The sequence below is a fragment of the Engystomops pustulosus genome, chromosome 6 (genome assembly GCF_040894005.1).
Source record: "Engystomops pustulosus chromosome 6, aEngPut4.maternal, whole genome shotgun sequence".
In the NCBI taxonomy this organism is placed as follows: domain Eukaryota; kingdom Metazoa; phylum Chordata; class Amphibia; order Anura; family Leptodactylidae; genus Engystomops; species Engystomops pustulosus.
Genome location: NC_092416.1, coordinates 163,121,156 through 163,185,840, shown reverse-complemented (window position 1 = coordinate 163,185,840; position 64,685 = coordinate 163,121,156). Strand labels below are relative to the sequence as shown.

General features: G+C 43.4%; 2 protein-coding genes across 3 annotated transcripts; both read left to right on the top strand.

Annotated features, from left to right (window-relative positions):
* The first annotated feature begins 5,923 nt into the window (after positions 1 to 5,923).
* ITCH (itchy E3 ubiquitin protein ligase) lies at positions 5,924 to 54,169 on the top strand. 2 transcript variants are annotated; one of them, XM_072112179.1, is made up of 24 exons: positions 5,924 to 5,961; positions 30,706 to 30,793; positions 33,617 to 33,758; positions 35,181 to 35,305; positions 37,808 to 37,936; positions 38,981 to 39,026; positions 39,452 to 39,603; positions 40,670 to 40,847; positions 41,117 to 41,212; positions 41,918 to 42,092; positions 42,396 to 42,456; positions 42,564 to 42,648; positions 44,800 to 44,928; positions 45,054 to 45,126; positions 45,332 to 45,403; positions 46,131 to 46,219; positions 46,303 to 46,462; positions 46,640 to 46,773; positions 48,375 to 48,515; positions 48,752 to 48,872; positions 48,963 to 49,067; positions 49,278 to 49,374; positions 50,384 to 50,456; positions 51,408 to 54,169. In XM_072112179.1, exons 2-24 carry the CDS (start codon positions 30,727 to 30,729, stop codon positions 51,505 to 51,507), a joined length of 2,550 nt encoding a protein of 849 aa, XP_071968280.1. In that variant the 5' UTR covers positions 5,924 to 5,961; positions 30,706 to 30,726; the 3' UTR covers positions 51,508 to 54,169. The 2 variants fall into 2 exon arrangements, with proteins under 2 accessions (XP_071968280.1, XP_071968279.1); XM_072112178.1 differs by lacking the exon at positions 5,924 to 5,961 and adding an exon at positions 14,954 to 15,120.
* Positions 54,170 to 58,533: 4,364 nt separating this feature from the next.
* Positions 58,534 to 63,289, top strand: DYNLRB1 (dynein light chain roadblock-type 1). Its single transcript, XM_072112177.1, has 4 exons — positions 58,534 to 58,682; positions 59,612 to 59,687; positions 60,630 to 60,797; positions 62,858 to 63,289. Exons 1-4 carry the CDS (start codon positions 58,680 to 58,682, stop codon positions 62,899 to 62,901), a joined length of 291 nt encoding a protein of 96 aa, XP_071968278.1. The 5' UTR covers positions 58,534 to 58,679; the 3' UTR covers positions 62,902 to 63,289.
* Positions 63,290 to 64,685: the final 1,396 nt, after the last annotated feature.

Sequence of the window (64,685 nt, the reverse complement as noted above, 5' to 3'; positions counted from 1 at the left end):
ATTGTTTTTCTCCTCACATCTATCAGGGGGATCTTTAAAGAAATCCTGTCATCATGTTTTACCCCACTAAACTACCAGCCCTCTCACATAGGGTATGAAGTGAATTCCCTTTTTTATGTGAAATATCTCCATTTCCTCTAAAGGCAGGCAAATATGACTCTTCTCACCTAATTTTCACATGAGATGAGTCAAGTTTAGTGGTTTCAGGTAGTGTGACTTTAAAAGCCCCTATGTTCTGTTCTATAGCACCTACAAATATGTCTTTATCATGTTGAAGAAAAGGATCTCATCTTTCAGATTACATCAAGCTTGTGCTTCTGTGAGCTACAGAACTGAGTTCTAAGACATAGGGGCACATTTACTTACATTCTTGCTGCAGTTCCCCATAAGTGCATTGTCTGACGATAATGCAATCACCATGATCACGCGCCCGTTACCCTGCATGTGTCGCTTCCCTATATTTTTATATAGATATATTGGTGAGCTTTCACATGAAATAGGGAATTCCAGAAGGACATTTCACCTGAGGGGGCTGGTAGTTTAGTGAGGTAAAACCTGGTGATAGTCTCCCTTTAAATTGATGCTTTATTGAGCTGCAGACCATGTGCAATTTAACATATTTAATACTTTCAAAAGTTTGATAATCATATCCTGTCATGCCCTAGCACACACGCTTAGACCATTAAAAAAAATCATTATTTACCTGTTCCTTTGATCTCATCTCACATTGTTAATTTTCTACATTATTTCTTTACGTGCTGAGACTACAATTCCCATGAAGACTTGCACAGCACTCTGCTTGATATGAGCTCTCCCCTCTCAGCCCTGGCGGTGCAGCCATATCAATGAGGAAATATAATTTTCACTTCAACCTGTTCCCTCCCTGTGTGTGTTATCAGCATTTTTACCTGTTGTGAATAACCAGCAACTCTGAATATAAACCAGCTCCATGGTCTAAACCCCTCAATAAATGTGGCTCAAGGCAGTTCATACGGAAATAACTCCATGGGTCAATGAATCTTGGTATACCCAAGATGCGGAAAAGTCAGATTTCTAAACCTTTTTCTTGGCTGGAGTGATGTGCCCCATCCGAAAATAGTTGGCTTTAAATGTGGTAGCGAGATGTACAGGAATTATTTCCGCCCCTGTGGTTCAGATAGATCATTTGGCTACTAATTTTAGGCTCTGCATTCTGCCCAACGCAATAATAGTAGTAATTATATCATTGTCTGTCAATTAAAATCAGAGTCATAAGAAGTTTAATTGCAGTAGCCAATTAGCAGACGTGTGAGTATATGCGGTAAAGCTGCTATTATACACTAGTTCTACCTAATAGAAGGACTCCGCTCAAAACACAAGAAGTGCAAGATATGAACATGGCCTCAGCCATTGCTCACAGTAATATGGATGTATTCTTCTATCACTTATCATCCTGCCTGGGTGTGATTCCTGGAATGTAGCCCGAACAGAACCCGGGTGTTCTTTAAGAACCAAAGTCATCCATAGTTTCACACCATGTATCACCTGGTTTTCATCTATAGAGTAGTTATGGCTGATCCAGTTGGACTGGGCTTCCCCGGACCCACCAGATAAAAGTATTCTGGGGGTGCCCACCAGGTGTCGTTGCTGCACTGAGGTCCGCCAGAGTTTACCAACCTATTCCTGGTGCATGTGAGTGATTGATTTTGCGACACAATTAGTTTTTTAAATTCCGCGGTTTTTCTGAATCCGTTGGGTTTTCTGTTGGCCAAGCCCCCCGATTTCCATTGCGCTGAAAACCGATCGCGTGCGCCAAAATCCCGGCGGAATTCGGCTCAAAAACTGAAAAATTCAGGCAACCCGACGAAAGTGCGGCCACAGAGCCCTTAGTAAATGAGCCCCAATGTGTTTGCATGTTCTGCACAGAAACAGTGAGGTACTGACTAGGAGGAACGGGCAGGTTTGGGGCAGTTGTTATAGACAGAGCAAAAGACAAGCATGTAATAAAGTTCATAATAATAATTTCTTTATTTATATAGCGCACACAGATTCTACAGCGCTGCACAGAACTTGCCAAATCAGTCGCTGTCCCCATGGGGCTCACAATCTAATAATCCTACCAGTGTGTTTTGGAGTGTGGGAGATAACCGGAGGAAGCCCACGCAAACACACAGAGAACATACAAACTCTTGGCAGATGTTGACCCTGGGGTTTGAACCCAGGTTCCCAACGCTGCAAGATTGTAGTGCTAACCACTAAGCCACCGTGCTGCCTTTAATGTTGTCTCTGAGCCTGCAGTCCAGTGATCCAGTGTGAGTTTCTTCTACATCACAAATGTTCCTACCATGACATTACAACCTGGAGGACTCTATGCTAGCCTGGCTTTCATACTTATGGGTTCCACACAGGAAACTATAATTCATAACACAGATCATGGGAGTTAGGGTTGGGCATTAGCTGCAATATGCAGCATACACCCACTATGTGTGAAGAAGGTTTAGCTTTAACAACACCATGACTTATAGATCCGTCATGAGTCATTAAGATGTTAAAGAGAGTCTACAAGTCTCAAAATACCTTTCAATACAGAGTCAATGGAAAAATAAAGAAAACAAAGCGTTATGAAGGCAGGGAAAGGAAGACAATAATGCACAAACAGAAAAAGTCTTTGGCCTGGGACCTACTATGGCCACAAGTTAAGAAAGCTTTGCAGATATCATATTGTTATGGATATGCAAATCAGCCTGTAAGTGTACTAGGGGCGGGCCAAGTGCACACATAGACAGACATAAGTGCACTTACTTTTCACTAGCTGTTTAGTGATTGCACTTTCATCCTCATTGTGCCTTGTAGGAAAATCAACCTCCCGATGTACTGGCAAGATGATTTGCATGCACATAAAAACATGATCACTCTTGTATTTACACTCACTATATTCCATTATCCATCTGTCCTCCATGTTTGCAGGCATCGCCACCAGTGGCGTAACTAGGAATGAGTGGGCCCCATAGCAAACTTTTGGCAGGGCCCCCCTTCCCAACCACAGCACCTCCTCCCATCCCCTGCCAATGTTTAACATATACAATGATTTTTTTAATTGTTGTTTTAATTGTATTTATACAGCATTTAAAGTAATTACAATAAGGTTAGGAATGATGCACCAAACACATAAAATCTCCGGCAGCGGCCTCCCTCCACTAATAACAGATCCGGCAGCGGCCTCCCTCCACTAATAACAGATCCGGCAGCGGCCTCCCTCCACTAATAACAGATCCGGCAGCGGCCTCCCTCCACTAATAACAGATCCGGCAGCGGCATCCCTCCACTAATAACATGTCCGGCAGCGGCCTCCCTCCACTAATAACAGATCCGGCAGCGGCCTCCCTCCACTAATAACAGATCCGGCAGCGGCCTCCCTCCACTAATAACATGTCCGGCAGCGGCCTCCCTCCACTAATAACATGTCCGGCAGCGGCCTCCCTCCACTAATAACATGTCCGGCAGCGGCCTCCCTCCACTAATAACATGTCCGGCAGCGGCCTCCCTCCACTAATAACATGTCCGGCAGCGGCCTCCCTCCACTAATAACATGTCCGGCAGCGGCCTCCCTCCACTAATAACATGTCCGGCAGCGGCCTCCCTCCACTAATAACAGATCCGGCAGCGGCCTCCCTCCACTAATAACAGATCCGGCAGCGGCCTCCCTCCGCTAATAACAGATCCGGCAGCGGCCTCCCTCCGCTAATAACATGTCCGGCAGCGGCCTCCCTCCACTAATAACAGATCCGGCAGCGGCCTCCCTCCACTAATAACAGATCCGGCAGCGGCCTCCCTCCACTAATAACAGATCCGGCAGCGGCCTCTTTCCACTAATAACATGTCCGGCAGCGGCCTCCCTCCACTAATAACATGTCCGGCAGCGGCCTCCCTCCACTAATAACATGTCCGGCAGCGGCCTCCCTCCACTAATAACATGTCCGGCAGCGGCCTCCCTCCACTAATAACAGATTCGGCAGCGGCCTCTCTTTACATATATACAAAACATATATACTTACGCTCCAGCGCTCCCGTATATACATTAATACATACACACATATCTCCACACACATATATAATCACATATAAGGATACAGGCATATACATATGAATTATACTCACCTGTAACTGGTTCCAGCGCTGGTCTCTTATAGACAGCAGGCATCAGAGTTTGAAGTAGAATGCCTGCTATCTATAAAGGGTATAAACTTACCTGTAGAGGTCTTCAGTCTCTCTCCTCTCCACATTGGCAGCTCGTCCTCCGGCTCCTCCAGGCTTCACCCGGCATCGCAGTTGTCTGGACGTCAGGTCAGGGGTCACATCAGTCATGTGACCAGATCGGACTGAGCAGACGGGGGCGGGTCACAGACACAGAGAAGGCAGCAAGGCAGGGCTGATAAGCCAGGAGCCGAGGGGGCAGGAACGAGCCGCCTCCTCTTCTGTAGTTAGTGTAAGCACACAGAGAGTTAGCAGCGCAGGATGCATAGCCATTACAGCAGAGGTTTTGTAGCATGCCCATCCCGGGGGAGCGGGTTAGTGGAGGAGGCAGTTGGTTTGCTGCTACTGTGTACTCAACATTATGATTTGGCCGTGCACCACGGGCCCCTGAAGCTGCCGGGCCCCGTAGCAATTGCTACGGCTGCTACGGTGGTAGTTACGCCACTGATCGCCACCGCTGGTGTAGCAAGACACCAGTAAACCCAGAACTTTGGCTCTGGCCCCATATACCTAAACTATCACTGCTGCTCCCCATCCAACAGATTCCACTTGTGAATACACATATATACAACACAGACATGTAACCACAGAGCCCTACTGATATACCATATATAATTTCCAGTAGCCCTCTCATTAATATACTGTCCAGCAAAAGCCCCCCTTATTATTATACAGTCCGGCAGCTCCCTTCATTATAGTAATTCCAGCAGCAACCTTCTCTCTTTTATGAGACCTGGAGCTGCTGCTCATTGATGAAATATCCAGCAGCCTCGCCTCGTTAATAAAATGTCCAACAGCCTCCCCTCATTAATAAAATGTGCAGCAGCGTCCTCTTATTCATGAAATAGCCAGTAGGCTCTCCTCATTCATGAAATGTCAGCAGCCTCCCCTCCTTAATAAAATGACCAGCAGCCTCCCCTCATTAATGCAATGTCTAGCAGCAGCCTCCTCTCACTAATGAAAATTCCAGCAGCAGTCTCCCTCAATAAAGAAATGTCCATCAGCAGCCCCCATTATTCATTAAATGTCCAGCAACAGCCTACTCTCATTAATAAAATGACCAGCAACAGCCTCCCTTACTAAAGTAATGTTCAGCATCCTCCATTCATTAAAAGTTTAAGCAGTAGCCTCTCCTTATTATTGAAGTGTCCAGCAGCAACTTCCCCTCATTAGTAAAATGTCCAGCAACCTCCCCTCTTTAATACGATTTACAGCAGCAGTCCCCCTTATTAATAAAATGTTCAAAAGCTTTGGTAATAAATTGGGCAGTAGTACTTACTAGTACTTACCCTCCCACACTGCAGCTTCCTCTTTTCCTAGTGCAGTAGCGCAGACAGAGACACGTCTATGTGCATGTACACTGTATGATGTGGCGGTGCTGCCTGATCACGTCATAGTGTGCACTGGCCATGACTGTTTTGCTCCTGATCACCACCATGTTTGTAAAGTTGAATAAAAGGGGTTTTGCTTAAAGGGGTTTCCAGCAATGCCTGGTTTCAGTGTTGTGGTAGTCTCCTGTTCTTTGGCTTCTAGAGGCACAGAATTGGCAGGCGTTGGTCCTGTGATCCCTGGATCTTCAGGCCCAGGCAAAGAATGGGAGATCACCTCATCACCTTTATAAGTATAAAATTGGGGGGGGGGGGGCGGTTTGGGTGGCCATCAGCCCCCTAGATGGCTTGGGTTCCGGGTTACTGCCCAAACTGCCTATATTATAATCCACTACAAATTGTAAGTATGAAATATATTGCCTACTAATACAGATTCAAGCAGACATGAGAATTTGTTGTTTATCTGAGTATTTCACATTTCTGCCAGAATAGAAAAAAAAACGCAAGCAAAATGACTGACACAAGTTGTCCTGAAGTAACATACAATGTTCCACCAATCAGACCCCAAGAAATCCTGTCAGCTGCATCCTCCCACTGCAATGTCCTCGCCTCCAAAATAACTAATGTCACTTTCTGCAAAAATAGCCATTGTTTCTCACATTGATATTGGATTTTTATAACTTTTTGGCATTACCCAGTTTGTTTGTTATGCATTTGGCTACAGGAACCTTAAAGGGGTTTTCCAATCATAGTATCACAAGACTGTTTTACATATAGCTCTAAAGTAGAATGTCAAAGTGCTCATTCACCAGAATAGGTGCAAGCTTGATAAAGACCCCTCAAAGGTTTAAACATTGTGTCACCGCGAGGACACCGCCGCCTGCCGAAAGAGCATAAATCATGCCTCATACAGCTCCAGCACCAGACCCGCTGCCACCACTTATTGCATTTATACTGGGACCAATAAGTATCCCACTCTACATCAACTCTTGCTTCACAAGCAGTCACCTTGTCACACCACTAGACATGCGCACTCAGCTCTCTAGCAGTCACCTTGTCACACCACTAGACATGCACACTCAGCTCTCTAGCAGTCACCTTGTCACACCACTAGACATGCACACTCAGCTCTCTAGCAGTTACCTTGTCACACCACTAGACATGCACACTCAGCTCTCTAGCAGTCACCTTGTCACACCACTAGACATGCACACTCAGCTCTCTAGCAGTTACCTTGTCACACCACTAGACATACACACTCAGCTCTCTAGCAGTCACCTTGTCACACCACTAGACATGCACACTCAGCTCTCCAGCAGTCACCTTGTCACACCACTAGACATGCACACTCAGCTCTCTAGCAGTTACCTTGTCACACCACTAGACATGCACACTCAGCTCTCTAGCAGTCACCTTGTCACACCACTAGACATGCACACTCAGCTCTCTAGCAGTCACCTTGTCACACCACTAGACATGCACACTCAGCTCTCTATCAGTCACCTTGTCACGCCACTAGACATGCACACTCAGCTCTCTAGCAGTCACACAGCTAACCACACTTCACAAGGCTATGAGTTCGCAGAGCATACAGGGACCAAAATTAAAGTGAAAAGCTTTAATTACAAAAAGTTGTTCAGTGCATAAAAAGATATTAAAAACAAAAGAATTACAAAATAAAAGGACACACAACACGGCAAAACAGTTATAAAATAAAAAGGGAAAAAAATAACAGAAACTTACAACTTAAAGTAAATCCTGATCCCTGGAGGTGGGAGAAATAAGGAACACACTCAGCTTATCAAGCAGCCCCCAAAATGTGAATGTGAGTTGAGAAGTAAGAGTTGTCCTTATGGAGAAAGCCATAAGGCCACCGTGTAGGTGTGTGGAGTCTTATGGCCATTGACGCTCCACTAGGGGGATTCTGGGAAAATATGCAAAGTTTTCCAGGATGGGATAAGGAGTCACACACAGTGGGAGAAATCTATCATTGCTTCTACTTCAGCAGTGAAATAATTGCACAATGCAAGATTTTGCAGTTATAACAGCGACTCCCCCCACCTCTTTGCCGTTTAGGAGTGAAGAGAGGCGTGGAAGCCTGTGGGGTATTTATGCAAAAAGAAACTGCAGATTTTTGCTCAAAACGGCGCCAAGAACCCGGGTTAGTTTTGCCTGATGGCCGCGACACCTGCCAAACTAAGCCTCTTGGGATATCCGGTGGGACACGGGTGACGTGGCCACTATCATAAGATGGCACTCGTGCCCCCAATGTTTCTCTCAACTCCCTCATTCCCCCTCCTTCAGGAATTCTTTTCAGTGAGTCAGACACAGCCAAAGTCTCTCGTCATGAGGGAGACGAGTAATCTCACAGTGACTCAGCTGAAAAGAAAGCGCGTCTCCTGCAAGCTGACAGCGACTTTTCTAAAAGTAAGTTTGGCTAGATCTGAGCCATGGGTTTATATACAATAAAAAAGCATGAGGCACAGTATTAATTCTACCGTGGGGCACTGCATTAGGTTTAATGTTGAAAACCCTTTTCCCACTGCTGTGCAACTATATATGTATAAAAGATATAGTATGTATGTATTACACAGCTGACACCTGCTGCTAACTAATGCGTTTAGTCTTTTCTCCGTTCACAGAAGCGTTTTGTTTTGGCAATTCTACCACAGTTGGAATTTTTTTCCAGCTTCCCCGTACAATGAATATAGATATAAAATTGTCCCACTAGGAAGTACCATTTGTCTCACAGATAACAAGCCCTCCTATGTCACTGTAAATGGAAAAATAAAAAAAGATATTGGTTGTGGAAAGAAGGGAGTAAGAAACAGGAAAATGGCCTGAAAGCGATAAATAAGATATAGTATAGGTCAATCACAAAGGAGACTTTGATGCACCCTGTTTGCATTCTGGGTGCTGTTGATTTCACTAGATTATACCATTTAATTGTGTTCAGTTTTTCACTGTCCCCTAGAACCCCAAAAAGTTCTCTTAATAAAGTGTCAAAAGATAAAAACAAGTGCTTAAGGACAAGTGTTGTCTTTAAAAGACAACCCAATAAAAAGGGAGTCTATCAGCAGTGTTAGGTATTGGCCCTGGAGAAAGTGTTGTTAGTGGCAGCAGGACTGTGAGAATGCATTATTATGCTAGGATTGTAACTGGAGCACTCTGGCATACAAGTGTGTGAGATCTCTTGAGTGAACATGACAAAGCCCCTCTCCTCATCTCACAGTAAGGCCCCTTTCACCCACATGTATGCTACGCCAAGGCCGGGACCATAGCGTTCATTTGGATAGAGAGGTGAGCGCTCCTCACCCCTCCTCTCTCCATAGAGCACCATGCAGCCGGTCCATAAATATGGCAAAAGATAGAACATGCTCTATCTTCCTTCAGGCTTTGGTGCGGTACGATGACACGTGTGTACTTACTGTACCGTGCTGTGCACTTCTATGGCCGCTGTATTCTAGCTGCCATTTGTAAGGCTAGCTTACTCGCCCCATGTATTATTGTGTGAAAGGTACATTACAGCTGAAGTGTCTAAACTGGAGCCATGAAGAGCAGAGGGGAGGACCTGTGCAGCAGTACAGTGAAGAGAACTCACAGCAGTGTGCCAAAGTGCTTTAAGTCTAGCTACAATCCTGGAACATACATTCATTTTTCACACCCCTGCTGCTTCTACACTAACAAATGTATGGTTACACACATTTTCAGATAAAATACCTAAAAATGTCTGCAGCTTTGTTTGGTTAAAACTGCTGGTAGACTCCCTTGAATGGCTCCAGCCTTTGACAAAGATGCAGACATCAACTACGCACAGTAGTGACATTTGGTGACCTGGTGTATTCCTTTTAACAGGCAATGCTTCAAGGTGAGAATAACATTCAATATGTGCCCCTCCCTGGAAGTTCGGTATGTGCCTATAGTAGGGTTATTATAGACACATACGACCCAGATCCATAATTCAGCATGAGGTCTTGGAGGGCATGTAACAGCAGATTATGTATCCTGGATGTTTCCCCATTGTCCAGCTGACACAAGGCATATTATATGCTATGATAACCATGGAATTCACCACATTCATGACAAAAGGAATTTCTTCATTTATTCAAAGAATTGGACAGAATTCAATGGAACAGCGGGAAGAAGTGAAGAGAATGACCGCACTCATTCTGCATGGACGGTGCTGTTGTTGCTCGTATATACGACCTGACCTGTATCTGGTCAGGTGGCTCTGACGTATACATTTTTTACATTTTCGAATGAACCCAAAATTACCATTATTATTCTTATTGGGAAATATTAATATGTATTTTTTTTACATTTAATACCCAGTGGACAATTTCAGTGGACAAGTTTTTCTTTTCAGGATTTCTACTATAACTAGGGTTTCTATAAGAGCACCAGGTTTTTTTTTTTAATTTAAAAATGACCAAATTCCATTCAACTATTTGGGGGAGTTGAACAATTCCTAACTCCTTAATCACTGCCATATTGGTTTTCTACAGCGGTCATTAAAGGGGTTTTCCCCTGAACTACAGTTAGGCCCTATACACGACATGGGGCCTAACTTGCTGATCAGTGGGGGTCACAGTGCTGAGACCCCCACAGATTGCGAAAACAAGGGACCTAACTTTAATTCGTGGGCAAACCCCTTCAAGGCTTCTTCTTGTGGCACTCTGCCAGGGGCGTTGCTAGGGTCATAAAAGGTTCAGTGCATGAGGCCCATATACATGTACCGAATTCTCAGTAGTGTCTACTTCTGTACAACCCCCGCCCACTTATTTATGGACTAACGGCAATTTAAAAAAAAACTGTACTTATCATAGACAGCTACAGGAAACACACGCAAAATCAGTCCCTACCTGTTGCCTGAAAGTGACCAGTCCTGAGATAGTTTTTTTGCAGGACTGCTTCAAAACGCCACATGTGCCATCACCCTAAGGCAGTGATGGCGAACCTTTTAGAGGCTGAGTGCCCAAACTACAACCGAAATCCACTTATTTCCTGTGAATTGCCAACATGGATTTTTAATCTGTAACTTATTGCTACCTGTTCTTCCACATCTTTAAATTGTATCGGCTGCTAGAGGCCACCAGTTGAAAGAAGGAGGACACATTCAGATTATCATTGTAGCTTCTCTCCAGGGTCTCTCTGTAGAGGAAGAATGATAGGTGCAGCAGGAGGACCTCCAAAGATAATGCAGCTCTGTCAACACCTTCTCACTTTTCACGCAGTTCCAAACAGCCAATGAAGTGTCGAATAGCGCTGAGAGCAGCATCTCTTAATTTGTCTGGGACTGCAGGAAGATTCAGTGTTTGGTGAATTCTGTCCTGGGGTGATGGCTTGAGTGCCCATAGATAGGGCTCTGAGTGCCACATCTGGCACCCGTGCCATAGGTTCGCCACCACTGCCCTAAGGCATACAACTATCCATGTTGTGTCTACACTATTTTTCTCTCTATGTCTTCAATTCTTTTTGCAAGATCTCTCCAGGGCCGCAGCTGGAGGGAAGGACTTGGGTCCCAGAGTAGGCCTTATCCACACCCATCCAGACCAGCAAGGTGAAGAAATAAGAGGGGTAGGCTGAGTGACAGTGAAGGTCCCCTTTGGGGCACTTCCAGTGTAGGTGAAGAATCCCCAGCAGTTCGTAATGAGGGAGGCCTGTGATGGAAGCGGCAGGTGAGATACACACAGCAAGCGAAGATCTTGAAAACAACTCACGGTTTCTTTATTAGTGGAACTTTACTGCAGCAGATAACAAGCTGATAACAAACTCTTTCCTTCGGAGGGCAACCAGGGCTGTGATTTGGCTGGAAGTGGCAGTAGGAAAAGTCATTGACTAGCAGGAACTTCGGCCTGTGCCAGTGGCCAGCTTGACTGGCGAGTATCTCCGGTGAGCTGAGTCAGCTCTGCTGCATCAGCAGCATGACAGCGATCTCTGTAGCAAGTCTCAGGAGTGAGACACACAGAAATCTCAAGAGAGACACCAACTCAGAAGAGCCCAGAGTCTATATTTATATTATTATTATTATTATTATTATTATACTTTATTATCCCAAACGGGAACTTAAAGTGTCACCTCCGCAGTACATCAAATTGACAAGACATCACATATATACTCACATAACAACATAATCACATAGGAACACGTATACCATATAACAGAATAAAAACACCAATACAATAAATATGAATAAAATTTCACCCATATTCGATAGATAGTTACTCGAATAGATGATAAAGTAATAAAATGGTACCCATTTTCCAATGATCTCACTTTTTAAAACATCCCTATTTCTCCCCTAAGTAGGATATTCGATAGCTCGAGAGCGGCCGGTATAAATGTCTTTTTAAATCTCTCCGACCTGCAACGCAAAAGAATAAAACGAGAGCTAAAACCACTAATCTGCGCTTGCACTACACCATGCATTGGGTGGTCACTATTATTTCTAATTTTTTCCAGTTTCTTTATCATCCCACACTGTACAAGTTCCTCCCATCTATCAAATTGCAGGCCTACTATCGAGGAGGCTTTCTTAATTATTTTATCCATCTTTTGACAATCCCTACTAGAGATACAATTGCCCCAAGCCACTAGGGCAAATGCAAATGCACTGACCATAACCGTATTATAAAAACTGACCATCATAGTCCTTGGGATGTCAAGGATATAGGTTTGCTTTCTCTAGATACACTGGGGTGGCAGCCTATGAGCTGCCTGCTAAGCCTCAGGAATATACATAGGGGCAGATTTATCAAGCTTTCTAAAAGTCAGTATATTCCTAGTTGCCCATGGCAACCAATTACAGTTCAGCTTTCATTTTAACAGTGCTCATGAACATTTTAAAGGGGAGCTATGATTGGTTGCCATGGGCAACTGAGAATATTCTGACTTTTAGACAGCATGATAAATCTGCCCCATAGTGTAAAAATTATAATGTAAACAGAAAATTTAACCCTTGGATTAACAGACATACAATAATGCAATGCCCTATTCTCGCCACTTGGTGGTAGTGTAGTGCTATACAGGGGATTTAATATTCAACTAAGGGGTTGGCGGTGTCACACGTGGTGTTTTGAACCCGTTTTTAGTCCGTTTGTAAGCATGCGTTTTTGACAGTTTTTCCCAATTATCTTAACCCCATATCATTAAGAAGAAAAACTGAACATGTGGACGCGCCCTAAGGCTGGTGCCACACGTACCGCTTTGTCTGCGTTTGAAAATGCAAACGCAGACAAAGCCGCACCCACCGGTGCGGGCTGCGGCCCGATCGCATCTGCGTTTCTATGGAAACCCCTGCGATCGGGAACGAGCCGCCGGTGTTTCCGCAGGCGTTTCCATATCTGATGCGATCGGGCCGCGGCCCGCACTGCCGGGTGCGGCTTTGTCTGCGTTTGCAAACGCAGACAAAGCAGTACGTGTGGCACCAGCCTAAGGGAGAACTTAGTCTTAGTTCTTTAAGGGGATAATGTCCTGGAGTTGGGACATTACTACATTTATTAGGGTGCTGTCACACGCATGTGTTTTTGCATGTTTATCATGTGTTTGGCTGCTTTGAAAATGTTTTTCTTAATTTGTGGAAATGTAAACCCTTAAGGGTGATGTCACACATGGCGTTTTTAGGCCGTTTTTTGGCCTGTTTTAAGTTAGTAAAACTTCAGATCGTAAAAAAACCGCATGCTTTGTTTGAAAACGCATTTGTTTTTGTCCGTTTTTAATTGCGCAAATTCGGAAAACCGGACAAAAACACAAGCATTTTCAAAAACCGCATGCGTTTTTTTACGATCTGAAAACGCACTAAATAAAAACGGCCCAAAAACGGCCTGTGTGACCTCACCCTAAGAATGCAAGGTTTTTCCGTAAAATTTTTCGTTCTCCACCTTCAAAAATCCATAACTTCTTAATTTCTCCGTGTACAGAGCTGTGTAAAGGGCTTATTTTCTGCGTAACACATTTTATTTCCCAGTGACGTTATTTATCATTCTATGCCGAGTACTGGGAAGCTGGGGAAAAAAATACCAAATGTGGTGAAATTGGCAAAAAACCCATTTGTGAGCTCAGTTCTTACAACTTTCACTGTGCGCACCAAATAACACCTGATACCGAATTTATACAGCTTTTATTTTCCAAATTTCAAAAATTAAAGGAATGTTTAGGAAAAAAAATTGTCATCTTCTGACACTCATAACTTTTTAATACTTCGGTGTACGGAGCTGTGTAAGGTATCATTTTTTTGCAAAATGAGGTGACGTTTTCATTGCTACCATTTTGAGGGCTGTGCAACCTTTTGAACACTTTTTATGTGATGTAAAATGGTGTAAAAGTAGCGTTATTTTTAGTTAATGGGTACAGGGGCGGGAATAACTGTTTTTGTATAGTGATAGACCTGGCATTTTGAGATGCAGCAATACTAAACATGTTTGTGATTTTTACGTTTTATATCAGTTGTAGGGGAAAGGGGGGTGATTTGAATTTATAGCTTTTTGTATTATTTTTTAAACTTTTTTTTATTTTTTTTACTATTTTTTAGATCCCGTAGAATACATTAAGTGTAGATGGTCTGATCGTTCCTGCCGTATACTGCAATACTACTGTATTGCAGTATATGGCATTTTTACACAGTATTCATTACAATAAGCCATTGGCTCATGGTAACGAAACTGCAGAATCCATGCAGCCTCGGGTCTGACGAAGATCATGGCAACAAATCGCTGCCCCCCGATGACATCAAGGGGAGCACAGATCGGTGATGCTGCGGTGATGCCACACGTGGCGTTTTCAACTTCTTTTTGGCCCATTTTTAAGCAGTCCGTAAAGAAACGCATGCGTTTTTTGATATACTGCTTAAAAATGGGCCAAAAACGCTTTCAAAACGCCACGTGTGGCATTACCCTTATGCGGCTGCACATCAGTCCCTATTGACGTCTATGGCGCCCGGTCACTGTGCGGTGATTACGTCCTATATTTCGCCATGTTACGGCGCTGTCCACTCTCTTCTCGATTGAGAGGGGAGGGGTGAGCAGCGCTCATCCCTCTTCCTCTCTAATGCACGGCTATATGTTTACCCAGGCTACGGACCGGCCGAACATACCTCCTGTGAATGTACACACACACTCAGCTTTATATATTAGATTTAAGAGAATGTACATAAAAATTGCTCTCTTATACATTGCTTTAGCTACTACGTGCTCCAATGACATAATTTGTTCCTCTCCCTTTACAAACCTGCCGCCTGTTCATTTACGTTCTAAAAAAAAAAAACTTTATTGACAATGGGTTGTCAACATCTGACGCAACCACTCTAGCGCATGCGCGGTATGAACATGTACACTACGCAGACGCTCCGCTGCGCACACCTCTTTCAACTCAAGCTTTATTGATTTTTAGACATTCTGTGTTGTGTCGCCTCTAGCGCATGCGCAGTCCATGATTGTCGTTTCCTCCTTATACACCGGCCGCTGCCATCTTCACCGGGGCGGAAGAGGCGAGTGAAAGCGAGTTCGGTCTTGACAGCGGATCCGGGCCCCGGCTGCGTAGTGTCAGGCTCTTCCCTGGCGTGGTGAGTGTCTCTAGGCTCCGGGGGACTTTGTATTGTGTGTCAGCTTGTAGTTTGGGTGTAGTGTGGAGTGTCATGTGCCTGGCTCCGGGCTTGTGGAGCTGTGTGCCCTGCTACGCACTACTCAGGATGTCTTATGTGTGCAACTCGGGTCATCTCTTACCTCTCATCATTGTGATCGCTTCTTTTACAGCAAAACGTAAAGTGATTCTTGTGGTTTTGATGGTTTTTGTGGGTGCTGCCAGACTGTGGTGTCACAAATTAAACAGCAACAACAAGTTATGGCTTCTGGGGTCTCTAGATCCTCCTGTAACAACTTTATATAGCACTATATCCTCTATATGCTTCACTTTCTATCAGAATTTTCCTGTAATTATACATTCAGTATAGTTTTGTATTCGTTTTGTGTTGTCCAGTGTAGACCGGACTCAAAACTGGTTTTACAGACTTTGTTTTGCCCCAGTGCAGCCTGGTAATAACTAATGTAGGAAACAACAACTAAGGCTCAGTTCATGGCTGTATTTGTCAGGGTGGGACATGGTGTAAAAAAAAAAAATAGCGCAGCAGAGCTTGTCTTTATTTGCGCTAATATTACTCTATTTTTAATGCAACCTTCTTTGCATTAAAGTCAATAGTGAACAGAGATGTTTATGTTTAATTTCTGTTCTTATGGATGCAAAGGAATTCCATGATACACAGTGGCCTAGTGGTTAGCACTACAGCCTTGCAGTGCTGGGGACCTGGGTTCAAGTCCCAGGGTCAACATCTGCAAAGAGTTTGTATGTTCTCTCCGTGTTTGCTCGGGTTTCCTCCCACACTCCAAAACATACTGGTAGGTTGATTAGATTGTGAGCCCCATTGAGGACTTGGACTGAGTTGGCAAACTTTGTGCAGCGCTGCGTAATCTGTGTGCGCTATATAAAGAATTATTATTATGATGCAGATGTGAACTGATCCTATTTTGTTACCCAGCTCTGTTTTGTTTTGTTCCCCCTGTCATTTCTCCAGATGTGTTTTTATCCTATAAATACTTATAGTATATACCCATGAAATGACAATTCTGGATAATGTTTTCGTACCTACTCTTGTTCTGTTATTACAAATGGAAATGTATAAACAAAACATAGGGGTATATGAGTATTTAGTACATTATAGGGCTTCCTGTACATTTGTTCCACAATCTACAGATGTGTGATTACTGTGTTATTTGGTGCTGAGCCCTACGTCCACAAAAACAGTCATATTTCACATGTGTCATCCTTTCTTGCGGATCCACAAAGACAAAAAAACCCAAATGTTTTAAAGCAAATAAAGCATATGTCACTAGCTTGTCCCAACACCTTGTATGGTGACATAAATGTTTTATCTATAAACTGATCTGCAAATACAAACCCCACACTGATCCAAGAATCCATGTGATGTCTGTACTTTTCACGCGACAATAGATTTCTACAGGAAGGCCCCATTCCCAACACGGGCAGGAATAGGACTTGCTCTGAGTTTTCTACAGACTCCACACGGATCTGTGAAAAACAGGTTAATGCGTCCATTAAAAATGGATGTCAGAGTAAGTTCCTGCCTCCTGCCTGCAGTTACTTCCTTCACTTTTAATGTTTTTATTCCCATGCTAAACCTGTAGCAAAAAAAAAAGGTTATACCGTTTTCTCTGCCAAAATATCCGAGTCTTAATTTGCCTTGTGAGCGGGGCATTAGCTTTATGTCATGGAGAGAGTACAAGTAATGACAAGGAGTTACAGATAAAGCCAAACAGGACTGTTATACACTGTTTATATAATTCCTATGGAGGTAAATAGAAGTTACGGAAATAAAGTATCTCGCTGCCTTCATAATTCCCATACATATTTATGAGAGTTACATAACAGGGAGGCAGAGACTGGGCTATTCTCATTTCGGCCGTGACCAACTGAGATGGGAATGATAAATTACGTGATTGCATTCTTGGGTAACGTTCACACCCTACTTTTGAATTAGAAAAGTCAAGCGAGATGAGGAGTTCTTTCTTCCGTTCAGTGCTTCGCGTCGGGAACGTTTTGCCAATAATTAAAGTGAACATGTGTTGCTTGTTCCCGTTCCCAAGCGTTTAGGTAGAAACCCATCTGCAACCATATAAATTGCATTAATAAACGTGGCCTAACTATGCAATAATAGGGAATGGGGCATGTCACACCTGGCAGGTTGCCTGGACCATGTCACTACAGCCTTACTGTACTAACCTGCTCGATTTTTTTGCAACTACGGTTGCAGCAGTAGTCAATTCCCACTGCAACCCCATTTATTTTTATGGTGCTGTGACATCCCAGAGTAAAAGTGTGATCCATGGTCACATGATGGGTATGACAGTGCAAAGCCCTAGTAATGGTGATCCCTGACCTTTTGATTATTAGTGGGTATTGACTGAAGATCAGATTGATCTAACATATAGTGAACGCAAGTAGTTCCCATAACAGTAGATTCTCATAAAAGTGTAAGTTTATTTAATCAGGTAAAAGACATACATCAGGCAGATGATTTGCTGTAGGGTAACCTTCCAAAAAATGTCAAAAGCTGAATAGTTGAATTTACTTCAGTAAATGTATGTCTAAGAAAATTGCAGCCGTGGTTATAAAAGGCCTTGCTGTGTATGTATAATGGTAGTTATAGAGACAGATATCCCCATAGGTTCATACTGCTCCCCCCATGGGACTTGGGTGATTTCAGTAATCCACAACCACCTTATATTAGATTGAAGTTTCCAGGGTTATAGCAGATTAGTGACCTCTCTTTCCCATGTAGTACAGTGTCCCTACAGACTAGGGGTATGAGGTCTCATTTATCCATTTATTTACCGGATATGATATGTGATATAGAAAGTTTGCTGCTTCTCGCTTTAGGAGTGTAGCAAATGTATGCAAATTACCATTATCCGGGATCTTCAGCAGATTTTTGGAAGCTCTGTGTGTTCAGGCATGAACCTTTGCTATGTTTACTCTTCTGAATCGCATCACATAGTGTCAGGTTAGGTACACTGTATATAGTTCACTGTACACAGCGAACCGCAACAAGGTAATGTATAGAAGCTGGGGGTTTTGTTTTCCACTCTTCAATTTACTAATAATTTTTCACCTATTCATTTTATATGGCTGAATTGAAAGTTTAAACATGTATGAAAAATGTTCCACTGTCTGTCCATATAGCTGAAGATGGTCTTCTAAAATAGAGAGGAAGGTGACTGGTGGTCATCTCTGATAGAGAAAGGGTCTGGCTCTAGGCAGTTATATTGGATGCCGCAGGATAGCCCTGGCTGAGAGGCTCCTCTCCCATGGTCTGGGTGATCTGTGGTGGTCTTGGATAAACCAGGACACTGCTGCCTGGAGTTGGTGGTCTTGGATGGGTCAGGACTCTGTGGTGGTCTTGGATAAACCAGGACACTGCCATCTGGAGCCGGTGGTCCTAGCTGAGTCGGGACGCCGGCTCGTCGAGTAGGTGTTCTTAGATCATTGCCTTGTTTAAAAAAAAAAAAAAAGTTTTATTGATGTTTATGGCTCAATGTTGGAGATCTGCATCTATATTCGTAAAATGATACGGAATTTGATGGCGCAATATAAATTATTATTATTATATTCCACATTTGATCTCTGACCTCGGGAATCACACAATCTCTTCCCTGTAGACTAGAAGCGACTTGCCCTACAAATGCTTATTTGGACCTTTTCCAAAGGCCCTAGGAAAAACGTTATGTCTTGCTTCTGCAATGCCTGTGTTTTGTTTTTTTTTTTTTTTCTTTTTTTGTTTACCCAATGCAACTGGGGTCTGTGAAAGCAAAACGGTTGTTAATTTCTGCAGTGATGGGGTCCTTTATGACCGGTGGAGGTCTGACCTCTGGGACTGATACTGAGAATTTTAAGGGGTTGTACAGGATTAACAATTGAACTATATTTCTAGCTTTGTGAACTGTTAACTTTATTCTGAACAGCAGTGCGGCTCCCCAAGAAAGCGTCACATTTATGAGCACATCGCTGGTATTAAATCCGCAGCATTATGGCGGTGGCAGCAGGTTTTTGCCTTTCAGTTGTAATGGAGCTAATCCAGCCCAGCCTCATTGTGATCTTTGGTCGTGTAAAAGTCACTGTACAAACCTACCAGCAAGGTGAAAGTTGGAGTGAACCCAAATTGCAACCTCTGATAAATGAGAAAGTGTTTATATCCGATGGGCAATCGTGTAACATTCCCCTTGCACCACTTCTGTGTATTTTCTGTGGCAAAGTTAAACCTATTATTTATCATATTGGGACCATATCCTGGTGATAGATAGCAATGTTTGATTGACAGGGAATGACTACTTCGCCTCTTGCTTAGTGGAATTAATGCTAGGTAAATTTGGCTTTGGCCTACGTTATGGAATTGGTTGGAAGGTACATTGCGAGTGACTAGATCAGAGTTTTCTGTGCCAGATCTATCATGCTGAATGATGTATCTGGAGTAGTTTAGAACTGTAGAACAGCTATTAGTTAGGCTAGTAAGCAACAGAATTTTCTGGTATCTAGTATAGATCACACCACTTTTTTTGGGACAAGTTATATTATGGGTACATGGTTTGGCAACAGAACACACACGTTCATGGCTAAGGTCCTATCCAGACGACCATAAAGGGCTAGCCAAGGAGTTCCGACAAGATAACTGCCCCATAGAGGTCTATGGCATTTCATCACAGTGCAAAATATTAGACATGTCCTCTATGTTGCCGTATAGTGCAGTCGCAGGCTTCCTATGGAGAGGTGCGGAGTGACGTATCCCCCTCCCGATCCAGTCCAACCAAGCACATGCCTGTCTGCATGAGACCTGCGGGCTCATGCACATGACCGTATGCTCGCCGCGGTTCTCAACCCTCTCCATAGACAGGCAAGCGGCTGCCGCTGTAAGACGGCAGGATAATAATAATTCCTTTATATAGCACACACAGATTCTACAGCGCTGCACAGAGCTTGCCAGATCAATCCCTGTCCCCAATATAAGTCCTGTCCCATATTTTGCATGCTGGCTGCCTGGCCAGGTCGCGGTGCAGCGAGACGGAGTGCTCACCATGATGGGGCACCACAGACCTCCATGGGGGCTATTTTGCAGCCAGATCGCAGCCCCCATAACGATCGTGTACATGAGGCCTCATTCTGTTGAGGTTTGTAGAGACTCTCTCCAGGCCGCTTTCATTGCACGTTTGGGTGGATCATCTGAAAACATGACTTTCAAGAATTAGGTTGTCCAAGCAAAGCCAAAGAAAGTCTGGTATTGAGTGATAAAGAAGCATGGAGGACGTCACATGACCTCTGCAGCCAATCCATACCCAGCGCTGAAGTTATTGGCTGGAGCGGTCACGTGTTACTGATGTGACCTCATTGCTGCAGCCTTGGAAATAAACCGCTGTAGCAATGGAGCGGCGGCGTCTCAGTAAACCCCTTTAATTACAAGTAATAGACTGTAATTTTTTTTTTTTTTTTAAATATATCCTTCTTGACTGACATTTTCTATTTAACTGATACCTACTTTTCAAGTGAAAGAATGCAGACTATATCCACCCCCCAAAGCGGTGACATAGTTTGCTGAGCAGGCAGCGGCCTGTAGGATCACCTTTCTACTACCTGCAGCGGGCGTGATCTTCTCTGCTTACATCATGAGACGGGCTGGATCCGTGACAGCGAGGTTTCACTTGTGTCACAATAGCAGCGCTCACTCCTCTCTCTCCTGTACTAGTATCACATGGATAAAAATAATCTGGAGCAAAGTTCTGTTTCTTCACTCTCCCAATTGTTTTGTTATATATTTTCGAATTTTTTTTTTCCTTCTTTTTAATTATTAAAAGTCTGGGAAGAAGCAAAATTCCACCCCTGTTCCCATTGCAATGCTCCATGGCCCTCCACTAGTCCTGGTTTTACTCAAGCCTCTACCAATGACTGATCTCAGCCAGTTTTTCCACAGGGACCTGGAAGTAGATAGAACAGTTGGTGGCGGTAGAATGCCAGAGGTAAGTATTGCGTCTCTTAAAGGGATTATTTCCACTACAGATTCTTTCCTCCTAGCACATGCACGCTCTGCTGAGCTCAGTGTTATAGTATAGGCAGGAGACGGGGAAACTACTTCTTAATCGCACAACCACCTCCAGGTCACCATAGACTAGGTCAATGATGCCTGGAGCCGAGGGAGTGTCCAGAATGATGAAGACTATGGGACAGATAAACATTCCTTCCCCATTGTCACCATTATTCTTACTCCTATAACGTGCTTTTCCTTTAACATATAAAGAGGATCAGTCACCTCCTGTAAGTGCCTGAAGCAAGTGACGCCAGCCCTGACCCGTCTGACCTGTAATCCTATTACAGCGATGGCGGACTATTGTACTAGTGTTCAGACACCATTTTTTTTTTTCTTCAATTGGATGTCAAATTTTTCACATGTCCATAGAACCATAGCCCTTACTACTACACAGAATGTACATTTCAGGTCCCTACAATCCTATAGAAAATAGTTTCATGTGACATCATTGGATTTCAGATCTATTTGTTTTTGTAGTGAATGTTTAGCAGGTTAAAAATAGTAGCAAATATCCATAGAATAAGTTTTAATTTCTGTGTAACTGGGGTCCAAGACCCAGCACATCCAAAGATCGGCTCTTCTAAAGAAGAAGTCCTTAACAGCTCCATTCGCAGTGTAGTGGTCTGTCCAGGTTACTGCGGATCCGTTTCATTTGAATAGCAGCTAAGCTGCAGTGACTGAGAACAGCCACTGTACGGAGAACAGAACTGTCTTCTTACTGTTGCTGAGGACACCTGATCTTTGGACTTGTTGAGTGTTAAGGATTTATTCTATTGTCATATTAAAGCGAACCTGTTGCCAGGAATCTCATTTTGTAGCTGGTGACAGCTTCCAATTGCCTATGTGATACTGATTTCAAAAATGCCTTTGTCAGCATTCTGATTCACTTCAGTAATTTATAATATTTTGGTTCACATTACCTGGCTCCCTGCCAGCAGCGTGTGGTGAGACCCGGGGGAGGGGCAGCTGCAGCCTGTGTCCGTCTCCTAATGTATTCTTCCTCTCCTCCCCCATATCTTTCTCCTGCCCCGGCCTGCTCATTGCACATGACAGGAATTGGGGAGGGAGCTGCATGAGTGCGGAGAAGAGGGGACTTAGGCTGCAGCTATCCCTCCCCCAGGACTCGCCACACACTGTAGGCAAGGAGCCAGGTAATGTGAATTAAACTTGATTTGGAATGCTGACAGACCTTTTTAAAATTGGCTCAAAATAATATATATGGTGACTGGTTCACTTTAAGAACTTTGGCTCCAAATACCCTTTAGGATTAAATCTACTAAGGTCAGTGTTCAGACTTGAAATGTTGAAGGCTCTGCTCCTAGGCTGGAACGTGACCCTGGGTCCTAAAGTCACATTGGCCGCTGTTATCTTTGCAGATACCAGATTGATTTTTTTTTTTTTTTTTCCTCCTATATTTTGCAAATATGCAATTATCACTACATGTTCCTTTACAGGTAGAGATTTTGTGGCAAAGGTGACGCTTGGTGCTGGCGTGTGACACTGGATTGGCTGTGGAGAGGAGACTGGGAGAGCTCTGCAATGGTGGTGGGGGGGGGGGGGGGATGTTTCAGCCTTTTAAGGAATATTTTGGCAAATCTAGGGGCTAAGTTGTTGATCGTGGGGGTCTTGGCGACAGGACCGCTACAGATTACGACAATGGGGGTCCTCGAGATTAAGAGGGCAACAGTTTACACATGTGCCATTCTTTTACAGTTTTTATTAGGCATATATGCAGTCATTTGATCGCTTGTGTAAGACACTGCACTTATATTATGGTATTGCTTGCAGTGAGACTAGTAGGTCATCTAGAAGGGTTTAAAGGGCAAATGATAAGGACAGACCTTGCCACTTTCATGAGGCCCCCTGCTGTCCTCCTTTGCAGGCGGCACCCTAGAATCGCACTAAAAGGGGTAAGTGAAAAGGCCGGTTACACTGTCTCCCTCTGTAGCAAAGGAAGTTTTGGGGTGCTTGTGCACAGTGCAGTGTAATAGCCTGTAAAGTTACATCACAGAGGGCCTCTGGTAATGCTTCCCCTTCCCCCATCATATTACTTCTGGCTCATCAGCATAATTTTAAAACCATATCATTGCACTAAGTGCTAAGTGAGCGAGGGGAGGGTGAGACAGTGTAACAGTCTGTAAAGACAGATCACAGAGCGGCTAGGGTAGCCCCTCAGACTGATAATAGAAGGAACGTGGCCTCAGATAACAAATATAAGAAGGTCACCACAGTCACGGTGCCTGGATATAGGAGTAAGTGTCCCTTGTTTAGCATGATGAATTTTGGTGGTAGATTTCCTTCAATCCATTTAGATGCTTTAATTGCTGATTGCAGAATCTAAAGAGTTAAATGTGAGCTACTTTCTCCTTCCTCATAGCAAGGTGCATGGCAGTGTCTCTTTTCTATTACTATTAATGTCATTCCTGCAGCCTCGGACATCCCCTTTAAGTTGCCATTTCACCCTCTTAAAGGGTTCAGTTATATGATCTGTTTGAAAACCCTAGTGATTTCATGTAAAACTATGGTCGCTGTGGCTTGTGGGCTTTCATCATCTGTATCACCTGTGTGACATAGTTTCAGGTTCTCTCCCCTGTTACCCCCGTCAAGCTCACATCTGTATTTTGGGTCTGGTATGGGTATATATTGTACACGGAGAGCTTCCTCTTGCAGATAAAGGATTAGATGAACCACATCCAGTCCTTGTTTATCTTCCAAAACTCACATCTTTCAGTGTACTTAAAGGGGTACACCACTTTACCTCATGTTTTTTTTGTTTTGGGGGCAGGATATTAGGTAATTTACCAATATACATCTTTTAACAGATCTGCTCCGCTTTCCTGATGTAAAGTGAAGCCTCCCTTTTTTTACCTCATCAGTCAGACATTCCTGCCCATAAAATGGCCGCCAATGGAGATCATCGATCTCCATGTGATCTCTTACTGTCCATGAGCAATCATCCTGCCGGGACCTTATGATATGATGGTATTCATGAATACTATCATAAGGTCCTGACAGGGTGATTGCTCAAGGACACTTAGAGCTCACATGACCCTCCATCTGCGGCCATTTTATGGTCAGGAATGACCCGAAAGATTCCTTCCTGTTGTGGTTATTGAAGACTTAGAGCAAAAGTCATCTGCCCGGTAATAACGTACAGAACCAGAAAATCCAGAGACGCAGGAGCGACAGAGAGAGAGAGAGTCTGAGAGGCTGCCCCAGGCATTGTCATTCTGGGCGAAATCTGCAGAAGGTGACAAATGCCTCCGTGACAATGGCTTCTCCGTACAGGAGAATATAAAAGGACAGGACAGCGTCATCACAGCCATAACAGAGGAGTGTTCCTCTAGAACACAAAAAAAGAAAATTTGAAATGGCATTTAAATAAAAATTCACTTGTTTACCTCATCAATCAGACATTACATAGAAAAGCGAATGGCGACTTTGTTTGTGGAAAGCATTTGCAGGGAGTAGGACGTAGTTTGGCGTCATGAGGTAAAATTTCATTTTGATCCATTATTTTACTTCCCAACAAGTAAGGGCACATTGGTACCAGTCGGCTTAAAGTAGCAATTCCCAATAATAAATGATTTTCAGTCACAAAAAGAGTTGGCAAACCAAATCATAGTCGTCTTCCAGCTTAATTATGGGATTTGAAAAACATGGCTCATTTCTTCCTAAAAACCACTTCAACTCTTTTTGTTCTGTATCATGGTGCTGTATCATGGTGCTGCTGGCACAGTCATTTTTAATATCCTAGAGTTAAAGGTGTTTCCCCAGTAAAAACAACTTATTGTCCCTGGGGAATAACAAATTAATGTAGGTTTTAATAGATTTAAAAAAAAATTTTTAAACTTTTGTACATAAAAAAATATTTGCTATTTTGCCAATTTTTTGAGGCCAGTGACTTTCACGCTTTGGTGCACGGACCTATGTAAGGTGTCATTTGTTGGTGTTTTGCGGTATGTGCTGGCATGTTAATTTATATCAATTTGGGACCTATATGACTGTTTGATCATTTTTGATTCAAATATTCATGGATGGGGGAAAAAATGGGGGGGGGGGTGGCGATTCGGACATTTGAGCGATATTTTCCGCTACGTTCACAGCCAAGAATTTTGACAGAACAAGCATTGGGGCGCTAGGGTGATAACTATCATGTTTATGATTTTTACAGTTTATTTAATTTTATATGTGTTCTAGGGAATGGGGGGGTGATATAAACGGTTTATTTTTTATTTTTTTTTTCTTAAATATTTAAAAAAAATTTTGACCATTGTTTCAGACTCTACAGGGTACTTTAACCCTGCAGGGTCTGATTGCTAGTACTATATACTGCAATACTACTTGTATATAGCAATTTTACTGCTGATCTCTAATAGCCTGCCACCTGCTGACTATTGGAGATCATTATACATGGCAAGCCTACAAATCTCAATGAGACCTCAGTCATCCAAGATGGCGGCGCCCATGGGATTGTAAATTAGGTGGCGTGGTCGTAACAGGTCAACTGCCAAGATCGGTGTCAGGACTGCCTGTGGCAGTAACAGGTGAGTGTAAGCTGTGTTATACAGCTGACACCTACTGTGTGTGGAGAAAGCAATAAAAGAACGTGAAAAGTCTGACAGAAAATTGGCGCATGGCCCTTAGTAAATGTGCCCCATTGTGTCTACGTGATACAGAGGACACTTGACGTTACTATCAAATCCACCACAATCTCGTGTCTGAGTAGGTCCTATGGCATGAAAAGTACAATCCCACAGAACCAGAACTATGAAATAAAAGCTGAAATAACCTCTCATTAGTTGAGATGTTAAAATGTATTTCTGTCTCAGTGACACTTAAATGGGTTTCCCAGGATAAGGCCTTAATTTCTGATCGGTGGGAATCTCAGTGATGAGACCCCACAGATAGTGAGAATGCGCATCCGATGGATCTTAAAGGGAAATCTACCACCATGATAAACCAGGGACATTACTCATAGATCCAGGCACCGGGACTGTGATTATCTTCTTTTATTATGTTATCCATGGCTTCCTTCCTTCTATAATCAACTTTTAAAAGTAGGCTAATGAGCCAGGAGGGCTCCTTCACAGGCTGTTACACTGTGCAGGAGCAGTCCTCACTCAAAACCTGTGTGGCATGGAGGGGCTATAATAATATCCCCAGCATAATTTTTAAGTTGATTTCAGAAGGAAGGAGGCCATGGATAACAAATCTAAAATGATCATCACAGTCCCGGTGCCTGGATCTATGAGTAATGTCCCTGGGTTATCATGATGGATTTTGATGGTAGATTTCCTTTGATCTGCTACATGCCTGCCATCTACATAGTATTATACGGTTCTCCCATTCACTCGAATGATTACGATTTAGGAACTACATTTTGTTCTAAGAAACTGAGGCTGAAGTTCGGGTCATGGAGTGCGAGTCCTGCACATGTGATTCGCTCTTGTGTTTTGTCAACACTCGGCCTGTATCCATTTTACAGCGTTGTAGAATACTTTCCCTGTTGTCACACAAGACAAATAACATTAACATTTCAATATGAGACATTCCGGGCGGATTACATCTCCATGCATCGGGCACAGTCACCAGGTAAACATTTTATATGACCAGTTTACTAGCTCGGGCAGGTATTTTCCCTGTATTGGTTATACACGTACAGGAAGTATTTGTTACTCGCCTTCAAGAATTCATATTAGCATTTAAAGAGACTGTCACTAAATTTTGCCCTTTATCCCCTTAAGGAGACAGCCCCTATTTTCTTCTTAACATGTTACAATGCGTTTGACTCTTTTGAAAGCGTTTACAATATTGCTGGAAGTATAAGCAGCTTTGTTAACAATGAGACCGGGAAACGTAAAAAAAGCATCCAAAAATGCTTGGTGTGAACACCCCCTGAATATGGTTTCTAAACACAATTCAAATGCAGCGTGTGAGGTATCTGCAAGATAACGCACCGAACCACAAGTTACAAAGCTGTATCGGGTTTAGAAAATCCTACATGGTTGCAGATTAGCAGTGACGTGTGTGAACTTGGCCTAATTCGATGCAACTTTCCCATCTACCTACCCAGACACCTGCTGGTAGGTAAATCCCCTGCCCATCTGCTGTTCTGCATGTGATGACACTTGTCACCGCTCCCTCGCTGCTCTTACCACGGCCATGGACTTGTCACGTTTCGGAGGATACTCCTGGGGCCTCTGTTATTACACGAATAATGTATTCCAGGGCCCGGCTTATGTAATAAGTGTATAAAAGGGTTTGTTTTGTATCTAAGGCTTAAGAGCCAGGAACAAATCTTGTATGACTCATGAAGATGGAATCGCATGTTGGCAGGTGAATGAGAGGTGACCTGTGCTCTCGGGTTTTCTGAAGAACCACCTGAGGCTTGGTGCCAGTGCATTTACTGTCTCTTGGTTTTAAAGGGGAACTCCCATGAAATGTTTCATTGTCCGTCCGGTAGTACCTGATGTGAACTGTAGTGCAAGTTACCTCTCACCTCCAGCAGAAAATAAAGAGATCTTCCACTCCATATGGTTATATGACCAGCATTAGGTGCTGGAGGGACAGGAAGTCCGTTTTTCTATGACTATAACGTTCAGAAACTGACTTCCTGTCCACACGTAAGGAGCCCTGTCTATTGGAGCATCAGATTGCTGAGGCAGAGACTTGGATATCTCCTGAATACAGCACAGCTAAGAAGATTACCTGTATACTATACTTTATTTCATATACCCTACTATCAGGGTAGATAATAATATTTGGGGGGGGGGGGGAGGGCTTCTTTTCTGCAGGCTACACCTTCTTTCTGTCTTTCACTAAGAAAAACATAACTTGTACTTTACCTTATGCTCTCCTACAAGAGCAAAAGTCCAGACCGTTTGATAGAGCCTGTGAACGCTGGAGACAGGATATCCCTGACCTGTCGGATGATGACTGGAGGGAGGTCGAACTGTCCTACTTCACATCTGTAGTGAGTGCGAGGGACTTCCTGATCCAATCTAAATTCCTCCATCGAGTATACTTCACCCCTGCTAGACTATTCCGCATGGGAGCAATGCCCAATGATCTTTGCTTTCGCTGTCAGGCTGAAGTCGGATCCTTCCTGCATTGTGTCTGGTCCTGCCCTAGGGTTCTTGTCTTCTGGTCCGAAGTGCTGGAGTTCCTAAATGTACACTTTGATTTCCCACGATTACTGTCTCCCTCTGTGTGTCTCCTCGGCATCATAAATGAAGTCATCAATGGCCACTATGACAAAATTTTCTTTAGGTTTGTCCTATACTACGCCCGAAAAGTGGTGGTGATGACCTGGAAGGACCAGGAGCCCCCTCCATTAAAAAGATGGATATTACTTATTAACAGCGTCATTCCCCACTACCGGTCCCTGTATGTCAACAGGAAGTGTCCCCAGAAGTTTGACCGCATCTGGTCCAGATGGTGCGAGACTCCCCATACTGCCCTATGATCACGTGTGAGATATACTCCTCTCCATGATGACGGAGACTGAGCGTGCTGGTGTGTGTGTGTGTGTGTGTGTGACTGATTGTCTATTTGTCAATAGTTATTTGTGTTGTATCAAGATGTCTGGTTACAATATCTGCTGTCACTTATCGCGGTATATCCCTTAGCTAATATTGAAACGCAATAAGATCCTGTTCATTACCACGGATGCTATTCAATTATTCTGTATTGTGGGGAAGAAAGTATGTAACAGACAATCTTGTTCTTTGGTTTGTTTATTGCAATTGTTAAAAAAAAATTTTCCAAAAATTTGCAAAAATAAATACTTTTAAAAAAAAACTTGTACTTTACCTTAAAGAGGTTTATAGTTAGTTGATCGGTGATTTAAGAAGATTACCCCAGTCACGGTGCCTGGATCTATGAATAAGTGTCCCTGGTTTATCATGATGGCACCATCCTGACAGGTACAGAGACTATTAAAGGACACCTGTCATCAGGTCTGTGTCACTTGTCTTGTCACCTCTACCTGTTGGAGCAGCTCACAAGGATCCATCCCAGCCTTTATCTAGTTATTTCATACATTAATCATTGTAAAATCATCTATTCTTTATTATTTAAATGAGGCTGGTCACATGGTCAGAGGCAGTGATGTCACTCCTGTTCCCCCTCTCCTCCCCCTGCTCATGTCTGTGTGTAATGTGTAGTAAAGCATTGCTGGTGTGTGTGCTGCATCTGCTGACATGCTGCATCCTCCTAATATACAGAGACACAGAAATCAGCTACACATGAATCTGACATGTTCTGCTGTAACATGGCTGCCTGGAGCTGTTGTATCTCTCCTATACACACACACACATGCACACACAGGCTGCAGGGGGCGTGGCCACCAGCACCAGGAAGCACATCATTATACAGCCTCACATCATTATACAGGCTGTCAGTCATGCACTGGGGGTGTGGCTGTGCCTCCCACTCATGAATAACGTGGACAGCTTGAATATGCTAATGCTTCATTGGACATTTCACAGGTCATTTGCATACAGCTTTAGGACCTCATTGCTTAGGTTTACAGGCATGTAGAGGGACAATGAAGGGATAGAGGCAATGCTCTCTAATGGCAGTTTATGAAAATATATTTAGTTTAGGGGGGTTATTTTGCATGACGGGTTCTCTTTAAAGAGGTTTTCCCACAAAACCAGTTAGGTCCTATCTATGAGAACGGGGGGGTCCCATGGGCATCTTGCTGAACGTTCTTGTTATCTGTGGGGGTCTTGTCACTGAGACCCCCAACGATCAGCAAGTTGGGACCTATCCTGTGGATTGGGCCTAACTGGTTTCAAGGGAAAACCCCTTTAAGCTTACGTTGATTATTAATACATCCATTGAATGGTTTATTATCTGCTCTTCACAGTCTGAATGTTGCCCCTTTCTTGTGATTTTTTTTTTGTATTGCTCTTGCTTGCTGTACTGTTATATAAGGCTTTATGCCGATGCTGTCATCTGCACTGGTTTCCTTACATTCCCGAGTCTGATGCATCGGCCCTTCCTAGGTATAGTAATATGCAGGCCGTGCGGGTGGCAGCAGGGTTCATATTTATTATATTAGGGGATTTTAATCACCGCCGGTTTGTGCTTACTGTAAACTTGCCTTCACGTGTTTCAGAACCCACGTTGTTTTGTTGAGGGTTAGTTCCTTTTTATTTGGGTTCCATTTTAAGGAACAATTGGTAAGAAATTTTGCTAAGTTTTGTCTGTGTTCGATAAGAGGTTCTCTCAAAACAGTGAATGGGACTAGGTAGTAGTAGAAGACGCAGGACATGGGCGAGAATTGTCCAGGCTTCTTATCACGGACAATCCCTTTTATAAAGGAATGTTCACCACCATCTTTAAATACACACCTAATAGGTTCCTATACATATTATGTATTATTGGTGTCTGCACCCCTTTTAATCCATGTAATGTGTATTAGATGTGGGGATTAGGGACTTTATGGGAAAATCTGGAATGTTTTTAACATGTTTCTGTGTTCTTTACCTGCAGACACAGATTTGAAGAAGGGAAATGGATGGTGGAACACCAAAACCAGCAGTAAATGGCTTCACCATGAAATCACAGCTTCAGGTTACTGGTAAGTGATGTGTTTTCCTTTATTACATGACCAACAGAAACTGAGCCCCACAGGTCCCACTGTATGTAATGGAGGCTTTCGGATTGCATGCAGATCTATGCCCACACTTATCCAGAGTGATTGAGAATAGTCAGTTTTGACAAGGTAGGTCCAGTTCAGACCTATGTTCGGACCTGCTCTACTGTTTTGTAGCTTGCTGTACCACAAGCTTGATGCAATCTGCAAGATGAGATTATTATATTGTACCAAGGTATACAACCAAAGATGGGGGGGCAACTGAAGTGTCTCTCTCTTCCCCCTGCAGTCTCTAAACTTGACTCTTCTCAGGCAATATATGACTCTTCTCTGCTCATTTTCTTGTGACTTTGGAGAATTCGCAGTTCTAGAAAGGACATTTCATACGCTATCTGAGGGGGCTGGTAGTTTATTGGGGTAAAATCTGAAGACCAGTTCCCTTTAGGCCCCATTCACACGTCTGTAATTGTGGCCATCATCTGGACACACAAACAACATGGCCACATTAGATGTCTATAAAACCCAGTCACTGGGAACTGGGCGCCATGTCCTATATTGTGCCTGGTTTGCGGTGCGTCTGCACGGCTCTCAATGGAGTGGGGAGGGATGAAGTTTTGTAAACCTGAGGAAAAAAAACTCCTGATTGAAAGGAGGCAGATGGACTCTGTGGGGGAAGTTTGCGCTGGGAGGAGACTAAACACTTAAATCGTTTGGGTCTGAGCATTTGGGTTCTTTTCCACAGCAAACATTACTATGTGTTTGGAAGGAAACCATGCGGTTAGGACTATAAAATGTGAGCACATGTAGTAAGTATCACTCAGGGTGTTAATGCAGGATCACAGCTTTCCAGTTAATGACCGATCTGAAAACATTACATCTGTGAATAAATTTTATGCGCGGAGAGGAACGTTAAGTGCGATGTCTGTGGTCACCTGTATGGAAAGTTTAGATTCTGGATAAATTGCCGTGTGTGACATATCTTTAGTATTATATCCATGTAGGTTGTGATCAGTCTATCATATACATGGTGGTAAGCACTACATAATACACAGCTCTCCACTGAGGCAGTCTGGGCATGCTGGGAGTTATGGTTCTGTTTTACATGAAGAGAATAATGACTTGGTCAGTTAATATAATAAGGTCTCTTAATGGGAAAGACTCGGGGGGGGAGAGCTTTGATACAATGGTTACATGAATTAGGATGCAACATGAGCTAAGAAGGGAGGCATGAACCAAGTTTTAGAGTGTTGGGATCGATATGCAGCAACCTAACTTGAGGGGGTCCCAGGGGTCCCATTATGGGCTGACCAGTAGTATAAATAATTGGGATCCAGGTGCAGATGTTGCATTAGGGTCCAGCAGCTTCACGTATAGATGGGCTCATAGTCCCACATATATGAAAGCGTTTGAGACCATTCTGTCTGAGTTTGCAGTGAAAAGAATGTGCAAACTGCTCGCTCATGTATTTATAAAGCATCTGCGCCACTTTTGTGTCGTGGCTGCAATGTGTCCGAGAAGACGCCACAATTCTGCAGCATGAACAAAGTGCACCAAAAAAATGTGCAGTGCAGTGGGCACCATAATTCATGAATTGAGCACAAACTGCACTTTACAGACTGCACTAGTTATGATAAATGTGACTCTTGTCACCCCCTCATCCTCATAGACTGTAAGCTCTTGTGTCCCCCTCATCCTCATAGACTGTAAGCTCTTGTGTCACCCCCTCATCCTCATAGACTGTAAGCTCTTGTGTTCCCCTCATCCTCATAGACTGTAAGCTCTTGTGTCCTCCCCTCATCCTCATAGACTGTAAGCTCTTGTGTCACCCCCTCATCCTCATAGACTGTAAGCTCTTGTGTCACCCCCTCATCCTCATAGACTGTAAGCTCTTGTAAGCAGGACCCTCACTCCTATTGTTCCATATGACTGTTTGTACTTTGTAATGCAGTATTTTATTTGTATGTCTCCTATGATTTGCAAAGCTACGGAATATGATGGCGCCATATAAATCAAGACTATTATTACTATATCATGTGGAAAATATTTACTTGGCGAGAACACTTTGCAGCATGTTACTGAGCTGGAGGGGCTGAGTTGAAGTGAAGGGACGCTGGGAGCACATCATACATAAATAATAAACTTCACTCAAGTGTCCACTAAATGAGATGGGGTGGGGAGGGGGGAGCTGTCAGAGTGTGAAAAAAATATATGGATGAACTGAAACAATATATTTAATCTCTTCTGCCCCTCCTGCTCTGTAACAAGCTGCATTTTGCCAGATTGGACATGTTTAATGTGACTGGTTCACTTCGAAGGGGGAATTTGTATGACGTGATCTTTTAGGATAAAATGCCCAATACAGTCTGAATAATAACAGATTTCTGTGAAAGTCACCAGACCTCTAAAATTTGTTAGCAAATCTGCTTGTAACGCAATCATTTGTGATGTCCGTGTGCAGTCCGTCCTTTATCCATATCAGTTTCCTTTTTTTTTTTTTTTCCCCACATCTGTACATCATGCTCCAAAAAATAAACAGACTGGTTTCTAAATCTACTTCCTCTCGTTCCCAGACCCATAGGAATCAATGGTTCTGTATTCCGTGTGCAAAAATAAACGGATAGCAGATGGCCCTCAAATACACTTGTGTGAATGAGCCCTAAGTTACAAATATGAAAGTGGATTTTGATGCTGACAATTCTGAGTGCCTGGACCTCTAATGTGTCTACCTTTTAAAAGTTTCCAATTTTACATTTTATGTGGGGTAAATAAAATTTCCAACCAATTTTGTTTTTGTTTTTTTAAATCTAGTTATATCCGCAAAACTGAAAGACAGCAAAAAGAATTGGTTTGGTCCAAGTCCATACGTGGAAGTGTCAGTCGATGGACAATCAAAGAAAACAGAAACTCGTAATAACACGCACAGTCCTAAGTGGAAGCAGCACCTTACTGTGTAAGTATCCTTGTTGGGCTACATTCACACAAACGTATAGGGGACATATATATGGCTTACTTATCTACAGCGTATATACGTCCCCCATACACTTCTATGGCCTCCACAGCGCCGTACGGTGCAGCACACGTGTGGCACCGCACCGTTCCGTAGAAAGATAGGACATGTATTCCTTTGGAGAGGGGCGAGGGTGAGAAGCGCTCATCCCCTGCTTCTCTTCCCGCCACTGATGTATGCCCGCCGTACTACGGTATAGCGGGCATACATGTGTGCATGTATGCATGTAGCCTAAAGGTGAGAGGCCGCTGGACTAGTGGGGGTGGCAGGGTAGTCGTAGGACAGTTTAGATTGTGATTCAATTGACAAATGGGTGGAGTTGGAGGAATAATTTTTCAGAGTCTTATAATGTGCAGTGAGTGCTCGCTTTGTAAAAACTCTCCTCTCTGAGTAGGGGGGATGAGATTTTATTAAAAAAATGTATTTGAAGAAAAAGCGGAACGGGACAATTGAGTAATCCAAGGCTCAATAAGGCATAAGTTTCTTCTTATTCAGTCTTGGTTCTTAAAGAGAACCCGTCAGGCAAAATAACCCCCCTAAACTAAATATATTTTCATAAACTGCCATTAGAGAGCATTGTCCCTATCCCTTGATTGTCCTTCTACATGCCTGTAACCCTAAGCAATGAGGTCCTAAAGCTGTATGCAAATGACCTGTGAAATGTCCAATGAAGCATTAGCATATTCAAGCTGTCCGGCTTATTCATGAGTGGGAGGCACAGCCACACCCCCAGTGCTTGACTGACAGCCTGTATAATGATGTGAGGTATAATGATGTGATGGCTCCTCCATGTACTTCCTGTGCTGGCGCCCCCTGCAGCCTGCGTGTGTATGAGATACTCCTATACACATGACTGACAGCCTGTATAATAATGGGAGGTATAATGGTGTAATGGCTCCTCCATGTACTTCCTGGTGCTGGCACCCCCTGCAGCCTGTGTGTGTGTGTATAGGAGAGATACAGCAGCTCCATGCAGCCATGTTATAGCAGAACATGTCAGATTCATGTGTAGCTGCTGTCTGTGTCTCTTACATGTGTATTAGGAGGATGCAGCATGTCAGCAGATGCAGCACACACACTAGCCATGCTTTACTATACATTACACATAGACATGAGCAGGGGGAGGAGAGGGGAGGGGGAACAGGGGTGACATCACTGCCTCTGACCATGTGACCAGCCTCATTTACATAATAAAGAAATGATGATTTTACAATGAATAATGTATGAAGTAACTAGATAAAGGCTGGGATGGGATCCTAGTGAGCTGTTCCAACAGGTAGAGGTGACAGGACTAGTGGCACAGACCTGATGACAGGTGTCCTTTAATATATTTAATAATTCAATGGAATTTGCTTCTGTTTGCAGAATTGTTACCCCATTCAGTGTATTAAATTTCCGGGTATGGAGCCATCAGACGTTAAAATCAGACGCTCTCCTCGGCACGGCATCGCTGAACCTACAGGAAACATTAGTAGCCAATAATATGAAATGTGAGTATACAATATGGAAGAGGTTTCCAGCACAAGTTTTCTTTTGTAAAGTGCGTTGGATGTTCCCAGGTTGCGCAAGTCTCCCTGAAGGGATCACCTGACGCCTCTCGTGACACAGACCCACTGATAAGATCCTTCTGACTACACTTCACCTGTAGGCATTAGCTAACTGTTTACCTGTGTCCCACAATCATAGGGCACCAGTAAGAAGATTCCATATTTAATTTAATTATTTTTCTCTCCTCCCTTTACATCCAGATTCATAGAATACTCCAAGGCTAGGAAGTGTGTTGTTTTTTTTTTTTTTGTTTTTGTTTTTTTTTTTTTGTCTTCATATCTAGTTTTGTTGGATGCAAATGAGAAGAAAGCCACAAGCAGCACTCTCCTCATTAATGTATTTCTACTTCCAGAATTGTACAGAGTCCCCAATGGTTTCTATTTTGTGGAATCATCTTGATGCAGGAAATTCTTACTTAAAGGAGACATTCCACAGCTATATGATGAGGATCCATTTCTCGTTAATAAATGGATTGGAAGGACGTGCATGCATCCTGCAGCTCCACTCAACAATATAGGAGTGTCAAATTGCTGAGCACAGCATTGAGTTTCCTCCAGCACTTCGGCTCACTGGGGGACATTTATGATATAAGAGCCAAGCTCCTCCGGCACTGCTGGATACATCAGGAGGCTCTGTGTTATCATATCATATAAGTTGGGAGGCTCTGCTTTATCCTATGAGCACAAGCACCGGTGTATGATGGATGTAGGGGCCTCTTGATGTATTCAGCTTGGTGGCTCCGCCTTCTTTATGCCCACTTTCCATGGAGAAGGAGTGTCTAAGCGAAGGCCAGTGATACCTTAGCACTGTGCTCTGCAGTTTCTGACACTCCTATGCTATTGATTGGATTGGAAGGACCACCCATCAGTGCTCCTCCCAAATTTGGGGTCTTGTTCTTGTGATGGCACCCTTATGAACAGCGTGTTATCCACTCTGTGGTGTATACTAGATGTCCTGGCTCTTTCTGTTCTAGGGCACAGGTTTTGATCCATATTCTGTAGCTATGCTTATTATTCAATGTATGAGACCTGGCGATCACATAGGACTATGACTGCATTGCTGGACCTGTGTGCCGCAGCAGGGATCTGATCATAGATGTCGCCTTACTGCCGCATCTCTTCTCTACAATTGTGTTTGTTTCTGGGAAGAGACGGCCATATTTTATGCACTGCTGTCATACACGTAAGGTCATAAAGAGTTAAACCACTGAGTGGGTGCTAAAGGCTCCCATTCTACACCTCCCAGAGCACAGTAGGCCGTATATTGTGGCTACATCCGGCTGACAAGGACGTCTGGGAAGATCATTGTTAGCCTTGTGTGTCTCAGTCTTCTTGGCAATGGTGCAGACAGCAGTAACCCTTTATAGACAAGTCGGAGATGATCTTATACAAGGTGCCTTCTTCTAATAAGAGCAGTCAGACCTCTACAAATGAGGGCACCTTTCATGTACATGGATCTTGTTATTGCACTCGAGCACCTGGCCAAGAAAAGTTTGGCACACAATGAGTGCCCTCTTGTGTCCTCCATCTTTACTCATTCCCATTGTGGTAACGTGCCAGGTTCACCTGTCAACTAAAATTTAACCCCTTATTCCAACACCTGGATTAGTCCATCCGGCACCTTTTATATACACCAAAATCTTACACCACAGTGTACTCTAATAATTTATAGATTTTGATCCAAACCTGTCCCACTGAGTAAGTAAATTAGTCTCTTCGGGTCCGAACGTCGGACCTGTGCTCGTTAATAAGTAGTACAGACACTTTCCTCTTCTCATTCAGAACTCCAATGCTGGCGGTTGTGCAGTTCGCCCAATGTGGGTGTATCCCGAGAGTCTGGATATATATTAAACCTGGGATTAAATCGACAATTATCGAAGTGACCAGATAACTGAGATTAAAAAAAAAAAAAAAAGTTAGAAATATTATTAATAGGTGTAATGGGTCCACATGTATTTACGTGTATTTATCTCTTGGCGCTCATGCGCTATGCCATTTCTATTTTGCCGCTGCCCATTACTGAGTGCGGCTGCACAACCATTCCCTCCAGTGAGGCGTTTGCGCTGTGACTCGATGCAGCTTCCAGGTTAGGTTGTGCAGCCGGACTGAGCAGTGAAGACCATAAAGGGCGTGAGAGGGATTCTTAGAGAATAGGGTGACATCACAGACCATGGGGGGGAAGCTCCATAGAAGAAGTGCTGTGGGGGCGTGTCTTAGCCAGTCAAGCTAGAGCCCAGGGCTCTCTGGTGACGCCCCCTGAAGCACTTCTGCCTAATTTGCATATTGTTAAGAAATGCTCTTGTGTTTCAAGAGCCTAAAAAAGTCGGTGATAAAATCTGTAGTGTAGTTGTGGAAGTGATCTCTGGTATTTTTACCCCTGGTGAATTAGCCATGAGTTGTACAGAATGAAAAATAAAATCTGTCATGTCCGGGTTTTCATTCCAGTGGAAGAAGTGGTTGTGAACTTACAGCTGCAGGGAGACCGAGAGACAGTGGGTGACCTGTCCGTGTGCTTGAATGGCTTGCAGGTAGACCCAGAGCTCCTGGCCAATGGAGAGGCTACTGCTTTGTCAGGTAAGTTGTACAGGTGTTGTGTTTTTTTTTTTTTTTTTTTTTTTAAACATTTTGGGTTCTCAATGAATTCATTGATCTCGGATCACAGGAGGCTTGACCCCCCCAGCCCCCCCACCATCACCTATTTGTCATCATCCAAACTAATGGTGCACCCTTTGTTGCTAATACCAAGCATCGCACCATACATTGCATAGTGGTTGTACTTGGTATTACATCTCATTCATTTGCTGGATGTGATTGACATCCTGGCTTGTAAGGTGAAATCTAGAGCTCCGCTGCAAATTTGAACAGCCGGGGGTTCTCATTACCGAACCCAATATCAGTCTCATAGGACATAAAGGGCATCTACCACCAGGATAAAGGACTGTATGGAAATCCTTTAACATCTATGGAGCTTGGAGCCCCTCAGGCTCATTTGCATACAGTCCTTCACCCTGGTGGTAGATGCCCTTTTAAAGAGGATTTCCAATCAAGACTATATATAACATATCCACAGATGGGCTGAATGGAGAATGTGCCGCCGATGAGCAGCCACTCTCCATTTAACTTTATGGGAGTCCTGAACCTAAAGTAGGCAGGATCGCCTAGTGCTGGCCCAATCCCCCGGGGGCCATGTCACTTTACACCCACGTGGTGTGTTGATTCCATTTTATTCATTTATTAGATTAAGTGCTTCTACGTCAGAAAACTGACATATTCGCAGTGATAAATCTCCTCCTTGGGGTGTAGTTTACAAGCATAAGCTAAATGTATAGTTGATTTTACAATGTTTTGTAGAGTTTATGATTTTGGTTCAGATTGACTCGTGTTAGGACATTTAAAGGGAACTTGCTGGTACATTCATGCTGCTGTAACCACAGACATTGTGAAATGGCCACCAGTTTCCTCATTACACTTTCCAGTTCCAGTGCTGGGCATAGGCAGAAGTTGGCATTTCTGCTTGTGGTTGAGGCAACATGCTGAGGGGTTCACATTAATTAATGTTACTGGAACAGAATTTAAGTGAAAGTTGATGACCTATTTCTGTATTCCCTTCTTGTGTAGCATCCACTGATAACTCCAGAGTACAGATGGATTCGGCTTTTGTCAGGTAAGTGCACTGCTACGTGGTTGTAAAGGCGATTGTTAAAATAGTCATGCTCACAGTGTACACTACACCCAGGCTGGAGAGGTCATGGAAGAGCACATACCCTTAAAGGGGTTGTTTGGGATGGGGATTTTTTACATGGGTACCAGGAAGACTTAAAATAGTAAAGCACCTATATTTTCCTTTCTCCAGGGCTCTGATCCTGTTGATAAACAGAACACCAATTTACTGATTTTTTTTTTTTATTTATTTATTTTTGTTACTTGGTCAAAGCTTTATCTTTGACCAACTAAAAATTAATATATATAGTATGTACATCACAAACACTAACATGACTTTATGACCCGAACCTTCATGAATCTGTAAGAGATCCATGTTCTGGTCAATATTCTAGGTTTTGTTGCTGTGAAACTTGAATTGTCTTTCAGTGTGGACAGTACAGACGGCACAAGTCCTAGTGAAAATCAGCAAAGCAATGGCACCAGTTCACCATCCTTATCCAATGGAGGGTTCAAACCCAACAGACCTCCCAGACCATCCCGCCCACCACCACCTACCCCTCAGAGAGCCTCTCTCTCAGGTAGGATAACATTTCGGTTTCCAGCAACATGGAAATAAAGGAAACCTACCATGAGGAATCAGAAGTAGATGTGATGGTAGATTCCTACCGCCTGCCCGTCTCCTAATCTGTAATTTAATAATCCTGGAACCTAACTTGTTTAAAACTTTGTTAGTAATATGTATATTAACTGCAGAGGCTCCTGGGGTGTGGAGTATCCTTGGCTCCCAGTGCCCGGTTGGGCTAGTACATGACCGAGTAGCCTCTGCAGTTACTTTGCTTATTACTGTCAGTCTAACATGTGTGCTGCCAGTCCAGTCAAAGTCTATGGGGCTGACACGAATGGCCAAATATGACTTAAAACCTTCCAGATTGTGTTTCTTTCATGACCCAGTGCGGTGGCATCATCCAGAAAATCTACTTTGAAGTAAGATGTAAACTGATTGTATAAATTTAAGGCGGTAATCACAGAGGAGGAGGCATTCCGAGCCCCCTACCCTGACTTCAGTGTTAAACTCTCCGCCTCCTTGACTTTATGGGACCAATTTACAGCTCACTTCAAAGTTTATTTTCTGGATGATGCCACCGAACTGGGCCATGAAAGAAACAAAAACTAGAGGGTATTATGCTGTTTGACAATATTATGGTAGTGGTTTATTTAGCCAATTGCTGATGGCAGGTTCCCTTTACATGCCAAACCATCAAATATAGTGTATAGTGACTGTGGTTAGCATTGCATCCTGTACATGTATGTGGATGGCTGCTGTGTGAATAAGCCCTATATATGTATAATATATAGTAGAGAGGGTTGCACTGTGCAGTAGTGGAGCTCATGTCTGAAACTTTTTTTAGCTGTTGAAATTGCCATAAACTATTTCGACTACTGCAATCCAACTAGTGAAAATATTTCTAACATTGCATTCATTACTCCTCGTTGTAGCACCATGTCTACAGGCCGAGCGGGCTGGATACTAGCCTACACTCCATGATTATCCTCCATTATCTGTACACCTGCATTAACTTGTACAATTACATATACAATGTGTTCCCTTCAAGGTTCACTAACAATCTTCTACTTTTCCTCCAGGTCCTCCTAATGGTGCTCCTTTCAACAACTCAGAGCCTACAGCCAACATGGCAGGCTGTGCCCCACCACCGCAGATGGATGCCATACCCGCCGCCCCTCCAGTGTCTAGACAGATTGTTCCCGTCAACATCGACAGCCAGAGAATCGGTGGTGTCAACCAAGGAGCGCTTCCTCCTGGGTACGAAGGGAGACATTTGCTATCATTGTAGGATTGTTTCCATACAGGGGAATAGATAATTTGAAGGAAATGAATGCACTTTTTGTAGCCGGTCTAATGCTCCAGCGTTTGATCAGCATTGTCTTATGAGAATAAATGACCCTTGCAGAGTATCTGAATATTGTGAATATTTTAGTATTCTGTGGGTGAGCCGCATATTTTACAAGTTCATCACAGGGATGCTGGGGATAAAGATTAATATGATGATATATCATCTGTGTTCCTTGCAGATGGGAGCAGCGTGTGGATCAGCATGGACGTGTGTATTTTGTAGACCATGTGGCAAAAAGGACGACCTGGGACAGGCCAGAACCTCTACCTCCGGGGTGAGTATTTGTAAAAGCAGCAATTGAGAAAAGGTGTTGGCAGCCTTTAAGCCTGCTCTTTCCATCTATCGATTTCGATACATGTATGATATTCATTCTTTCCATGGTTCGTCTGAATAAGGCTGCATTCACATCGCGTATTTGCATTCTGTTGTAAGGAGTCGTCAGACAGACATGTCCTTAAAACGGGGGATGGAAAGTATCTCTCTGTATGTTCATACAGTGGGATAAGTCATTATGTTTCTCCTTCTGAAAGCAGGCGAAGGAGTGAACATTTGCATTGAGGAGGCAATGATTGGCTGCTGGTGATATTTATAAAGTTTTCCCCAGTGATGTCACTATCCTTATATGGGACATTGAGTGTATGCACAGCAGAGGCCAGGGAGGGATGCAGTAATTTGCATCTGTCCCCTGCAGGCAATTATGACCTCTACTGAGCGTATATGCTGCTCAGCAGGAAGGGAAAGATGTAGCTTGTTGTGTATATCCATCTTGTATTTCCCACACAAATACAACTTTTCTGTGCAGATGGAGGCAAAAGGAATGCCCCTGTCTGTATATGTCTTTGTATAAGTCAAGAGATTTCCTGGCGTTTACGCTGAGCATCTACAAAAGATTTTATGCATTTTTCTCTGAATATTACAGTCACAACTGTATTTTATCAGACACTAATTTCTAATCAGTCCTAATTTCTTTCATTTACAGGTGGGAGCGGCGTGTAGATAACATGGGGCGCATCTATTATGTAGACCACATAACAAGGACCACCACGTGGCAGAGGCCCACCATTGAATCTGTACGCAACTATGAGCAGTGGCAACTTCAACGTAACCAGCTGCAAGGGCAAATGCAACAATTCAACCAGAGGTTCATCTATGGGGTGAGCTCCCTTTACTGTCACGGCTGCAAATCATCCGCACACAGTTACTACAGGACGTGCTAAAACAATTAAAGGGGTTGCCCTGAAATTTTACTTATCCCTCTTCCTGTAGTCACAGAATAAGTATGATTTTTGGAACCATTTTGTAGCCTAAATCCTGGCACTTAATAAATCCTCCCCCATTGTTGTTAAATTTGCATAGAGGTCAGTATGGGGGTTACACGCTTTATTGAAACTGTAATAAGCGAGTTTATTGTTCAGACTTTTCTTAATATCTATATATCATGTTTATTTTTTTTATAGAACCAAGATTATAGTCAGAACAAAGAGTATGATCCCCTGGGGCCATTAGCTGGTGGATGGGGTGAGTATAACAATTGGATGTAGTCCTTATTAATCTGTATCAATTGAAGCAGTAAGTAAGCAATTGTATATTTGACCCCTAAAATGTATGCTCCTTGCATATTGCAGAAAAGCGGACAGACGGAAACGGTAGAGTGTATTTTGTCAATCACAATACACGGACAACTCAGTGGGAGGATCCACGAAATCAGGGGTAAGTGACCTTTTCATAGGCTTTCCATGGTGAGTAGATGGAGTGGCAGGAGAAGCAGCTGAAAGTGACATTTGTTTTCCATTGATCCTGGTGACTGACACTGAAGTCTTTCATCTTTTAGACTCCTCTGAACCTAGAAAAGTTCAGTCCAAGAAGAGTTTCATTGAGGTTTAGGAGAAAGATTTCTAGATGTGATCTGTGACCTGTGCATGGGTCACTGTACAGGAAGGAAGAGCGGAATAGATGAGCTTTCATAATTGCGCAAAGTAACAAGCACAGGAGTTGAAGATTTTTTTTTTTGATTGTGGGTAAAATTAACAAAAAAAATTGAAACAAAAGAATGGGAACTCAACATCGCAGTAAAACATAATGTAATATTAAAATGATGAAATGGTCATATGTACAGTCATAGACATGCTGGAAAGTAGGACCCTTTTTATCTGAAGGGTGAAGATACCGTGTATACACTGGAGTATATGCCGAGGTGCCCAGTTTTACCACAAAAAAATGGTTAAACGTATTGTGTATAAGCCGTGGGAGGGAAATGCAGAAATCTCCAATAAAATGTCCAGTAACCTCCCTTCATGAATGAAATTCCCCCCATTAGTGTAATGCCCAGCCGCGCGCCCCCATTAGTGTAATGCCCAGCAGTGCGCCCCCATTAGTGTAATGCCCAGCAGCGCGCCCCCATTAGTGTAATGCCCAGCAGCGCGCCCCCGTTAGTGTAATGCCCAGCAGCGCGCCCCCGTTAGTGTAATGCCCAGCAGCGCGCCCCCGTTAGTGTAATGCCCAGCAGCGTGCCCCCATTAGTGTAAAGCCCAGCAGCGCGCCCCCATTAGTGTAAAGCCCAGCAGCGCGCCCCCATTAGTGTAATGCCCAGCAGCGCGCCCCCATTAGTGTAAAGCCCAGCAGCGCGCCCCCATTAGTGTAAAGCCCAGCAGCGCGCCCCCATTAGTGTAAAGCCCAGCAGCGCGCCCCCATTAGTGTAATGCCCAGCAGCGCGCCCCCATTAGTGTAATGCCCAGCACCCTCTTCTCCCCGCAGCACTTCTTCAGGCTTCCAGCTGGCAGATGCACATGTATGTGAATTGCCAGAACAGAGCTATGATATGAGCAGGCGGCGACACTGCCATGTCACAGTTGTGTCCCGGCAGATCGCATAGACATGCATCTGCTACCTGGCCAGGGAACCTGAAGAGGTCACCAGGGGTCATCCCTGGGGGTGAGTACTAACTTTATTCTTTTTAAATACTCCAGTATAAGCAGAGAGAGGCTTTTTCAGCACGAAAATTGTGCTAAAAAAATATGGCATGTAGGAAGCAGCTACACTACAGAAGTGCAAAATACTAAATTGCGTATTGTGCTAATTAGAACTTGTACCTATGACACTACTTCATCTATATAAATTGTTGTCATATAGGCTTAGAATATATTTTATTGATTACTCATTATTGTGACTAATTACCATTTTTAGCTTCTTCTTTTTTTTTTTTTTTTATAACTATCCTCAAATAAAAGCGTACCTGAACATAATTTTTTGTCATTTTATTTTAAATAAGAATAGAGCAGGTGATAATGACAACCTTTCTTATAAACATCATTGTGTAAAGCAGTTTCTCTGTGCCTTTTTTTCTGCTGCTTCTTTGTTTTGTAGCAAGCAGTATATCTGAAGCCTTTCTACATTCTCTTCAGACAGATAAGGAGGCTAATGAATAACTCATTCCATTCCCAGACAATATTTACCTTGATGATTCAGCTCAGTGTAGATATTAGACTATCCAGGGACTGTAGTTTATCAGGCTCCTTTATCTCTCAGCTGTCAGTGGATACAGGACAGAAAGCTGATTTACACAAATTGCTTAATACAGGAAAAAAATCAGGAAATGGGAGCAGATTTCTGTATTAAAGTATATTACTTAAGTTATTATTTTCATCTGTGCTATTCGTTTATATAAAGATTGTCAAAACTTTAGAGACTTTTCTTGATGTGTTTAACATAAGACCTAATTCAAATAATCTGTCCCTTTCTGGCGACACAATCTTCTTACTGTAAGTGTTGGTGACCTTTATCTGTACACATCTCCCCCTTTTCACTTTTTTTTTTTGTGAGATGTGCGCTGTTGTATACAAATCTTGTTCTTGTGTATTTTAGGCAACTCAATGAAAAGCCCTTACCGGAGGGCTGGGAGATGAGGTTTACAGTGGATGGCGTCCCCTATTTTGTAGATCACAATAGAAGAACCACTACTTACATTGACCCTCGGACTGGAAAATCTGCCTTGTGAGTACATTTATTGTGAGAATAACACTCGCCTGTTACTAGCTGCTCTAGATTAGTTTCCAGACTGTGAAACCGTGTAGTAACACCTTATTCATCGCCTGCCTCTCATGTCTTCCTGTGTACAGAGATAATGGGCCGCAGATTGCTTATGTGCGAGACTTCAAAGCTAAAGTGCAATACTTCAGGTTCTGGTGTCAAGTAAGTACATGCTGACATTTGGTTTTCACCCCTATGTATAGCACTTACTAATATTTTATCACCTTAATATGTTCAAAGATACCTGGCCCCTAGAGTCATCTCCTCTGTAATGGCATGTTATTGATGAGGTGCCCTCTACTGCACTGTATTTATAGCTGCTTTACCACAAATGTACAATCCTTTAGTATCCGCTATTTCATTACAGCAACTCTTTATGCCGCAACACATCAAGATCACAGTCAATAGGAAAACCTTGTTTGAGGATTCCTTTCAGCAGGTTTGTAACTAAAGATATAAAATGATAAATCTCCACTTTAAGAAGTTGTAAGTCAAAGGTTAGGTTGGTTGAGTGAATGTTTTGAAGGGAATCTGTTAAAAAAAAAAACACACCGTCCTATCTGCAGGCAGAATGTTATAGAGCAGGAGGAGCTGAGCAGATTGTACATAGTGTCCTATCTGCAGGCAGCATGTTATAGAGCAGGAGGAGCTGAGCAGATTGTACATAGTGTCCTATCTGCAGGCAGCATGTTATAGAGTAGGAGGAGCTGAGCAGATTGTACATAGTTTCTTATTTGCAGGCAGCATGTTATAGAGCAGGAGGAGCTGAGCAGATTGTACATAGTGTCCTATCTGCAGGCAGCATGTTATAGAGCAGGAGGAGCTGAGCAGATTGTACATAGTGTCCTATCTGCAGGCAGCATGTTATAGAGCAGGAGGAGCTGAGCAGATTGTACATAGTTTCTTATTTGCAGGCAGCATGTTATAGAGCAGGAGGAGCTGAGCAGATTGTACATAGTGTCCTATCTGCAGGCAGCATGTTATAGAGCAGGAGGAGCTGAGCAGATTGTACATAGTTTCTTATCTGCATCCCCTCCTGCTCTATAAGTGTTAAAGTATGTAAGTTCAGACTTTTTTTTTTTTTTTTTTAATTTGTTTTGTTTTTGTTTTTTTTATAACATTCTACAGAAGCGATTAATCATTGTCTCTAATTACACCATTTTTAGATTATGAGCTTTAACCCTCAAGACCTACGGAGAAGACTTTGGATCATCATTCCCGGAGAGGAGGGGCTCGATTACGGCGGTGTTGCAAGGTTAGTCCCCTGACGTCAGCTGTTGGCTGAGTTCTGTGAGGTGTGACGTGATCCTGATTCATGCCATATTCTCTTCCTCACAGGGAATGGTTTTTCCTTCTGTCCCATGAAGTCCTTAACCCCATGTACTGCCTATTTGAGTACGCCGGAAAAGATAACTACTGCCTGCAAATCAACCCTGCCTCCTATATCAACCCCGACCATCTGCGCTACTTCCGCTTCATCGGCAGGTTCATTGCCATGGTGGGTGTGACAGTCTCCTTGTAAGGTTATTTGGATCCCACTTAGGCCTCTTGACTGGGTCTGTAATTGGGGGCTGTGCACTAGCTGTACCAATTGTCATATACTATTATGTTTCTTGTCTTTTTGTAACATATATATATATTTTATTTGTTTTAACGTCTCGTGTCTCATCCTTAGGCTTTATTCCATGGAAAATTTATAGACACTGGTTTCTCTCTGCCATTCTACAAACGTATACTGAATAAGCCGGTGGGGCTCAAGGACCTGGAATCTGTAGATCCGGAATTTTACAATTCTCTTATCTGGATCAAGTAGGTGGTGTTATTACTTACATGATGTCTTTTTGTCTAGAGCGGTGGTGGGGGGGAATTCTAAAGCCCCTTTCCTACAGGGGAGTTTGGTCCCACAACAAACTCCATGTATGTGTTTGATTTGTTGCAATGAATGGACCTGTTGAGTTTCGTGGTTCAAGTTTCAGTCCAGTAAAACCCACAAGCGGAAGGAGAAAGTTTGTCAGACCGGACTAGCTCCTAGTGTGACGGCTTATAGGAAACTTACCTTGAGGAATCTACCATCAAAAGTTGACCTGATGGTAGATTCCTCCCGCCTGACTCTGCCCTGATCTGTATTTGAATAATACAGAGGAAATAATGTAACCTAACAAGTTAGATTAGGTTCCAGGATTATTACATTACAGATTAGGGCAGAGGCAGCAGGAGGTATCTACCATCACATCTACTTCTGATGGTAGTTTCCTCATGGTAGGTTTCCTTTTAAGGGTTGGCAACTTGAACTCATGTTTGTTGTAATGTGTGGGGGTAAGATATTGGGTAACTTACAAATATAAATCTATTAACCCCATAGCGACCAGCTTCTACTGACTTCACAGGGGTCGGCGGTCAAATTCAATATTGCAGCGCCACAGGGATTTAAATGCCTACAGAAGCTTTGCTGGAGGCATTTACATAGTAAATATCCGCGATCAGTGCCAGCACATCCCTCGGTTGTTACTGGTGGGTGCTTGCTGCAAAATGCAGCACACACCCACCTGGTACGGAGAAGACTCGGCCCATGAGCCCTCTCCATCCCCCCACTCCCTATGCGTGTTGTTAGGGGGTTAAGCAGGGGATCACCTTTGAATTGTTATAACTCTCTTGAGACTGGCTCATGTGGCTACTTATTTAAGTCAAGAACCAAAAATAATAAAATTCCTATGTAGGGTTGTAACCTGTGCAAGTCTCAGGAGACCTGGACACATATGCCGAGCATATAAACACATACATACCAAGGACCGAGTGAATGATCAATGAAAAAACTGATCCAAACCCTGACCAAGGTGGTAGGCTCCCCCAAGACAACATGGCGGCTGCAATCGAAGGGTTAATGCCCGTGATAGGTGCTAGCACCGATCACAGATGTTACCAGTGGGTGTTTGCTGCAATATGCAGCATACTCTCACAGGCTATGGAGAAGGCTCATCCCTTGATCCCTCTCCAATCACCCGTGGTGGACGCGTGACGTAGTAATACATCACACGTCGTTAAGGGGTTAAAAATTTTGCTCTGCTTTCTTGATATATAAAGTGAAGCCTCCTGTCTGTTACCACCATTGCAAAGAGCAGAAAGCTCTTCAGGCTAAAAGCCCCACTCAGAGCACTTTAGGAGCTGCAAAACTTGGATAACAAAGTCACCATTTACAGTCCTGCTGTTACTTAACACACACACACAAAGGTATGGTTACACTGATCTCCAGGGCCAATGCTAAATACAGTTTGTAGTTTATTGTGATCAAGACTGGTGACTGATTCCCTTATAAAAACAGATTGTGATCAACAACACAACATTTCATTTGATGCTTTTGTATGACAATCTGAACATATAGAGTGAACATAACTTTATTGCTTTGTTCCCAGAGAAAACAACATAGAAGAGTGCGGCCTAGAAATGTTCTTTTCGGTGGATAAGGAACTGCTTGGTGAGGTCAAAAGCCACGACCTAAAGCCAAACGGGAGCAACATTCAGGTGACGGAGGAAAACAAGGAAGAATACATAAGGTGAATTATCTTTCTAAATTGTTTCTTCTAAAACAAAAGTGGTTGTCATTAGCAGGTGTCAGGTCCTCGTACTCGGCACATTAGTGGTATATCTCATCCGTGTGCCACCAATGATGAGCCCGGTCCTATAAAGCTTAGCCTGGGCACTGGTCGGCTCTATGGCAGTGCCCGGCCTATATCTGTAAGTGGTTGGTGGTATTCAGATCCTGATGGACCCTATGGACCTTGTTTTTCAGGCTTGTCGCGGAGTGGAGGTTATCCCGGGGTGTGGAGGAGCAGACGCAGGCTTTCTTTGAGGGCTTCAATGAGATTCTCCCCCAGCAGTATTTGCAGTATTTTGATGCCAAAGAATTGGAAGTAAGTTGACTAGAGAAAGCAGAGAATAACTTACAGCAAGATAATATTTGTGTGTGTATATATAATGTTTGCTGGTCCTTCTTCTTATAGGTTCTGCTCTGCGGCATGCAAGAAATTGATCTAAATGATTGGCAGCGAAACGCAATCTACCGGCACTACACCAGAACCAGCAAGCAAATAGTGTGGTTTTGGCAGGTGGGGATATGGATCGGACTTATTAATATTGGTATAGGAGTTTTATGATGGTGCCTGATGTCTGTATTTTGCAGAAAGGGCACCACTTTTCTCCCAGGGCTGTATCTGGTATTGCAGCTCTTACCTCCATAGTATGTTGTAAACGTCAGTAATGATCTGTATTATTTCCTTTTAATTTTAAGATACAATTTTTAATCTTTTACTTTCTAGTTTGTTAAAGAAATCGACAATGAGAAGCGCATGAGGTTACTTCAGTTTGTCACTGGGACGTGCAGATTACCAGTCGGAGGATTTGCAGATTTAATGGGTATGTAGGTGGCCTGTTTTTTGGTAAATTGGTTGAATATTGTTCTAATGTGATAGTCCAGTTTTTGCCAATTAAAATTACATGCAGTATATATCTCACTGTTTGTCTCTCCTTTAGAAACCCCGGGTAATGTTAGTAGTGCAGACATTTTTAGGATAGGTTAGTGCTGCAGCCTCAGGGGGGGACACCCTATTCATAGCCTTACTATTTTGCGCCCATCTGCTGGATCAGTGGTTAGTCCACCAATCCGTCTGGGTCAGACAGCCAGAATTGAACGTCTTGTCCACTCCTCTCTAGCCATTTGTATTAAAGCCTCCACTGAGGACTCTGATGGGTTGCAGCGGTTCTGTTCCTCTAAAGGAACCACTAAAACGCCATCATGCTTAATGCAGCTGTTATCAACCCCTGCCAGTCACCAGATTCAGGAGATTAATAATGGACAGAAAAAGTCCATTCACCTTGATGCACTGCACGTGCATCCAGTGTTCAGAGCACTATAAGCATAGCATAGAGATTGTGAGGTATAGACCAGTGATGGCTACCCTATGCCACGTGTCAGAGGTGACACACAGCAAGCTGACAGCTCCCGGAGGCAGGACACTGAGGTAAGATGGCCAATGTTCGCGCATCGGAGAGTTGTCCTGTTTAAACAGCGGCCATCTTATCTCCGTTAGTGAAGGCAGATCTCCCACCTGCACTAAATTTATTGCACCCAGACAGCTGGTAACAATAGAACTGGGTCCAACTGTTACCCTGTCAGCAGCAGACGCTGGGCCAAGGTCCATTCCAGTGACTACAGGGAGGGGGATAAGAGTTGTCTCAGGTGTGTGCTTCTTACACCAGCAACATTTTCTTACAGCAGATCCCAAAATCTTTATTAATAACGACAGTACAGTTGTTTTTTTTTTTTGTTTTGTTTTTTTTACACAAATCTGGACACAGGAGCTCATACGTTTGGCCATCGCTGGTATAGACAAACACTGATTAATTATAAATTCTTTTCTCACAGGGAGCAACGGGCCTCAGAAGTTCTGCATTGAGAAGGTGGGGAAGGAAAACTGGCTGCCTAGAAGTCACACATGGTAAATATATCGCCCGTATCTGCCCCGATAGAGAGGAGGAAACATGGCCGAATATCACATAACACAAAGCAAACTTTAGTAGCTTATTATGCTCTCTGCTGTGAGATGGGGGGCCTGGGCGTGAGCAGACAGCCTGGCACTGCCCTGACAGGAGAGGGCGCAATTGGCATATTATGTACTGAAACTAATGGCCCTGATTATTTTGGTAATGGTGAAGGTCAAAGGAAAAATGTCAACTGTGGTGGAATCAGTGAAGTGGCTCCTATTACAAGGTCCCTCCTTTCGGTGACTTTCACATGTATGAGACAAACGCTTAACTGAGATCTACCAGCAGTTTTGATCAATGCTGCGGACAGTGTTGGGTTTTGTCCCAGGAATGTTCTGGGATTATATCTTTGTGTGTGCTTGACTGTTCGGGCGCGGTCCCACGTTGCGTTTGCAAACGCAGACGCAGACCAAACCGCGCCCACCGGGCGGTCCGCGGTCCAATCGCATCGGCGTTTTCAATAGAAACATAGAGAAACGCCGATGCGATTGGACCGCGGACCGCCCGGTGGGCGCGGTTTGGTCTGCGTCTGCGTTTGCAAACGCAACGTGGGACCGCGCCCTTAAATTGGATTTATACTCTGGTATTGTAGCTGGACTGGTGAACTTCACAGCCTTGCCGTATCAGGCTTCTTGTTATAGTTTACAGGAGAGAGGAGGGCTGTGGAGCAGTTCAGTGAAGATATCTCACACAGCAGAGCGATCCAAGTCCAAGTACAATCCTGGAATATAACTTCATTATTCACAGATGTCTGCTACCGAACACGGTCTGCAGTTTTATATTGTCAAAGCTGCTGGTAGACCCTTGTTTAGGGATAACCATCCATGTTTAGGACCCTTTCATGTAGTCATGTCATCACCCTTGTGTATTCATACTGTGTTTTGTTTTGTTTTTTTGTTTCTCAGCTTTAACCGCCTGGATCTTCCGCCTTATAAAAGCTTTGAACAACTTAAAGAAAAGTTGCTCTTTGCAATAGAAGAAACAGAGGGATTTGGTCAAGAGTGAGAATGGCCTGACATATCCTGCAAGCACAAGAAGTGTGAACACTGCTGATCCCCCTTCCCTGGGCTCCTCCATTCTCCATTTTTTTCTTTTCCTCAAGGATTGACTCTTCAGTGACGACATCTTCTGACCCGTCTGTCTTTTTCAGCGTACACCTTTTCTATACACCTCTATATGTGATCCGTCAGCGGGAGATCCAAGGCTCCTTGTGTGTAAATGTAGCTGAGGTTTTAGTTGTATCACAGTCTTCCAGGGATGCGACATTCTGCATTCTGTTACACCACAGGATGCCCACAGCCCCATTGAGCTGTATATAGCCATATTTATTATGCACTACGGGAGGGGAGTCCTGTGGTGTAACGTCCGCTCATCTGGGATTGGGACGTGTGGCTTTTACTTCTGTAAAAAGGGGGATGTCGTCTACTTGATGATCCCCTCACCTGTAAACATGCACGACATTGCATCAAGTCAGACTTCTATCAGACATCGCATCCCCCTTTCATTTGTCGTCCGTGTATGTAGTATCCGTGCAGATTGTACAGAATATAAAAGTATCGTTTGACTTTTGCACAGATCATTTTAAGTTTTGTCTGAAAAGAAAATCTCAAGATCTCGCATAGACCCGCATGATTCCTGTGTCGTAGAGGACCATTTCATACATGGCTGGAGGTTCAGAGCAATCGTCTCAAGTCTTAAGTTCTTAGATGAGTCTGTGCTCCGTGTGTATTTTGTACCGTCGCTCGAGGCCGATTTTAACTTGCATTCTGCGTCTGAAAACTGAGCATGCGCCTGACTTGTGTGATGTCAGTCTATGCCACATCTTCTTTAAGATCACAGGGCGCTAAGGTTCCTAGTCTTCAGCTGTCCGGACCCTCCTGAAAATGTGTAACAAAATGAATCCTGTCAAGATAGTGATGTGGCTGAAGGCTGACTTACAGGGTGTTTATACCACTTGTCAATAAGTTAAGGGGTATATTTACCTGTGGACACCATTATAGAGTTTTACTGTTCTATATGGAAAGTGCAAGTAACCTTGTACGCACATTGCACTACTTTTTTTTGTCTTTATTTGCAGTGATCCTAATGCATACTCTGTTTTGTAGTCCAGAGCAGCATTCTCAATTCTGCTGATGTCCTAAGAGAGAGTTGATGAGGCTCCTGATACGGCCGGCTGTCTTGCAGGCCGGCTGTCTTGCAGGCCGGCTGTCTTGCAGGCCGGCTGTCTTGCAGGCCGGCTGTCTTGCAGGCCGGCTGTCTTGCAGGCCGGCTGTCTTGCAGGCCGGCTGTGAATAGGAGCAGTTGCATTGCTGATCTTGTATACTTAGAGATGTTGGGGCCACACCTCTCCGTGTCCCGCCAGATACATCCTTCATTACATCAGTATATGTTAGTGGGGCACATGCCACAGTCCTATCTTGAGGGATGCTGGGAAATTTCCATTTACAGAATTCAGAATTGTGAATATAACTGCTGTAACAAAGGGCTGGTGCGAGTGCTACAATAGATTTATAAAATCTATAAAACTGAACCATTTTGGTTCAAATATGGGAAGATGGATATATGGATATGGCAGATGTGCACAGGGTTATACTAGGGGAGGATATTATGTGCAGTAGTTTGATGAATAAAGCTGCAGCTAGTAAAGCCATCAGCGCAGCTATGTCACATTTTCCCCAGTCGTCCTGGTCGGGGGGGTGACTAGAATGCACTTTGCAATAGGGGAAGCTGATTTTTGCCTTCTGATATACAGATGCAAGCCATAGTGAGCCACATCATTGTAGAGGATAACAATTCTAGAATGATAGAACAGCATGAAGGTCTCCACAGGACCTGCAATAGAGCGTAACTAAACGTCTAACAAAAATGGATAAATGAATAGCAGAGATAATAGTACACATTGTAATATACTTTACTATAGAAATCTGTACCATCTCCTTTATTTTTTTCTTCCTGGATTAAGCAGTAATCAACTTATCTACTGAGAAGGGACCTAATAAAGGCAAGCCTATTCTTCTCAGAGAGCCGAATCATTGTGAAAGAGTTAATCATTAGCTTCCTTATCTGTCTGAGGAGGGCGGGAACTCTGGAGGCTTTTAGATACCCATGCTGTTTCACTTGGTGAAGTTTATTACAACGTTTACTATTACCTGTTCCATTTGTTGATGTGTCTATGTATATAGAAGCTCACTAATATCCATTGTTTGGTATTACAATAGTAAATGGCTTATCCACGACTGGTAGCCTATGCACCTTAGCAGTCGGGGGCTGGTTAAACTTCTAAAGGGAATCCCCATAGAGTTTTCTAGGTGCCTGATCATAGTAGAGGCAATTTGACTAGTACATGAGAATATTGCATGTAGTGCAATTCCCTTCTATATAACCCTGAATACGTTCAGTTAACACTTGAAATGAGAAAGTATCTAAGCAGCCAGTCAGTCCACGTCTGAGCCCGCTCCAGCATTTCACCCACTTTGTCTCCATTTTTAAAGGGGCAGTAAACTTAGAGCATCTATTTCAGGCTTGGGAGAGGCAGACTGTAGGTTTGGAGGAGTCCACACAAAAATGTCTGCCTCCATGATCTCTGGATGTTTTTACGCTTAGGGCTCCTTTAAATTTACCAATCTCCTGTGGATTATTATTTATGCTTTTTTTTTTTTTTTTTTTTACCTCAAACCTTGGAAATCCAATGTCTATGAAACTGTGTGAAAATGAGAGTAATTGTAAATACGACACCCAGTAGTCATTCATCCGAACCTCGCGCCATTTCTGTCCTTTCACTCTATGTCTTAACCCTCTTGATGACATCAAAGAAGAGGTTACCGCTGTGTGTAAATCATTGACCGATCTGATACAGAGGCCGCTGCGCCCTATATTTTTAACACAAAGTAAAGCTATAATTAATATGGACATCTCCCTAGTTCTATAGGGTAGGCTCCTATAATATTTTTATGATTGATATTGGAAGAAGTTATAATTGCTTGTGTATATATAAATATATATATCGGGGGGGCTTGTGACCCCAATGAGGGGCAGGGAGATGGATTTTTTTTTTTTTTTTTTACTCCTCAATTGCAAGATATTTACTTGTAGATGAGGTGTTGACTCCCCCTTTTCCCTCCCAGTAACATAGTATTTTTAAATCCCAGATCCCTCTCCCTGCTCCTTTCTCTTGTTTCAAATTTTGTCTGATTTAAAAGATCTACTGAAAGAGATTATCAGTAAAAATTAAAAATATTCAAAAAAACCTTTTTGCTCAATGGCGTCTTTTGTGTTTTGTTTTATGCTGAATTAGTATAATAATATGTGAAAAATGCACAGCAAGGTTAGATTCACACTGCATCCTTTTGTAGATGCTCAGCTACATCTTTGCATCCGGTTGACGTGTATGCTGAGCGGAGGCCATTGAACTCTATGGTGAGGGGGGTGCGGATGCAGCAGTAGTGCTCCCTCCTCCTGGCCTCCGCTGAGCTAATATGCTGCTTAGAATAAGGGAGGTCTCCAGAGATTTCTCTGTCCATGTAAGTGACAACACTGAGGAAGCCCCCTGAACGTTGGCAGTAGCCAACCACTGACTTTTGCCGATTTACACTCTCCCCCCATCTTCAGGAGGGAAGGAGGGAGCGTAGAGGGAAATCTTCCTTATGATGGAGGAACAAAACATGACGTGAAAGCCCTCAAGCCCCCCCCTTGCTCCTTGCAATCATCGCCGGATTAGCGGATCTCATACAATGATGACACTTGGGTATGTACACGCACACACCTCATATGCCTGTAGCCTAAAGCAAAAAGACCTCTATCTACGCTGTTGGGCTGAGATTTATCAAGGTCTCTGCCTGTTTTTCTTGAGTACAAACCTTGAAATAATCACATAATAATTCTTTTTGCGAACAATACAATATAGAAAAAATTGCGCTCCCATAGAGTAGGAAGTCTCTAATAATAGCCCACAAGTGTCCCGATACACAAAGGTTTACCTTACCACAGGCTGCTTGTTAGCCTAAATAATCAGGATGGAGGCAAAAAAATCGGACAGATGGGCACCAACGAGAAGAGAAATGCATGAATTCCGTTATTTCTTGAATAAAGAAATACATTCATGCATTTCTCTACTCATTGGCGCCTATCTGTCCGATTTAATTTTTTTTTTTTTTGTCTCCACCCTGTTAACAGCCAGGAATTGCGACTAATTTTTTTTACTACCATGCCAAGTGGGCAGGGTTGGCTCCAGGTGACAGAGCCTCTGTAGGCCCCTTTGCAGTGAAATCATATGGAGGCATTAAAAATTCAGAAACTCAAACAGTCTCCTGTTCCCTAAAATATTCCCTAGTTTATCATTCCAAACAGCTCCTCATGGTTATTTTATATAAGCTCCCCTCTCACCCTATGGATTCATTAGATACAGCCCCCTCATCCGCAGGAGCAGTGGGCCACAGTACATGCCCAGTGTTGGTGCCGGCCCTGCGAGTGGGCATGAAGGGGGGGCAGGGTAGTGCAGTGGGGTTTTCCTGCCCCATGCCTGTGCATTAGCTACAGCCTGCGCCTGTTTAGGCTGCAGCGCAATTCTACACCAGGCAGGACTTGGCATAGAAATTAAGGGTCATGCAGCCGGCCAATGGGAATATTCGGAGGCCGGAACCTTCTTCAATATTGGGATTCCTTGGTGGAGGCCACACAAACCTATTACCTGTACCGAACTGTTTTCACAATGGTTGCACACGGCCACATTCACTACAATGGCCAATATGGTCATCCATTGAAATAAACGTGTTACTGTACTGGACCATGAGCGCGAGCCAAAAAAAAAAAAAAATGATAGAGCTTCTATTTTCTTCTGTATATCTGCTCCGTACAACGCACAAATCCCCGCATGGAATAGATACGGTAACATTCGCACCGTATATAAAGCCAAATACGCCACTGAAATACATGACGGAAAAAAGTAATACATCCGTGTACCAGGAAAAGGGGAACAAGACGCTCATAGAACCTTCTGGTAGCAGTTTGTATCGGCATAAGAAATGGATCACCCAAGTTCCATAATAATATTCCTGCACACGTTGTGGAATGTAATGCGGAATATATGCAACAAATTGGATCAAATCAAAAGGCTGCAATCTTTTTTTTTGTTGTTTTTTCTTTTGACATACTTAGTAAAATAATAAAGCAGATGCAAAACTGACACACTGATAAAAACAATAAAAACTGATGAAATTCTGAAGAATTCTGCAGCATAAAACACCTCAGAAACCAGCCAATGTTTCTGATGTATAAAAGGCCTAAGATGCTCTGTAAGATCTCACTATTTAAATGGCTCTGAAGGCGACACAATAGAGACATAGACCAAATGGCAATGGAAGTTAAAATTCTATATTATTCCAATACAGTTAAGCATATCTCCCAACTTTTGGGCTAGAGAAACCATGCCCAATGGCCCACCCCTTTCCCCACTCACAAACATTGTATAATATCATCCTTAATTGCCCCCACATAACATAATGCCCCCTCCCTGTGGCCCACCCTGCTATGGATGTATATAATACCCTTTCTTTAATTTTATCCTCCCTTTACTTTTGTTCCCCCACTTTTATTGAGACCTCCTGTCCTTCATCCTCCTCATATTGTCACCCCCTGTCCTCTCCTATTGTTGCCCCCTCTTCTCATACTGTGGCCCCCTATCCTGGGTATTAAAAAAAGAAAACCTTGCTACTAACCTTTACTCTTTCCCCCGCAGTCCTGCTTCTTCTCCCAGGCTCTGAGATGACTCGGCAGGGGTGTGGTGCCAGGCAGGGGAGGAGCTACCTCCACACATCTCTGCTGTAGAGCAGGAGCTGATCCCGCCACCTGATCCCAAAGCCTCTTTAGTGGGTTCGGTACTGTGACCAGGCGGCGGGACAAGCTTCGAAAAACTGGGACTATCCCACCAAATCTGGGACGGTTGTAAGCTATGGTTATGTAGATTGACTAACTCTCCTACCCTTTGCCACTGCCCTGTTTCTACAAGGCAGGGGTGACCAGCCATACTTACAACTCTATGGGGGGGCTTATCATAATACCATGTGCCAGAATATGATGTAAACCCCTCCTGTTGTGCCTATATATTTATAGTTTCCTGCCGCCCAGAATTGCCCTATAACCTGTGCCTAAATGGTCATAGGCTAAAGCTAGGGTGCAGGGCAGGATCACATCACCCCCCTCCTGGCATGGGGGAAAATGATTGCAATTCCTGGCGTGTGCAAGGTATCATGATTATTTCAAGGCTTGTATGCCAGAAAACACTTATCAGCTGTAGAGAGGGCTCAACTGTGATCACCCGCAGCCAACGTGTGATGTACTACTACGTCATGTGTCGGTAAGAAGTCAATCATATCTAAAGCTTCTTGATCGCGAGCTTATTTGATGCGCCATACTTGCATTGTGAGCTTGCAAGAACGTCCATCCCGACGATCAGAAACCGCAACTAAACTCAGTTCAGTTCTGGTTACTGAGCGTCAGGCCGGACGTTCCAGCAAGCGTGAGGAAGACTCCCCAGGAAAATCATTCAAATTAGATAGTAGCTCTCATTGTTTCGTCCCTTTTTGGAGTGGGAGTCTCAGGTTGCCGTCACACAAGGACGGTTGGGTTGCGTTTACAAATGCAAGTGTCAGTGGGCGGGTCTTGGTTTGGTCGCATATGGATAATGCGTATTCATGAAAACACATGCGATCGGTAACCAGTACCCGCTGTCTTGCATAAAGTGACCACAAGTTTACACAGTATCATAGGAAAAGTCTTATCAGAAAAGTCTTATGATGATTAAACTATTTTTGTAGCCCATATCATCCAATCACAGCCCAGCTTACATATTACTCTTATTAAAAGCAAAAAAAAACTGATAAAACTGATCTGTGATCAAAGTTTTATATGGTTCTAGAAATAGAAACAAATATGTCACTCCCTGGTCAAACACAACAAAAGGAAGCCATTTTCTTATTATCTAATGCGCCTGCGCGTTGGCTCCAACAACATGGCGCCGCCGATGGGGACTTTATTCTCTAGAAAGCGACGTTTAGATTTTGGGCGTTTCCTTGATGACAGTCAGGGCGGAACCAACTAAGGGTTTGGTCGCTTGGTGACGCTAGTCTCTACGCATGCGCAGTGAAGTGTAGTGACAGCAGAACTAGGTGCAGGCGGCCGCTATGGTGAGTGATGACCGGGACCGGGGATGTGGAGAGGTGACGGCAGACTAGTACTAGGTGTGACGTCACTATACCACATGGAGTCGACTTCATGTCCTGGGTCCTAATCATAGAGACTGGACCCTATGAGCAGTAATGGTACATGCCAGGCCCATCCGATGTTACACTGGGTGTCAGCATCTGCAGTGTATGATGGGGGGTGGGGAGGTGGTCCCAGTGCTTGGACCTGCACAAAGGAATCCGGACCCTTCTCCAGCCACAGGGACAGTTGGATCCTATAACCATATGACTGGACCACCGGAACCTCCCACTGATCATAAGAACTGGGGGTCCTGCTCTCACTAATTGATGATGCGATATGTTGCACGTTCATCCTGCTGCCCCCAGTGCCAGAAATAGCAGAGGAAAGTGCTCAGGTATCTCCAGCACTCCCATTCACTGTCTATGACAAGTCTGGAGATACCTGAGCACTGTACTCAACACTTTCTGACACTTCGGCAGTATTGAATAGAACGGCAGGATGCATGTTCATACTTCTGCGCCATTCAATACTATAGGAGTGCCAGAAATAGCTGAGCACAGCACTCGGGTATCTCCAGCACGCCATTTCACTGTCTATAATAGGTCTGGAGATACCTGACTGCTGTACTCAACGCTTTCTAACACTCCTGCAGTATTGAATAGTGTGTCAGGACGTATATTCACCCTTCTGCTTCTTTTACCGTCCCCCTGACACAAGAAAGAAGGTTCAGTGTGCCCCATTGTTGACAGAAGAGAGCTTGCGTGTATATTGCTGGGGGGAATAGTGACTGAACCGAGGCTTTGGCTGACATTGAAGGTACATGACGTAAAGTTCTCCATCCTGTGTAGCAGCGGGAGGATATTCCGGACCTGTCATCTTAGTACACGTGTTTTATGCTTGTATAATATAGGCAGACGTTGAGGAAACATTGAAGAGGATCCAGTGCCAGAAGGGCGTACAGGGAATCATCATTGTCAACTCAGAAGGTGAGCGGTGACCTGTCATCTGATGCCGGAGATGAGCCCTTCCAGGGGGGAGAGCGTTCAGTATATCACCCCCACTTATTGTTGGATTGCCCCCCTGTTGATCAGCTGATCACGAGCTGTCCTCCTTCTGGTAGTCACAGCCTCCAGCTCCAAATCATCAGTCCCTGCAACACCATCAAGCAGCCAAAAGACATATCACATGGATCCTGAAATCAGCCGGATGTCCCGTGCTACACGGACATCCCAGATCTATTCCTAGTCTGATGAAGCCGTGACGTTATCACGTTATATTTTCACCTTTTTTTTTTCCAGAGATGCTCCTTTGGCCAATAGGAATTGTCTGGCCCCGTTAACAGATTTTAAGGCTGTGTTCATATGTTCAGTTTCTCACATGCAGTTTTCGATGTCCAAACCAGCAGTGGAGTGAACAAAAAGAGGAGGAGCAGCTTCTCCCAATGACCCACATCTGCTTTTGGCTTCAAAAACTGCATCTGAAAAACTGAACGTGTGAACGCACCCTGATATTGATTGCCCATGGGCAGAATAGGTGATCAGTATCTGATCGATCACCCATCCCTGTTCTCAGACCTATACAGGCCATAGCTGCTATGCTGGGAAGCTCCGGTAGGTCCTGGTTTCTACCATCAGTGTACACAGGTTTTGGGATGATAAATGAGCAGCCAAATTATATCTAGAAACACAGGACTATGACTCAGTGTCTCTTCCCTGACAGCAGATATCAGAGAAATTAGAGTAGAGTCTATTGAATTACAACATCCCTGACCTTCTATGCCAGTGAGAGGTAAGTATGGTGGTGGCTTATTCCCCTCTCACCTCATTGAAAACACCAGCTTAATGCATGTGTGTAGGTGATTAGGAGGAACAGTCAGCCAAAATAGTTTCCATTTTCATACAAAATTTGTATATTTTTTAATTTTTCAGGAATTCCCATAAAGAGCACGATGGATAATGCCACCACCGCACAATATGCAGGTCTAATGCATCAGCTAGTCATGAAGGCCAGAAGCTCCATACGGGATATTGACCCCCAAAATGATCTGACCTTCCTCCGAGTCCGGTCCAAGAAGAATGAAATTATGATTGCGCCAGGTAATATTACTGGATGTTATATTGCGGTGCTGACGGTCACTGTGTGCTGGGATAACCAGGGACACAACCCTTGTACGCACTCCTGTGTTTATAAAACTTGCTCTCCTGATTTCAGGAGAACAAGAACGGGACCCCTCCCCAATCATCACATCATCAAAGATCAGGGCCGGAACCAGGATTCAGTGGACCCCTGGGCGACAGGGCCTTAGTGGGCCCCTTAGCAATAAACTCATGTGGCGGCATTAAAAACACAGAATTTAATGAATAAATAGACAGCTGCTCCAAGAATTAACTTTTTAGTGCTCTACAACGTACATGTACACATTGTAACGAATCCTATGTAAAAATGCCATATACTGCAATACAGTAGTATTGCAGTGTATGGTAGGAGCGATCAGGCCATCTAGGGTTAAAATACTCTAGAGGGTCTAAAAAAAATAGTAAAAAAAAATAAGAATTCAATAAGATTCACCCCTCTGTTCCTACAATTGATATACACAAAAAAACTGTAAAAATCACAAAAACAGGCATCACAGCGTCTCAAAATGCCTGACTGGTTATTCCTGACGGTGAACTCCATAATGGAAAATAGCACTTTTACACCATTTTTCAACACATAAAATTTTTATACAAAGTGATCAAAAAGTCGCACAGTCCTCAAAATGGTAGCAATGAAAACGGCAGCTCGTTTCGCAAAAAATGTCCCCTCACACAGCTACTACACCATAGTATGAATAAGTTTTCATTTTTGAAAATGGATTAAAATACAATAAAACCTATATATGTGGCCCACAAAGTGACACAAATGCATTTTTTTCGCCAATTTCCCCAGATTTGGAATTTTTTCCAGCTTCCCAGTACACAACAAAGAATAATAAATAGCGTCACTGAGAAGTAAAGTTTGATATGCAGAAAAAAAGCCCTCACACAGCTCTGCACACGGGAAAATGAAAGCGTTATAGATTTTAGATGGTGGGAAGCGAAAAAATGAACATAAAAACACCGGGGTACAGTTGCTCCATGAATTAATATACAGCCCCTTTTAACTGTAATAGCCAGGCTCCAATAATTGGGTATATACAGCCCCATGAATTAATTAAATGGACATTAAGTACCATAGTGGCCAATAGAAAAATAATAAACGTTAACTTACCTCAAGCAATGTTCTTGGGCCACGATCTTCAGCGCGACGTCTACTGTGCGGCAACAGGGACGCTGGCGGCGTGAAGTCATCACGTCGCCGGCCAGGGTCCTGCACCGTGAGTAGAGACACTCTGCGACTCTCTCAATCAAGTCCTTTGATGGACCCCCTCGACGTCACCCGCGCCAGCTTGCCGGCTCTCAATTACATCGGAGACACAAGGAAGCCAATGTAATTGAGTTTTGTGATCGGGCCAGTGTGTGTGCCATGGGCCCCTTTGGGAGCTCTGGGGCCCCGGCACTTGCCCGGATAAGCCGGGTGCTGGCGCCGGCCATGTCAAAGATCCTTCTACAAATGATCTGTGTATTGTGTGGTGCATTAACACAGTATACAGATAATGCTCCCTCTAGTGACCAACTGTGGTAATTATTAAAAATAAATACCGTACATATTAATGGAAATTAAAGGGGATGTCTGAGTGTTATAAAATGTAGGACTCTGGCTAGGGGGGTGGGTGGTTGTTAAAAAAAAAAAAAAAAAACATGTACCCACCACATCCAGAGCTCCCAGTGTCCCACACCGTGATCTGTCTTAGACGTGCCCCTGTATATTTATAGGCTATATTTATACTGACTACTTCCGGGGGGCCATGCACACCCACCTGTCACCATAGCCCAGCGCCATGGGAACGGGTGAGCATGCCTGGCCACCCGGAAGTAGTAAACATACAGGGGCGCAGCTCAGACATCGAGGTGTGGGACATGTTTTTTTTTTTTTTTTAACAGGCCCTCCCCATCCTGGGTCCTAGATTTTTATAACACTCGGACAATCCCTTTAATTGAAAGAATTTTATTTTTAATTGTATTTTTGCAAGACCTTCCCTTTTAATTAATAATTAGATTTTTTTTTTGTCTTCTAGATAAGGACTACATTTTAGTTGTCATCCAGCAACCATCAGAGTGACCACCCTACTGCCCGCCGCATTCCTAATCCCCCATTATTAAAATTCCTCCATGTTTTATTGGATTGGACCCTGCTTGGTGCTGGGGATACAGAAGACGTACAGAACATGTCCACTGCCTGCTGTCCTGGAGGATCCGTATATACTGAGCGCTGTTCTGTGGTATCACATCCTAACCCGACCCGTATAGAACCGCCCCATAGAGGTTGTGTTGCATACAGACGTTAACCCTTTAATTATGTCCTTGATTCTCTGTTTTACTATTACATTGTAAACTATTTTATTTGTAAACTTTTTTTTTTTTTTTGCCAACTCCTTGCATTGATTTTCACCAGTAAGAGCAAAATGTGTAATATTTAATCTGCAATAAAACCAGAATAATTAATTGTACTTATTATGTCCCCTGTGTTGGTTTATTGTCACATTTTTGTTGTCTGATTCTGGTTGGATTTAATGGACTGACCGCAGCGCAGAGGACTCTGACCCTCATAGTGATATACAATACAAAGGGGGAGGTTTATCTTTGCATCTTCACAAGTGATTTGGTGTAGAAGCACTGACATAATTGTAATTTCTTAAGCAATGCAATAAATTGTGATGATTCCAGCGACTATGCCAGCAGAGAGGGCGGGCATGGGGCGTAGTTTTCAAATGCCACATCTTCATTTTGCTACATAATTGGACCGGGCATCAAGCCCCCCACCTTCAAAATATGGAACTACTCCTAAACGTAATAGATACCACAAGAAAAAAAGGAGCCACTCAGTTCTCAATATAAAATTACACAGAAAATGTATTTAATTGTAATAAAAAACAAATTAATTACAATGGATGTTAATGGAAGAAATCCAATATCAATGGTCTGAGGAAGCGTGGGCGAAATGCGCGTTGGGGTGTCCATTACATAATGGGTAAGACACTGGTCTCTTACTTTTTATTCCATCCATTGTATATACAGGCAGTCCCCTACTTAAGGACACCCGACTTACAGACAACCCATAGTTACAGACAGACATATCTGACCTCTGGTGAAGCTCTCTGGATGTTACTATATTCCCAGGCTGCACTGATCAGCTGTAAGGTGTCTGTAATGAAGTTTTATTGATAATCCTTGGTCCCATTACAGCAAAAAATGTTTAAACTCCAATTGTCACTGAGGCCAATTTTTTTTTTTGTCTGGATCTACAATTATAAAATATACATTTTCGACTTACATAACCCGGGGAATGCCTGTACTTTAGTTAGTAGTGCATTTCAGCCTAGGATTTATGCACATTGGAGACTTTTAGAGGCATCATTTTTACTATCTGTTACCTCCTTTGGTGGATATACCCCACAGTGTAATACAGGAGTTTAGCCAACCTCGGACCATTGATATTGGATTTCTTCCATTAACATCCATTGTAATGAATTTGTTTTTTTATTACAATTAAATAAATGTTCTGTGTAATTTTATATTGAGAACTGAGTGGCTCCTTTTCATCTTGTGGTGTCTATGGGGGTAGTTTTATCTGCCAGCCAGAACGGCCAGCAGATACATTATGAGGTCTAAGCAAATCATAGGGGACATATAGAAATAAAATATTACATTACATTGCAAACCTATCAAATATAATGGATCTTGGAGACATCTTGGGGTATAGATGTCTTGTGCTTTTTCAAAGATGATTCTCTGAAATATAAAAATTGTCTATGCACTTTTAAGTATTGGATTGGAGGCACAATGGTCACCTTTTCCAGGACAGTTAACCCATTGATTTTTTTTTTTTAATTGATTTTTTTTTTA

Coding starts and splice junctions, on each gene's coding strand:
- ITCH (XM_072112179.1), top strand. CDS start 30,727: ATGGATGGTGGAACACCAAAACCAGCAGTAAATGGCTTCACCATGAAA. Junction 37,937..38,980: donor AGAGGCTACTGCTTTGTCAG/GTAAGTTGTACA, acceptor CTTCTTGTGTAG/CATCCACTGATAACTCCAGA. Junction 46,463..46,639: donor TCGGCAGGTTCATTGCCATG/GTGGGTGTGACA, acceptor TCTCATCCTTAG/GCTTTATTCCATGGAAAATT.
- DYNLRB1 (XM_072112177.1), top strand. Junction 59,688..60,629: donor CATCATTGTCAACTCAGAAG/GTGAGCGGTGAC, acceptor TTAATTTTTCAG/GAATTCCCATAAAGAGCACG. Junction 60,798..62,857: donor TGAAATTATGATTGCGCCAG/GTAATATTACTG, acceptor TTTGTCTTCTAG/ATAAGGACTACATTTTAGTT.